This window comes from Aplidium turbinatum, chromosome 2, assembly GCF_918807975.1.
Source record: "Aplidium turbinatum chromosome 2, kaAplTurb1.1, whole genome shotgun sequence".
NCBI lineage: Eukaryota > Metazoa > Chordata > Ascidiacea > Aplousobranchia > Polyclinidae > Aplidium > Aplidium turbinatum.
This window is the reverse complement of record NC_137473.1, coordinates 36,538,700-36,608,383: the sequence shown is the minus strand read 5'-3', so window position 1 is coordinate 36,608,383 and position 69,684 is coordinate 36,538,700. Positions and strand designations below refer to the sequence as shown.

General features: G+C 39.6%; 1 protein-coding gene and 4 non-coding genes across 5 annotated transcripts; 2 read left to right on the top strand and 3 right to left on the bottom strand.

The window, feature by feature from the left end:
* The first annotated feature begins 4,531 nt into the window (after positions 1–4,531).
* Positions 4,532–4,666, top strand: LOC145765749 (U4 spliceosomal RNA). Its single transcript, XR_014288627.1, has one exon. It is a non-coding gene; the product is annotated as a U4 spliceosomal RNA (small nuclear RNA).
* Positions 4,667–16,084: 11,418 nt separating this feature from the next.
* On the bottom strand, positions 16,085–16,225 carry LOC145765799 (U4 spliceosomal RNA). The gene has a single exon (XR_014288665.1). It is a non-coding gene; the product is annotated as a U4 spliceosomal RNA (small nuclear RNA).
* A 19,656-nt stretch (positions 16,226–35,881) lies between these two features.
* LOC145765726 (U4 spliceosomal RNA) lies at positions 35,882–36,022 on the bottom strand. Its single transcript, XR_014288612.1, has one exon. It is a non-coding gene; the product is annotated as a U4 spliceosomal RNA (small nuclear RNA).
* Positions 36,023–55,560: 19,538 nt separating this feature from the next.
* LOC145765738 (U4 spliceosomal RNA) lies at positions 55,561–55,701 on the bottom strand. Its single transcript, XR_014288620.1, has one exon. It is a non-coding gene; the product is annotated as a U4 spliceosomal RNA (small nuclear RNA).
* Positions 55,702–57,977: 2,276 nt separating this feature from the next.
* Positions 57,978–68,390, top strand: LOC145764706 (tubulin alpha chain, testis-specific-like). Its single transcript, XM_082576361.1, has 7 exons — positions 57,978–58,067; positions 65,209–65,431; positions 65,637–65,741; positions 66,309–66,505; positions 66,939–67,436; positions 67,647–67,840; positions 68,190–68,390. Exons 1-7 carry the CDS (start codon positions 58,065–58,067, stop codon positions 68,320–68,322), a joined length of 1,353 nt encoding a protein of 450 aa, XP_082432487.1. The 5' UTR covers positions 57,978–58,064; the 3' UTR covers positions 68,323–68,390.
* Positions 68,391–69,684: the final 1,294 nt, after the last annotated feature.

The window sequence follows — 69,684 nt, the reverse complement described above, 5'->3', positions numbered from 1 at the left end:
AAGCCGGCTTCGCGTCCCTCTTCTTCTTCTTCTCTGCCTCTGACGGCTTCCACCGGAGCTGAAGCTGGGGACTCAATCAGCTCTTCCAAGCCGCCCATGCAGACTTCTTCTTCCAAGTCTCTCCAACGCTACCCATCTCACTCCTCCTTACCCATTAATCCTGTTTCCATCCCTCTAATACAACCTTGTACCTCGACGCTGTCTGCTGAAGCCCAGCCTTTTACCCCACCTACCCAAACCACCCACTCTAATTTCCTGTCAACTATCCCTTTCCAAACCTTGACTCGACCCCGAAGTGACGCCATGGCATGCAACCAAGCCACGATTGACTCCGGACTCCCGCAGACTACCCCAGGGATGTCCACCACACCCAACACTCAACGATCCATCCAAGACCCTGTTGAACTTGTCAGGGAAAGTAAGACGAAGAGCTCCAGGCGGGCTCTTTGCAGTTTAGTGAACCTTACTTTAGCGGGTGGCATAAATTTCGACCAGTTCTGCATTGAATTGGAAGAGTGGACCGCTGGCACTTCGCCGCCCAAGAGGACACGTCCTCGCAAACCACGCTTCAATCGTGGCGCCCGGGCTCGCGCGTCTCGCCGTCGTTCGAACGGGGGTTCCCCTCGGTCGGACGGCGGGGGTTCGCGCGGGAACGGAGCCCGATATCGTAGCGGCGTGGGGTTGCGAGCCGCCTTCTCGCGGGACGCGAAGGGAACGGTCCGCCGGATCGTTGAAGGCAAAAACAGTGACCGTCGTTGCGAAATCCCTCCTCAAGAAATTGAGGAGAGATTTCGACGCGACATGACCGCTCCTGAAGCTGGGAGTTGCTCGCAGATGCCCGAGTGGATGAACGCCCACCGCTACGAGCATGACAATGTGAACCTCTCCCCTGTCGATGACGGTGAAGGTCCCATTACGGCCCGGGAGGTGGAGGCGGTCCTCCAGTCGCTTGATGTCGGTTCCGCCCCTGGTTCTGACGGATTGTCCTACGGTTTCTGGAAGACCCTGGACCCAAGAGGGGGACTCTTGGCCAGCCTTTTCGAGACCTGCCGGATCAACCGTCGCGTACCGGACCAGTGGAGAACCAGCAGGATCACTCTCATATGTAAAGACCCTGAGGGTGACCTGCACGACGTCAGCAACTGGCGGCCCATCTCCATCTGCCGAAACATATATAAGATTTACGCCGCCGTATTGGCCCGGCGCCTGCAGCGATGGGCGGTGGAGGGGAATGTTATCAGCCGAGAGCAAAAGGGTTTCATGCCCACGGAGGGCGTCTATGAGCATGTGTTCATGCTCGACACCATCCTCTCGGATGCACAGTCACGCAAAAGGCCTGTGTCGGTTGCGTTTCTGGACATCCGAAACGCCTTTGGCAGTGTCCGGCACGAGTGCATAGCCGAGGTCCTGCGTCATTTCGACGCCCCCACAGACCTCATTGAGTGCATCTCTGACATATACGTAGCTAACACCTGCACCGTCCGCTGCGGCAATGGTGAAACCGACCGTATCCCTGTGGGGCGGGGAGTCCGTCAGGGCTGCCCGTTGTCTGGGCTGCTATTCAATTTGGTCATCGAGGTGCTCCTCAGGGGCGTCCGTGACAAAACGGATTGCGGCTACAACCTTCCTGCCAAAGAAGACGACATTAAAGTGCGTTGTATGGCTTATGCGGACGACATCTGCCTCGTTTCTTCCGATCGCGAGCAGATGATCTCTCTCCTATCTTCTACCGAACCCTTCTCTTCCTGGTCCGGGCTACGGTTCAACCCACGCAAGTGTGGCACCCTTTCGTATGGGAAAGTGTCGGCGTCCCGTCTGCGGGCCGACCCGAAACCTTTCTCCCTTGCCGGGGAGAAAATTCGAGTCATCCCCAAGGGCGAGACGTATAAATACCTCGGCGCTCGAACCGGTTACGCCTCGGACGCTTCCCTAACCCAACCCTTCATCTCCACTCTGGAGAAGCACATTTTTCTATTAATGAAATCCTTTCTTACCCCAAGCCAGAAACTCCTGGCAGTCACCTCTATCATTCTCCCGTCCGCGTCATACCATCTGCGAGTGCGGCGCTTCAGACAGTATGAGCTTCTGAAGCTTGACCGACTGGTATTGCGGTGTTTGAAGGTGGCGTGGCGTCTTCCCAAGTGGGCGTGCAGCGCGTTCTTCTACTGTAAGCCTGCATTAGGAGGTTTGGGCATCCTGAACTTGTGTCGCGAAAGTGACACGCTTTCGGTAGCTCATGCTTTCAAGATGCTGACGTCACCGGACAACATTGTCTCTGCCGTCGCTCTCGGGCAGCTTAGGCGTCATGCCTGTCTGAGACTCGGCACTCCGGATCCCACGCCTGGTCACCTGGCCAGTTATCTAAACAGTGAACCCCCTCCCGACGGCGCCCGCTCTAGACCGTGCCCTACAGGCGAGAGCCTGTGGGGCCGTGTCCCGGCGGCCACCCGTCGTCTGAACGTACGCTGGTCCGCCCGCCCGGATGGCGGCCTTGAGTTGGCCGCGGGGAGCTCCACAATCACCCCTCCCTTAAGGAAAAAAGTGGTGCCGACCCTCCATCAACACAATGACTTGTGGTGGAGGAGACAGTGGGAATCCAAACCTGACCAAGGCAAGACGGTCAGTGCCCACTGCCTGTCCGGTTTCTCAAATTCCTGGACCCGGCGCCCGGAGCTCCTGGATCACGCGGACCGAGTATTTGCGTACAAAGCTAGATTGAATCTAATGCCACTTAAATCAAAACCAAGCCATGGCCGCCGTTACCTACCTGCCATGTGTCGTGCTTGTGGGAAAGCGGAAGAGACTCTCCCCCACATATTGAATCACTGCCCTACCGTGATGACTGTCGTCACGGAACGACACAATTCAGTATTGAGGGAGATCGTGGGGCACGTGCCTGCCGAATGGCAACCCGGGCTTTCCATAGATAGTACGGTTCCACAGCACGTGGAAGCGGGCGGTGCCGATCTGCGTCCTGACATCGTCTTGCAACGCCCTGACGGTGTCACGGTCGTATGTGACGTCACATGTCCGTTCGACAACGGCGCGGATTCTCTTCGAAAAGCCGCCGACAGGAAACACGACAAGTACGGCGAGTTATGTGTCAACATAAAGGAAGACAGGAAGCGCCCTTGCAGGGACGTCCTGTCACTTCCGTTTGTCGTAGGCTCCCTCGGGAGCTATGCCCCGACGAGCTCTCGAGCTCTGACGGCCTTGGGCGTTCCTTCTCGTGGGGTAGCAGAGGTGGCTAGAAAAGTGGCTTCCCTCTCAATCAAAGGATCCTTCCGCGTCTGGAAAGCTTGGAACGCCGGGCTCACTTGTGGAGGGGCTACGTCATAGAAAAGACGACTTCAGCGATCAGAAACTTATTCCCCAATAACAGAAACGTTGCAGTAAGTATCCGAGCGCGCAAGACAGCAAACCGTTTAGACGTCATAACCTTATATCAATTGTCTTAAAATTCATCACCTTATATCATCAACTTATGTCTATAAACCAGTGTCATCTTTTTTTATAACGCTCCAGTCTCATCAAACCCAAGCATTCAAAAATGAACAAAGGAAAGGAATAAAATGTCTAATGTACATGGTTTAACAGCAATTAAGTAACTTCAATCATCACTATATCTCTATGTATTAATCAATCAATTGTTTCGAATTATCTTACGCTGCCTTCGCCTTGTAACGCTGTTCTTGCCCGCTCGGATCAACCTCGCTCTGCTTTCAACGCATTGATCTACACGATCCCCTGATCAACTCGATGCAGCCTCAAAATTTCCACCCCAATTTTCTACTTTTTCCTGGTAATGTAGCCTATCAGTGCCTCTAGTTTCAACGCTAGCCTCCCCGACCCAGCTGGGCGAACCTGCGTCAACGTCTGGCCAGTGCACATCCGTGCTCGCCGAATTAAAGCTTACTCTTCTCCAGTGAGTATGTATTACAATCCCACCTATATTTTTTGTTTCTATTGATTAATCGAGCCTCTGCTCCACATTTTTATTTGAATTTTGTTTGCCACGAGAACCAAATTATCCTTAAATAGTTGACTCTCTTCCTCGTGGTAGACCCCAATTTTATCCGCTCTGCCTACTGGCAGACCGGGTATAAGAGTCAAGTACCTGCGCCGAGGTCGCGTGAGGGAGACGTGGGCGCCGCCCGGCGGTCAATTACTGCCGGTTCCAGCGTCCACACGCGACGGGTCGCCCGGCCCGTCGCAGGCCATCTTTCTAGGCAGTGCAGAAAGAGCCTGTCTCCCTGGCCCGCTCCGCCATTCTAAATTTGCGGACGGGTCATGTAACGTTTTCGATCCACACTCTCCCTCCACAGGTACCTCGACTCCCCAGCCTGGCCCCCGCGACCTAAGCTGGTGGACTTACCCCTGCGGGTGCATCGTCACCCCTAAATCACGCCGCTCCCCGCCGCCGCGGGGTGTGGCAGGCCGGTTTTTTAAAGTCTTCGACCTGGCTATGTTTGTTTGTGCTCTCTCGCCGTGTCAATTATTTGTACCCGTGCGCTGTTGATGCAAATAAAACAGTTTAACACGATATCGTAGTCAATGAGGTTTATCCGAGACGCGATTATTGCTAGTTGAAAACTATTCCCAATACCCCGCCCTGACGACGTGAAAAACCGTCGGCTGTGGCAATTTCTGAAGGGTTCTCCGGAACTCTTAACTATTTATGATCAAGTTACTACTGCCTAGAAAAACGTTCCGTTCAGAAATGGCTGAGAAGTGTGTGATTTTGCCGGGCCTTTTACTTGCCATGTGGGGTCGCAGCAGCCGCTCCATCATAAATATAATGTCAGTTACAGCTATTCTCTTCCCCAAATGAGATTGTAGCAGCTGTCGATGTACGGTGTGCTGGTTCGAACAAAGGGATAAACACTACCACAGCTCCTAAACCAGTGGTTCTCAACCTTTTTTTCTTTCATGGCCCATTTTTGTTTGCATAAAACTTCTGTGGCCCATTCAGTTTTTATGTCAGAAAAAAATTACAAAAAAGGTTTATAAACAAAAAGCAGCAGAACATTGCCTTTGGAATGTTGCTGGAATCCCTTTGTTGAATCCAAGCGCTGACGCTTCACACTATCTTCTTTTCGTTAAAAATGTTCACCTCTTCATCCTTGTAATTTAGATGAACTTTTTCCAGGTGAAGTTTCAGTTTTGATGGCCTCAATGAATGATGATTAAGAACTTTACAGCATAATACACATTGTCCTTTTTCTTCTCTGTTATCAAAAATTGATGTAGCCTACATACTGAATGTAATTTTCATCAAACTTAAAGTATTGTCAATTCCTCTCCAAAATAATCCACAAATAAAATACTGCACGTAGCCTACTATAAAGCGGATCTGCAGAAATTCAACAAGGCAGCCGCTTTTAAAGATGGCTTAATTGTAACCACAAACTATTACATCATAAAGTGTTGTAAAAACTGAGTTGATGTAAAACTGTATGTTGCAATAATAAGAATGATGTTTGCCACTTTGTAGCTAATTCTTCAAAGTCTCTGACCTGGCTATGTTTATTGTGTTCTTCTCGCCGTGTCAATTATTTTGTACTCGTGCATCGTTGATCAAAATAAAACAGTTCATCATCAGCAGCATCATTCATTGTTACTGAACAAACACACAAGTGTGAAATTGATTGTAGTGACAAAAATGAAACAAAATGTTTCAATAAATCTTTCAATTTTTAAATATGTCTGTGGCCCACCTCAAAATGCTTCTATGGCCCACCAGTGAGCCATGGCCCACCACTGAGCCATGGCCCACTGGTTGAGAACCGCTGTCCTAAACCAAGTCCAATCTAAAATTACTTTTGTTTACCCATAAAACTGCTTTCATTCAAACTTGACCCAGGGCCGTAGCCAGACCGCAGACCAAGGGGGGCCAACTTTTTTTAGGGGGGCCGAAAACATTGAATCATTATAATTGTAGCTGTTGCTCGAGAATGTTGGGATTTCGCCGGGGAGGCGAATTTTTTTTCAAGGGGCGAGGCCCCCCCCTGGCCCGGCTGGCTACGGGCCTGACTTGACCCTGCCTTCTCAAACACAGATCTGTTCCATATCTAGGCAGCCTATTACCTGTGTGTTTTTGTCAAGACTTTTTTTCACACAGATTGCCACCTACGGTGCGTTGACTGGTCTTCAGGGCCGCAGCCAGACCGCAAAACAAGGGTCCAACTTTTTTTAGGGGGGAGCCGAAAAAATTGAATCATTATAATTGTAGCTGTTGCTCGAGAATGTTGGGATTTTGCCAGAGGGCGAGGCCCCCCCTGGCTACGGGCCTGCTAGTCTTGCTGGTCCCTGGTGAGTGTCTCTCATGTACGTATGCTAAGAATTGTAGCCTACTATGCTTGTTGAGTGTGTGGGTGATTCTTGGAAAGAACGCGCTGATGACCAAACCAAGTAACAATTTACAATTTGTATGGAATGAAAAATTATCTTACTTGCAAGGTTTGTTCCCAGGGTTGAGCCCAGGAGTATCGTCGTTGAATTCTGAGCGTCTCTCGATCGGAAACAATTTATTGTCAGTGATGTTTACATGAGAAGTTTATTATTGTTGTTGTTGAAAAATATTCTCTATATTTTTAATTCTTAAAACGATGCTAACATACTATCAGTTCAATTAAAAAACAACTAATAAATTTATAGATTGATGCTTAGTAATTTTTTTTCAATATGAAATTTTCCAGTTCTTACCAAGCTATTTTCTGAACGTAAGTGTTTTGAAGCCTGAAATGTTGTCGGACAAACTTAATGACGTGTTTGAAGTTTGAACTGTTTCTATTAAATATAACAAATACAGTGAGACATAGCCTAAGTCAAACCAAATCGACATTTTGCGAACAAATCTTGTGCTCCATGTAGCGGTTGCTGTGTAAGCTATTGATCATGGTTGATTGGTTTGGGTGTTTACTTTTTGTCAGCAGGCTTTCAACACATACTAGGTTTGCAGTTTGCTCCATAGCTGTTAAGATCTATCAAATAAACTGATGTGATATGATTTAAAGAGTCACTGGCGATTGTGCAAATCAAGAATGTACTGTATTTGAAAGTTTTTAAAACAAGTGAACAGTCTAGGGTGCCACAGGCGCCCCTCAAAAATTAAAATTACGTCCGATACATCTGAACTTTTTTTTATATGTGACACTTGGTAAAAAAGCATATGTGAGAAATTTCAATAGGTTTTGGTAAAATTTGGACGTGCAGATTAAGTTTAAAGTTTTTAAAGGTAAATTTTCACAATTTCAATAGTAAAATCCTCTCTAGATCATCAAAACTCAGACATTTCTTCTCAGTTACGGAGTATTTGAACTTCGAACACTTTCTGGTGAACTTACTTACTAATTTACAATCGTACAGACCATGTGTCAATTGTATATGTTCAACAATTTATGAAAAATGTCTAAAAATATGAGGTTTCATGCATTATAAAAATGGATCCATGTAAAGAAAATGCCTATTGAGATGAAATTACTACAGCATTTGAAGAATCAAAAGTAAAATCATTAACTAATCGTTTTTGTCTATTGAAAACTTTTTGTTCTTTGAAGATCAAAATCTCAGCTATGTTTGTACGGAACTTGGACTCAAAAACAAAAATTTGGATCTTTACTCACTAAACATAGTCAGTAAAAACGTAACACAGAAAGATATACACAAAGCACAATGCTTAAAGTCCAGACATCCACTACTTAACAACAAAATCACAATAGCATAACATTTATGGAGGCCTACATTTATTTTAACGCTTGCAATAATAGTGAAATGGAAAGGTAAAATGGCAATTAATAACACACAACTATCTAGTATCTAATTACAAAGTAAAATGCAGCATAATAGGGCGAGGCTACTGGTATGCTATGACAGGCTGCAAATAATGCTGATTGCAACGTTGTGTAAGCTGACAACACTTTATGGAGCTATACAGTCAGTACTTTGACAATTACATGGTTAAAAACTTGTGCCCTCAGACTGTAGTTGTCGAGTACGTTGATTAGGTAATACCTTCCTCGCATTTTCGACTACTTGGAGAATGTTTTGGTAGCGTTCTTCAAGGTTTGAAGTTGACAAGAAGTCATGGGCCAACTTGACACCTCGCTCAGCGGCATCATTAACGACTCTGAAAGCATCAACTTTCTTTTTCGCCTCAATATATGATTGTTCTTCATGCCACTCATCGGATGACTTAGAAAGAAATGAGGAGTTTATCTTCATGAGATGAAAAAAGTTCCACGAATCGGGACCGATAAAATCAGGCAGGAAAGCATTTTCACTAAGTTCAGTGACATCTAAAGAAATTGGCTTTCCAAATCCAATTCCAAATCTTTTTAGGAAAATCCCATTATTGTTCTGTTGTTGTTGAAATTTCTGAGAAATTGCATCCTTGTCAGCATTCGAAATATTGGCACTAAACAGTGGTAATGGAATCATTTCCTCTGTTAAATACCACAAATGTTTCTTAAAAGCTTTGAGTGCGCATCGAGAAACTGTTGAATCAATTTCTCTGTATGCAGACAATGCTTGTAACAGGCGCGAATCTAAGAGTTTTTTTCGGGGAGGGCCAGAAAATTTGAAAATCAATTAAAAAGGAAGAAAAAGCTAAACAGATATGAACAATGATACTACGACATATACGATATGCTAGAAAATAGACATTAAAACAACGAGTGTAGTGTTGCAGATAATGCAGTTGGTGTTATTCTGTTTCGTAAACTTGTGGCCACTAAACCAGGTGATCGTAAAATGTCGTGTGGTACAAATATTGTAGTACCGGTTTTTACAACTCGACGGTGACTCCTTTTACTTCCTGTGGATGTAGAAGGCATTGACATCTTCTTCATTACATCGCGAGGCCAGAAAGAAAAGATCAATTGAAGTTTCTTTTTAAATTCCTTAATCCTTTCCGATTGCTTTCCATCACTCCTATGGAAGTATTCGATCTGAATGTTGAAGATAAGACTCATTTTATCTCGAAAAGATTGAATTTTTTGAGCCATTTTTTTTGGATGAATTGTTGGAATATTAGCTTTGTAGTAAAACATTAAGATGTCCTTCACTGTCTCGTTTGCTGCATCTACTGATATTTGGATTTTCCTTTTCGTGGGATTTTGAGATTCAAGCTCCTGCTTAAAGGCAAGAAAGCTTAAAATTACTTGATGATAAGTTGGCAGTTTACTTTCCTTGATTTTCTGATCATCTTTCGTTGGAATAGTAGAAAGAAGAAGATACTGTTTCTCAGCATTCTGAGACTGGCTGTTCATTATTGTAATACTAACCAGACCGATTTGTAAAAGCACTACCGTATCAATATTATCATTAGTAGAATAACCTAAAAAACAATACAACCATAGGTTTTGCAACATTATTAGCCTTTTCTGCAAGAAGCGAAGGTAACATAACCCTTTCTTACAGTAGGCTACCTGCCTTATCTTTGCTGTCTGCTATATTCTCCCAGATTAAGTCACAACTTGCATGGGTTTAATACTAAGGTTTCCTGGGCGCTGCAACACTGATTCAACAGAAGAAGAAATACTAAAGCCATTATTCCAAGACCCTGAGTGAGGTCAAGCCAGCTATGTTGATTCAAGGTTGCAAGATGGTGAATCAATGTAACAGGCGCGGAGCTGTCATGCTTGACCTCAATTGAGATCTTGACATACTGGCACTGGTCTCCCAACCTAATTCTTGAATTTACCTTGTTTCAATGTTGAGAAAAAGATGAGAAATAACAAAAAAACTGATGTTCAAACTAGGAAAATTCCCAAATTTTACTGTATTTCAGTTTAGACTTTCGTTTTCAATCTGCACATCCAATTTTTGTCCAATCTCAATCAAACTTTGCAAAGTGCCTTAATATGTGAAATGTCACACCAGAAAAAAAGTTCAGGTGATTTCGGCCACATGAGGGCGCTTGTGGCACCCTAGTGAACACCCAAAAAATGGTTACTGCACGCTATCTTTATCCTCGGGCCGACAAAGCATCTGATAGGCAGCGCCTATGAGAGGGGGGTACGGAGGGTACGGCGTACCCTTGAGGGCCCAGGCTTGTGTTTGTTGGGGGGCCCAAAATTGTGGTTTTATAGTTTACGCGCAAAAATGTTTGGTTAAAACCATTCTAAACGACCGATTTCAAGCATAAAAGTTGTTTTTCTTTTGTCCTAGGGGGGCCGTAGTCTAGCAAAAGGGCCCAGAAAGGTAATCGAGTGCTTTGCGAGCAAATTAGGGGCCCAAAGTGGTAATTTAATGCTTTACGTGCAAAAATGTTTTGTTAAAAGCACCCAAGTCAAATCATAAAAGTTAGTTATTCTCCTGTCCGGGGGGGGGGGGGGGGAGGGGCATAATGTTGCAAAAGCGGGTTTGAGAAAAGCCCGGGTGTTTTTGTTTTTTTTGTTTTTTTTTAAAACTATTTGACAAAGGTAGATTCACGCTTATTTCACTTCAAAATGATTTTCGGAGTTGGAGCATGAGCCGGAGATTACTTTCGGAGCAGGACCGGAGCCGGAGTCAAAAAAGTGACTTCTCTCGTTCACCTCTGCAAGTGCTGGGCATGTGACATGTAAAAGTTAATGAAGAAAGGTTAGGATTGGTCAGATGATTAACTTGATTGTGTTTTAACAAGATATTATGTTTGAGCCTTGGTAGAGAGCTTGGCTTGTAACAGATACATATAACACTCAGTAACGTTAACGAATTTAACATTAAACACACAAAAAAGCATGAAAAGACTACTAAATCCAACGTTTTTGACACCACATAGTGTCCTTTTCAGAAATAATTATAAGCTACATCTAAGAGAAAAAAATGAATTTAAAAATTTTACATTAAATATGTACAAGCGACACCTCTCAACAGCACCATCAACAACTGACACACGAATTCAATACAAGATACACAAATTGGCGAGGGACAGATCACATGATATGCACAACACAAAATACGGTAATAGTTTTATTGCAGCCTGATACTATTATTGTGCACAGATGTCCAATTATGCAGTAAAATGTTGTGTGGTGTACAATACGCCTAAGCAAACATCACACTTTTTGCCCAAGACAAAGGGGGCCCGGAGTGAGGGGGCCCGGAATGACTCTTCGTACCCCTAGTGAAAATTTCTCTCAGAGGCCCTGCTGATAGGTTATTCCTGGCAGTTGCGCATACTTGTAGAGGTTTTAAATCAGACGCAGGGCCGGTTACCGAGATTGACAAAGTGAAGTTTCCGATAGTTGTTGAAGTGTTGTTGCACGGGGATTATTCCATCAGCTGAATGGAGAGCAGTCCTAAAATGCGTTGCTCACGCCTAAACCCAGAGAGCCAAACCAGCGCCACCTGATCTTGAACCGTGTGCTTAACCACTGAGCTAACGGGCGTCATTAAATTCTTTGACATTGCTGAGTGTTCTTCCCCCTTGTCCACAGTCCAGGTAAGGAAGACCATAGGATGGTGAATATCCACTTGCTTATTTTAATATTGTTTTTATATCACAATATTACACAAAAGCATGCAAACATTTCTGACATTAGCAACGCAGTATTAGGCCTATTACTTAAAAGTAGGCTACTCATTGCCCATTTTAATGCAGAACCATCATTTAAAAAATTGAAGCCGTTATTTTGAAAACTCACCGTTAAAAGTACCGAAAAGTTTTAAATGTGAAATGAAATATTATTCAAAGTATAAAGGAAAGACATTTTGTTCCATAGCATCAATGGCGGATCCAAGCATTACAAGCTTAAGATAATTCCGAGAGTCAACTTTACTACTTCTGTTTTGATAGAAGACAAATAAATTTGAACATAACATGTTTTTTTTTTGCAAAAGATTTTATGCAAAAGGAAGTTTGAGAAGGACTGGCATCTATCATACTTTGTTTGGAACACTTTGTTTCAGTTTTAAACAACTTAAGCGTCATCTAGCGGTAGCATTGTTTTTGAAAACATTGTAAAACAGATGGTGATTGATTTTAATTAAGAAAATATTTTTTATTATTAATTCTTCTAAATTTATGCTAGAAGTGTTGGATAAGCTTTTTCTAAAAGGTAATTGATTGTGGAAATACTTATCTTCTGATAAAAATGAAAGCTTCCTTTGAAGCTTAATCCTGGCACCCATCTTTGTAGGTTATGTTTATAGAGGCTACAGCTGTTGCCGCAGGTCAGGTCTTCGTAATTGTTTCAAAATTTGCTCTTGTCAACAAATGTTTGGTTGACATACCCATGTATGTTTGGTTTTGCGTGACGCAAAGACCACCTAGACCCCCCTGTCAACGCCCCTAACAACAATAAATGATTTCATTGTGCAAAACACAGAAGTGAGATGGTGGTTTCTATCGTTGAGTAACACAAAAAAGCTCAGGTATTTATCATTAAAAGCAAAGGTCAGCTTGTGTTGTTTGACGGTATGTTTTGTTCTTAAAACGAATTGTTAAAAGTGAATCCCAGGTTGCTTTTCCTCTTCACCAAGAATACGATAGTTGCGTAAAAGATGCGACAAGCGAAAGTCTTTTACCTTTTCGTATCCTTACTTCTCTCGGTTTACCAGATGGATGCAATTAATCCCTTGTGGATTGTGTCAACTTATTTTGTTCATTTCTTAATTAAACACACTAGGAAAACTTTGTATTATAAAAGTGTTTCAGTAGCTTACTCAGCAATTTAACACATCCGCTAGATGGAGCACAAGATTTGTATCTAAATGCCAATTTGGTTTTCACCTTTGGTCTCACTGTATTTGCTGTATTTAGTAAGACCAGTTCAAACTTCAAACACGTCATCAAAGTTGTACGACAACATTTCCGGCTTGAAAAGACTCACGTTAAGGAAGTAGCTGGGTAGAACAGAGAAATGTTAGTATGGACAAACATTTTAGTGAAGATCAGTCAACCTTTAAATTTATTTTAGTATTAGAATTTTGTTGCAGATAAAACTTTGTCCACAGCAACCACACAAAAACAACAAAACAAGCAAATCAAACATTACGATCAATTAATGATCAATATTATTAATATTTGACAATAATAATAATCATTAAAATTTGACATAGGATTCCAAATAACCTTGTTTTTGCCATAGCGTCATTACTAGTTAACATTAATTTGCACAAACTAACGCGTAAGAACTAGGTGAAAAATATCGAATATTTTTACATCAAAATTAGTTACCAATTCAATAAAAACCTTTACAACTTACTTCGCCTTAATACGAAATAATCAGAAAAAACTTATTCAAATAGAATCTTTTATATCGTTAAAGCTTTTGCAGCGTCTGAAAGCTTAAACAATAGAATAACCTCAAGTCGAGGAATGGTCGATTGCAAAAAAGCACAATTTTAATTATTTTGGAAAAAACACATTGAAAACAATATACTGGATTTCCAGGCGTTTCGTGACCCCCAGAAAAATGGAGAACCGGAAAAAACACCATTTTTTGTGGTCACAGACCGGATACATGGAACAGTTGTGAATGTTGTCGAGGGCCGCACAAAAGCTGCACGCGGGGTTGCCCACCCATGAGCTAGTCCCTGATAAATACTGTATCTCTCATGTACGTGTGACATGCCGGTTAAGGGTGAGGACCATTCCTGGAATGAACTTGCTGATGACCAATGTTCCCTAAGAAAATTTGACGCTGAGCAAATATTTGATTTAGTGAGCATGAACATTTTAATGCTGAGTTAAAATGAATTACCAAATTTGTGAAAATAGGCTATCTTTTGCAAGCTAAGTAATAAAGTTAGTTGCATCCACGAGTGTGGAGTGTTTGTGAAGCAACGACAAAGGATTGTGATGTAACAAAAGGGTAGGCCTATACTGTATGCTTATGTGCATCAGCACGCGGTATAAATGCGATAAGCGCAGAAGCGTTCTGTCCAAAAATAATGTTGAAGATCATTTTACTTTTAAATTTGGAAATTGCAAGTGCGCAAGAATGAGATTTTACTGCGCAAATAGTATGGTGGTAAGCTACTGCGCATTTGCTCAATTGCGCACCTTAGAGAGAACACTCTGCTGATGACCCAGTTCGGTAACAACGTTATACAGTTTGTATGAAACGACAAAATATCAGACTTGCAAAGTTTGATCTCAGGGTTCAGCCCAGAGGTATCGACCTTGAAGTCTGAGCGTCGCGCAATCGGAAATGATTTGTTGTCAGTGATTTTTATACCACAGGTTTGTCATTGCTGTAGTTCAAAAATGTTCCTATATTTCTAATTTTTAAAACGATGTTGACATAGAGTGTTGACATTGAACATGATGTTGACATTGGTTGGGTGTTGACTATGTTGGTGTTGACTACTGTCACTCTGTCAGTTCAATTGAAAAGATAACTAATAAATTTGTAAATTTAACGAACTGAAAACTAATAAATTGATTGATTGATCTTTAGTGTAATTTTTTTCCATACTAAAACTTCTCAGCACTTATCGAGTCTTTTGTAGCCTGAAGTGTTGTGGGACAACCTTGATGACGCAATTGAAGTTTGAACTGGTCCTACTAAATACAGAAAATACAGTGAGACCAAAGGTAAAACCAAATTGGCATTTGCAAACAATCTTGTTCTTCATCTAGCGGTAATGTCAATTGTCGCGTAAGCCATTTATCATGCTTGGTCAAAAAGCTAACCCGGTAGATCAAAAACATTTGTCAGTTTTATAGCAATTTGGCCTTGGTTTGGCATGGCCCGGTAACAATTTCTTAGACAGTCACTGGGCTGGGGACTCCTGTTTTAAACTGTTGTTACAATTATGTCTTCAAACATGACATCGCTTTTAATTGGGAAAATTTTTTTGGCTTGTTTTTTTCTCCTGAACATATTAAAGCTTCTCGAGACTACAGGTCTCACCTAACATTACTTGATGGAATGGATGTTGCAACAACATATGGGAAGTGAAAATTTCATCACTCTTTCGGACTCAGCAATTTCTAAACGGAACGTTTTGCATTTTTGAAATAACAAAATCACACTGACTATAGTCAGTGTTCAACTGTTTTATTCGCATCAACAGCGCACGGGTACAAAGGATTGACACGGCGTGAGAGCACAAACAAACATAGCCAGGTCGAAGACTTTAAAAAACCGGCCTGCCACACCCCGCGGCGGCGGGGAGCCGCGTGATTTAGGGGTGACGATGCACCCACAGGGGTAAGTCCACCAGCTTAGGTCGCGGGGACCAGGCTGGGGAGTCGAGGTACCTGTGGAGGGAGAGTATGGATTGAAAACGTTACAGGACCCGTCCACAAATTTACAATGGCGGATCGGGCCAGGGAGACAGGCTCTTTCTGCATAGCCCAGAAATATGACCTGCGACGGGCCGGGCGACCCGTCGCGTGTGGACGCTGGAACCGGCAGTAATTGACCGCCGGGCGGCGTCCACGTCTCCTTCACGCGTCCTCGGCGCAGGTACTTTGACTCTTACATCCGGTCTGCCAGTAGACAGAGCGGATAAAATTGTGGTCTACCACGAGGAAGAGAGTTGAACTATTTAAGGATAATTTGGCTCTCGTGGCAGACAAAATTCGAATAAAAATATGGAGCAGAGGCTCGATTAATCAATAGAAACAAAAAAATATGTAGGTGGGAGTGTAATAAATACTCACTGGAGAAGAGCAAGCTTTGATTCGGCGAGCACGGATGTGCACCAGACGTTGAGGCAGGTTCGCCCAGCTGGGTCGGGGAGACTAGCGATCGAAACCAGAGGCACTGATAGGCTACATTACCGGTAAAAGTAGAAATTAGGGGTGAAAATTTTGAGGCTGCATCGAGTTGATCAGGGGATCGTGTTGATCAATGCGTTGAAAGCAAAGCGAGGTTAATCCGAGCGGGCAAGAACAGCGTCACAAGGCAGCGTATGATAATTCGAAACAATTATTTGATTAATACATAGAGATCTAGTGATGATTGAAGTTACTTCATTGCTGTTAAACCAGTCTCGATTCACAATGCACATGAGGCATTTTATTCCTTTGTTCATTTCTGAATGTTTGGGTTTGATGAGACTGGAGCATTATAAAAATAGTGGCACTGGTTTCGAGAACAACACTAACTCTAGGCAGTAGTAACTTGATCATAAATAGTTAAGAGTTCCGGAGAACCCTTCAGAAATTGCCACAGCCGACGGTTTCTCACGTCGTCAGGGCGGGGTATTGGGAATAGTTTTCAACTAGCAATAATCGCGTCTCGGATAAACCTCATTGACTACGATATCGCCTCTGCGCAAAGCTAATGAGGAATGTCTTAAATTGTTCATGTAGTTGCTTTCAAAATTTAGCATTTGTGGTACGCAAAGAAATAGTTTTCATAAACACAATACAGTAGGGCAGCGCTTCTTCACCGGATAGTAGGTAAAAATAACTCTCGGAATTGTAAAGTTTGGCAGTAATGAGAAGTAGAATAATAGAATAATTTAGTAATAGAATAATTTACAGACAACAACACTTCAAATATCGGAAACTTCACTCTGTCAAAACTGGATGATTGGGCCTGCGTCGATGGTACCTTTACAACATGCAAAACTTCTAGGATTCAGTAGAAGAGGCGTTTGAAACAGTCTTTTTTTTTTCGCGCAACGCTCACAGTTCAAGATGGATACCACTACATTTTGCAGGTTTACAATTTTCCGTATGAAATGAATTTGTTTCCTGTCTCATCATTAGTGCGTCCGCTCCGGGAACCGTCCACACACCCAAACACTCAGCAGGCACACCATACTTACATGGAAGATACCTACCAGGGAGGCGAGGGACTCACTACGACCGAAGGGACCCACCGCGGTAGATGGTAATCTGTGGATGTAAAAATTCGGTTATTGGCTGCCTCAAGCTGATCTGCCTGTCTCGACTTTTCTCTTGCTGATCTTGGAGCAGACTAGGAGATGGCGGGTCAAGCATGAGAACTAGCGCGTTTTGGTAAGAAGAATGGTCAAAAGAATCGGGTTGTTCTTAACCGTAGCTATAACTTTTTTCTAATGCTGAGCCAAATACCGCGTTGTTGGCACAAGTTTTTAAGTCCTGGATCCGCCACTAATGCAGTGGAATAAAAAAATCTCAGCTACATACTCTGAACAGTCTTTAATTTCACATGTAAAACTTTACATTTGGTATTTTTAGCAGTGAACTATTGAACTAAAATGACAACTTCAGATTTTTTGTTTAAAAGTTTTTTTCTATATTTTTTGTTTTGTTTTGTTTTTCATATTATTATCCTGCATTGCGGGAAAGCGGACTTGAGCGCTATGCATCGATGTACGCCTTCCAACGTACACCTGACCCACGCTGCAGCCGACGGCAATGTCTGTTTCTAGTTGTCTACTCTACTTATGACTTAAATTTGGTACTACCCATTACTCGAATTCGATCACTGGGTAGAGGCAATTATCGTAAAGTTTCTTGCCCAGAGAAACAACAGCAAGTGCGCGTGGCTGGAGTCGAACATGCAGGCTCTCGACTGCGAGCCCAACGCGCTAACCACTCGGCCACTGCTGCCGACAACTCAGGCCACTGCTGCCTATTAAAACAGCCAATTATAGCAGTTTAAACTATACTATTTCATACATAATATCAGAAATGTTTGTATGCTTTTGCATAACATTGTGATATAAAAACAACATTAAAATGAGAAAATGGATTTTTCCAAATTCTGGTCTCCCATACCTGGACACGCGAGGAAAGCACTCAGCTATGTCAAAACATTTCATGATGCCCGTTAGCTCAGTGGTGAAGCGCCCGACTCAAGATCAGGTGTCGCTGGTTTGACTCTCGGTGTTTGGGCTTGAGCAACGCATTTCAGGACTACTCTCCATTCAGCGATACTAAGTGGATGAAAAACTTTCCAGGCAACAACACTTCAATGACTTTCGGAAACTTCACTTTGTCAATCTCTGGATTCTCAGTAACTGGCCCTCCATCAATGGTCCAAAGCCTCTACAAGTATGCAAAACTGCCAGAGATAACTATCAAAGATGCTGTCAGTCCAATAATAATAATAATAATAATAATTTATTTCACACCAGTTGGGTACAAAATAACGTCAATTAAAAGTCTCCATAATTGGCGATTTTCAGCCAACTGTGGCTGTTCTTCCGGGCTGTGCATTGTGAGGGATCAAACCCTTCGCTTGAAAATTTGTACTTGGGTTGCTTGGTTTCTTTTGTCTTGGATAAGTTTAGACAATAGGAGAATTTCATTGTAAATTTGAGTTTATTGAATGCCGTATTTTATGTTCCAACCAGAAAAGTTGACGTTTTTTGGTTTGTCGAAGCAGGGAAGTTTCTTCCACAGAACCATATAACAAGTCATTGTCAATATGTCCAATTGCCCAGTCCACGTAATTTGACTAACTCTTAATAATTTAATAACTTCAAACAACCAAAATTGTTGACGGAGCAATTGACACAACCGCTAGATGGAGCACAAGATTTGTATCCAAATGCCAATTTTGTTTTACCTTTGGTCTCACTTTATTTTCTGTATTTAGTAGGACTAGTTCAAACTTCAATCACGTTATCAAGGTTGTCTGACAACACCTCAGGCTACAAAAAACTTGTTTTAAGAAAATAGTTCAATAAGGCCTGGGAAGTTTTATTATGAACAAAAAATATCACTAAACATCTATCCATGAATTTATTACTTATCTTTTCAATTGAACTAACAGTATGACAACGTCGTTGAGTTAGAAATATAGGGAGTATCTTTCAATTTCAGCATAATCAATCTCTCGAATAAACCTCACTGACAATCAATTATTTCCGATTACGTCACGCTTGAAATTCGAGGTCGATATCCCTAGGCGGAACCCTGGTACCAAACTTTGCAAGTCTGATAATTTTTTGTTCCCTTAAAGCTTGATTTGCTACCTAACTGGGTCATCAGTGCGTTCTTTCCAGCACTCGTCCACACTTTCAACAGGCGTATCATACGTACATGAGAGATACTCACACTGGACCAGTAGGACAAATCGTAGTAAATCGTAGCCCTGGAAGCATCTCAAACACAGCACAGGGACTTGTACATCATGATAACAGACTTTGAAAAAGCTTTTGACAGAGTTAGTCACTCCTTTCTCTATAGAATCTTGAAGACACTCGGCGTGAAACCAATAATGATGAATTACCTGTCTTTGGTTTACAACAAAACAAAAAGCAAAATAGAAATCAATGGAGCCTTAACGAAACAAATAAACGTCAAAAGGGGCATTCGACAGGGTTGGCCCCTCAGCATTCTCTATTTCATAATCTGTGCTGACGTGCTCACCCGTCACATAGAGAAAAACCATCTTATAAACGGTTTGCGCTTTTCCAAGCTGACAATCAAAATTCAGCAATATGCGGACGACACTACATTCATAACAAGAGACATGCCATCTCTCAAAGAAATCAACAGAGAACTAGCCATCTACTAGACGATGTCCGGCCAGAAAGTGAACCAGGGAAAGACCCAGATCCTGGCGTCCAAAATTTTTCTGGCCCAAAGAGCGCAGCAGCTCTTTCCTGAAGCTGCGATCTTGAACAACATCAAGATCGTGGGCATCTGGCTAGGAACAAACAAAACAGAACTTGACAAGATGAACTGGCAGACAGCCATTAAAAAAACTCAGACGATCGCCAACATCCACAAACCACGAAGACTTTTCCTCTACAGAAAGATCTCCATCATCAACACGCTCATGGTACCCGTCACTCTACATCTGAGTAGAGTACTGATGCCAACGAAACAGCACCTCAAAGAACTCAACAAAATCCTTTTCAACTTCCTCTGGTATCCTTCGCCATTCGAACAACTCCAGAGAAGCAAAACACTTCCTCCTGTCAAAGATGGAGGTATCAACATGGTGGACATTCAATCAAAATTAAAACAAGCCGCATCGACAGAATTCGCCACCTCTTCTCACTAGAAGACACCACCGAAATCTGGCACGAATGGGCCATGTTCAATTTGAGTTACAGAATGAGGCACATCAATCCTTTTTTGTTCTCCAACAGCATTCCGCATGCCCCAATTCCAAACGAAATGTATGCGGACATCTTCAAGTCCTTTTGCAAACTCAAAGGCTTGAAACACGACTGGGAAAATGCTTCCTACAAAAACATCTATCTCAAACTGAAAACGCAAAATGAAAAGAAAATTGACAAGATCGATCAAAACGGAAAGAAGATTCCTTGGAATGAGATCCTCTTGAAAAACAAGGAAATCAAACTCCTCTTTCCACCTTACCTATCCTCCATGTCCTATCGGATTGCTCATGGAGGATACAAATGGGGAGAATTTAACAGATCAATACAATCTGATAGAATAACAAATTGCAAATTCTGCAGAAAACCTGAAGACAATGTGGCCCACGTCCTAACCAAATGCTCCTTTGCGCTAGGAATATGGGAGCGCCTGAAACAACAATATTTTGACCTAACCAACGAAGACATAGAAATAACAAAGGACATGATCCTCTACAATCAATTCCCTGACGGACAAAAGAACAACCCGATACTCTTAACCATGATGAATATCGCCAAATACACCATCATCCAAAAGAAGATATCTCTGGACATAGGCGACACATATATGCCAACAGGACACAAAACGATCCACCATTCAAGCCCTGTGGGTGATCATGACAAAAACGAAAGACACAACACAAAAGCATAACATTCCTTTGTCATCTGACATTTCTACTTCTTCTAAACCTCCTCCTACGGTCAGAAGAAAGAAGAACCAGTCGAGACCCTCTCTTCAACCGCCCTCTCAGTCGTCCTTGGTGGTAGAGATGACTGATTGCAGCGGTGGGTCTCACTAGCACAGTACGGTCGTAGATCATCTTTGAAGAAGTTTAGACAGCCAAGGGCGTAACAACCCACCTTTAACCGTCCCTCTCACTCATCTGCAACGGCCTGATGCCGGAAGAGTGATTGCAGCGGGAGATCTTTAACCGTCCCTCTCCGTTGTCCCACTCGCCCTGGGATGACAGGATTGCAGCGGCCCATTCCAAGATGACTCTGGGGTCAGCGAAAGCTACCCTTCTTCTGGCCGCTCCTCTCTGGCATCTCCGCCAAATGAGATGTCAGACTGCAGTGGCCCGCTTCCCGCAAACAGGTGCCCTTCTTCAAGTGGGCAAAAGAAGATACACACACACACACTTAAACAAATTCATATAAAAATAAAATTAACTATCTACCAAAATGCGCTAGTTCTTGAGCTTGACCCGCCATCTCTCAGTCTGCTTCAAGATCAGCAAGAGAAAAAGTCGAGACAGGCAGATGAGCTTGAGGCAGCCAATAACCCTTAATTTACATCCACAGATTACCATCTACCGCGGTGGGTCCCTTCGGTCATAGTGAGCCTTTCACCTCCCTGGTAGGTATCTTCCATGTAAGTATGGTGTGCCTGCTGAGTGTTTGGGTGAGTGGACGGCTCCCGGAGCGGACGCACTAATGATGAGACAGGAAACAAATCCATTTCATATGGAAAATTGTAAACCTGCAAGATGTAGTGGTATCCATCTTGAACTGTGAGCGTTGCGCGAAAAAAAAGCGTAGGTGCCAATCTGTGTTTTGAAAAGTCTTAAGACAAAAATACACAGGTATAGGCTGCTTTAGGTTGCCAAGAGATAGAATTGCTCTGCGTTTTATATGGCGAGGTGAGGTTTTAATGCAATCAGTTTCATGGATGAACAAATACAATTTTAAGTTGAACTTGGTTTGAGTTTAAACTTGAAGTTGAGTTAACCACTGAAAAGTTGAAATTGTGGTTGTTGGAAGCGAAACATGATTTAATTGTAAAATTTTTGACTTGATTTTGTTTCAAAATCTACGAATTTGTTTCATCGTGAGCTTAAAACAAAGCAATGGCGTCGGGCATTGCCGCTCAACCATGCACCAATGGAGAATTAGCTTCTCTCTCTTCCTGTCAAGGTAGTGTTCAGAAATAGACCGCAGACAACATCATCAACGACTACAACATCCTCAACATCAACGACGACGACGACGACTGTATTGTCCCGTTAGATTAGTGATTGAGTGCCCGACTCAAGATCAAGCGGCGGTGTTTCGGCTCTCGGAGTGTGCGCTTGAGCAACGCATTTTAGGACAGCTTCTCAGCACTTATCGAGCTATTTTCTTAAAGTACGGTAAGTCTTTTGTAGCCTGAAGTGTTGTCGGACAACCTTGATGACGAAATTGAAGTTTGAACTGGTCCTACTAAATACAGAAAATAAAGTAAGACCAAAGGTAAAACCAAATTGGCATTTGCAAATAATCTTGTGCTCTATTGAAATCTATTCTCATATTGTCTTTTGACTTTTGAGTTCTTTTGAATTTGTCCTTTCAGCGTCTTTTAATTTTCCTCACATGCACAGAGATATCTTCAATTCGCCTTGTAACTGTCCTTGGACAAGCTGATGGTTGAAACTAACGTCTTGTTTTCTGGACAAACGATCTCTGCAACTGCCATCAAGCATTCCTTTATAAATTCTCTTTCCACACATGTTTTCTCTGTCGGCTTTGAGATTGCGTAACTCGCTTGAACATTGCTTTCACCTTTTGTACCAGTCTCTGTAAAGCATAGGGGTTTTCAACTATTTTTGCACCGTGACCCCCCCTCAGAGCAATCAACATATCTTCGCAAATCCTCAAGTTAAAAAAAGCATATTTAATGCAAAATTTATCCAAATTTCATTCACGATGACATCCAGTTATAACTCGTTTCGCTGTTCTAATGCAAACTTCTGAAACCAAAATCGTCTTTTCGCGATGGCTTTTATTACATTTTCTCCAAATAATATTTCTTATCCAACTTGGCTAGATTATACTGTAAGAGAAAGAATAATAAGAATAAGCTACATTTTCGCATTTTTACAAGTTGAATTTGTTGCAATCTTTTATCGATTTAATGAAATCATCTTCAGTGAGATGGTTGGTGCTACATTTTTTTACAAGGTTGTCAACGCGTGGAACTGTCACTAAAAGGACGTTTAAACAAAATAAGCTTATACACTGAATTTTTTTAATTCAAGTGGGGACAATACTTACAAATCCATATTTGACATATGATTCCAAATAACCTTGTTTTTACCACAGTGTCATTACTAGTTAAGTTTAGTTTGCACAAACTAACGCATAAAAACTAGGTGAAAAATATCGAATATTTTTATATCAAAATTAGTTACCAGTTCATTAAAAGCCTTAACAGCCTATTTCACCTTAATACGATAATCAGAAGAAACTCATTCAAATAGAATCTTTTATATCGTTAATGCTTTTGCAACGTGTGAAAGCTTAAACAATCGAACAACCTCAGGACAAGAAATGGTCGATTGCGAAAAAACACAATATTTTTAATTTTTCTGGAAAAACAAATTGAAAACAATACACTGGATTTACAAGCGTTTTGCGACCCCCAGAAAAATGGAGAACTGGAAAAAACACCATTTTATTGCGGTCACATACTGGTAAGTATCTCTCATGTACGTGTGACATGCCTTTTAAAAATGAGGACCATTCCTGGAAAGAACACGCTGATGACCCAGTTAGGTAACAAAATACAATATTTGTTTGGAAACAAAAATTATCAGACTTGCAAAGTTTGGTCTCAGGGTTCAGCCCAGGATCTTGAAATCTGACCTTGACACGATTGGAAATAATTTGTTGTCAGTGATTTTTATACCATAGATTTGTCATTGCTGCAGTTCAAAAATATTCCTTTATTTCTAATTTTTAAAACGATGTTGACATACTGTCAGTTCAATTGAAAAGAAAAATAGTTAATTTGTAAATTTACCGAACTGAGAACTAATAAATTGATTGATCGTTTATGTAGTTTTTGTCCATACTAAAACTTCTCAGCACTTATCGAGTCTTTTGTAGCCTGAAGTGTTGTGGGACAACCTTGATGACGCAATTGAATTTTGAACTGGTCCTACTAAATACAGAAAATACAGTGAGACCAAAGATAAAACCAAATTGGCATTTGCAAACAATCTTGTTCTTCATCTAGCGGTAATGTCAATTGTCGCGTAAGCCATTTATCATGCTTGGTCAAAAAGCTAACCCGGTAGATCAAAAACATTTGTCAGTTTTATAGCAACTTGGCCTTGGTTTGGCATGGCCCGGTGACAATTTCTTAGACGGTCACTGGGCTGGGACTCCTGTTTTAAACTGTTGTTACAATTATGTCTTCAAACATGACATCGTTTTTAATTGGGAAAATTTTTTTGGCTTGCTATTTTCTCCTGAACATTTTAATGCTTCTCGATACTACAGGTCTCACCTAACATTACTTGATGGAATGGATGTTGCAACAACATATGGGAAGTGAAAATTCCTCACTCTTTCGGACTCAGCAATTTCTAAACGGAACGTTTTACATTCTTGAAATAACAGAATCACACTAACTATAGTCAGTGTTCAACTGTTTTATTCGCATCAACAGCGCACGGGTACAAAGTGTAGCGATCCATTATTTCATCGTATAAGTTTTCCTGCCTTTTACTAAAGTTCTGTAATTTTCCATGCAACTGCTCCCGAAGAAAATAGAAAAAAGGGAACACAAAATAAAATGGTTTGTTCGTCCTTTGACGAGAGCTCTATCACATCAAACCAGCTCAGTTAGACCAGTTCAGCTCTCAGGAAAACATTAAATTGATTGTTTAATTAAAATTATAGTCAGTGTTCAACTGTTTTATTCGCATCAACAGCGCACGGGTACAAAGTGTAGCGATCCATTATTTCATCGTATAAGTTTTCCTGCCTTTTACTAAAGTTCTGTAATTTTCCATGCAACTGCTCCCGAAGAAAATAGAAAAAAGGGAACACAAAATAAAATGGTTTGTTCGTCCTTTGACGAGAGCTCTATCACATCAAACCAGCTCAGTTAGACCAGTTCAGCTCTCAGGAAAACATTAAATTGATTGTTTAATTAAAATGTAATAACTCGTGATAATGTTTCACTATCCTGTAATTTCATTATTCTGTACTGTTTAAATTCAAATTGTGTTATAGACCTACAACATTATACGAACACCTTCTGATAACTTGAAATTATAATTCGAATAACAATTGTGTGGAAATCAGTTCATGGAGTCAAATAGCCAAATTAGATAGATAGAAATTTCATCAGGCAGTCAGACAGCCTTATTATTAATTCAATTTATAAACAAACCATTCTCATCCTTAAACTCATACTTAAATAATCTAAATAATATATAACCACATTGGTTACCCCGCACGTAAGTAGGTTTTTAAAAAAAAATAAAAAGTAAGTTTACCAAGATCACCAAACTATGAAGAATCTGGTAAGTGCATTATTATACAAAATTTTTATTTCTACTGTATGTCAAAAATAAAAACAACACGAGCTCATAATTATCTTTTAAAAACATGTCACCTTTTATCATTTCACGCGTTGGTTTGCCAACAATTTTTCTGCAGTTCATTGCAGACTACTTTTTAAAGCACCCTGCCGGCAATTTATTGCTTGTTAAACGTAACTGATTTTTCTTGTTCGCTCAATAAAGCGAATCGTTCAACGGCAGACTATTCATTTCCAGGGTTGTCAGTTTGGAATAATTGATTCCAGATCTGGAAGCAAAACGAACTGTCTGGTAGGGAAAAAAATGTCTGAAATCTGGAATAATTTTTAGAAGCAAATTGGGATTGTTTAGACAAGTCTAGATTGTTTCGGTAATTGGCTTTTTTTTCATTGCATTTAGTAGCTGCAACGCGTGCGGGTAACTTTCTGCACTAGTTCCGTCTCTTTGTTTGAAACTTTGTTGCTAAATTGCACGTTCTCTGGCGCGAACGCCTGTCTATGAGAAATGTGACGCAACCCAGTTAGCTGACAGGACTTTCCGCACACTAACACTGGGTTATATTTCCATGTATGTTAAGTTTACTAGTTTTAATCTGTTATGTTTTGAGGTTGTTACACCGTAGTTATTGTTAAGTACGGTATTTATCGATTTTCATATTTTGTTGCATCGAAGAAGTTAGATAAGAAGTTCAAAAATCCAAGAGTAGCCTACATGAAGTTTATTGTAGGAAGAATATGGCTCTACGCAGTGGCGTATCCTGCTGGGTTGAGCAAGGCATTGAAGGGAAACAATAAAACTCGTGGAGGGTAATAACGTGCCGAAGGTACGCGTATTCTAGGGGGGTCCGAGGTCATGCCCCCCGGAAAATTTTTGCAAAGTTACACTCAAATAATGGATTAAAGTGCTTTCTGGAAACACTTTTAGGGTAATATTCGTATGAAATTTATTAGCAGATAAACAGCTATTAACTTACAGGTAGCTCTTACACGAACGGGCAAAAACTGGGCAAGGTTTCTCAGCAGGAGGCAACCCTACGTACATTTTTCAAGAATTCTAATGATACAAAGAAAAAACAGTTGCTCTTTAACTTACTGTGTTCATTTGTTAGGATACATCGTTTAACACTGCTAATCATTTGACAAACTTTTTCAACAAGTACGCAGGCACAGATATAAAAATGGGGCGAACAAAGGCGACAAACATCATAAAAAAATGTGCTGGCACCATCTTATCGCAGGGATATTTTCATTTCAACAGGAAGATTCTTGCCACTACTTGTATATTTACAACGTACACTGCGTATTTAATGGTATTTTGTTCTAGACTTAAAATGAAATGTCTAGAATAAATTTTAGAATAATTAGAATCAAACTGACATGCAATCTGGAAGGGAAGGCTGCAACTAATCTGACAACCCTGCTCATTTCAGCAGCCGATGTCGACAACCTAATTTTATGCCGAAGCGCTACTCGCCAAATGTAATGTTTTTAAACGTTGCTTAGATAAAGCCTACTAATTGCCAACAAGTTGCCGTTGCAGGGAAACATAATTATGTAATTTTTTGTAGATTTATCGCAGTGTCAAATGTTACTTAAATCCTTAGCTCATTTTAATATATTTTTTTTATTTTTGCCTTAACCTAAACATGCAACTAGCATGGGAGATTGCCGGGTTCGAGCCTCAATCTCACTTTTTATACAGACGTACACGTGCAGGCACAGCTCTGCAAAGCGTTATGGTGTCGCTTCCAAGCAACCATCCGTGAGTTTGTGCGTCTTTTTACTCCGACAAGGAGAAATCATTGTGAAGACTTTGCTTCACAACTTTGCCACCCTTATGTTCTCAGCTGAAGCATCAGTTTGTATAACTCTGTGGCGCAAAGACAGGGGAAATTATGCGAAGCCGCCCATCCAGGGTGTAGTTTTCGTTTGCCCCAATTGTTTTTAATATTACTAGGAGCTAACATGATTTAAGAAACGTTGTTTCTGTTTTTTGTTTGCATTGCACTACTGTGTATGCACAATTTCTTTTTACTCTGTAATGGAACTTTTTGTGTAAGCTTGCTTGGCATTTGGACATATATTTTCTTTTGTCTCTTGAGAAGACAGAATCGCTGTCACGTGTTCTGGTGCTGAGATCGACAAAACAGCACTATCCATCACACTTAAACTTTTACTCAGCAAAACAATCCATTGATGACATCACTCGCCTCGACTCAACTGACACTATATAATTTCTTCAATTTGTATCGGAACATGGCCGATCAACGTTGAATAATCGTTTTGTAGCATATCGCTGAAAATCTTCAAGACAACCCATACGGTTGACGTGGCAAATCTTAGTGTTCACGTTGCGTGAACAGTTTTCGATGTTTTAGTTATGTTACTGTATAACGTTTTTTCTTAACAGTGCTATTATCCCCACAAATGATGTCACACGCTGTGAACAACAGTGATGGACCTTCGAACCCCAGAAATGTAGCTAAACAACAACCTCATCAATCAGTGACGTCATCCGCCGAACAGTCGACGGGCAGCTCATGTGATTAAAAGCTGCAAAACCTTGCGTTTACGTTGTATTTTAATATTGTAATTATGTAACTTTATACTGTATTTTTTGTGTCTTTTTAACAGCGCCAAGCTGTTGTGCTAAGACGAATGGTCTTAAGGATTGTCCACTCCAGCATTCGTCCATTTGTTTATTTTGCAGTCTGAAGAGCAGCAATGTAGGTTATTTTTGTTTGTTCTAAATACATGTGACTGTTTAATCATCCTATGTAGTTCTTTGCAGGACAGTACAGCGTCTTCCAGTATAGCCATCTCAAGTACGCCTACTTCGGAAAGAGATGCATCTCAGCCAATTGGCAATTCTTTTTCAAGTCTCTTGTAAGCTACAAGCTGGCCAACCTGCTTTTCAAAAGCTCTTGCCTATACACTGTAGGTTATATAGCTTCATCGCAAGAAAAATGCAAACATTGCATTAATACGAAATCGTTGTCTTTTTCTCCACTGTCTGCATCTTTTCCAATGCAGATCCAGTGGTTGTCTATTTCAACCTTTCTCTCTTTATAGGTTGTCTGCTAAGCGTTTTTGTTTATTGTGTATGGTTGAATATGACTGCGAGTGGCATGCAAATGCGCGCATCTAACGGTTGGCATGGCATGTTACTAACCTAATTAACCTATGTTGGGCAAGCATGCATATGCCCACGAAACATTAGTTTACCTCCTGCATGAAACTACCGCATGGTTTTGAATCATGTAGCCTACTGTATCTTTTTTTATTTCTGTGTTTTGTTTGCAGTTGCTGAACGACTGTTCAAACTTATGAACATTTACGATTTTGTGAATGGTATTTAGACCTGTCGATGGCTATGTTCTTTTGTTTTAATTAGTTTTGTTCGCCTGTCAAATCGTATCTTTACATTTCGTACAGGTCGACTAACAAACCAAGTCGACAAATATTTCTATAGTCGGACGGGTAATTGAATGTATTTTGCCTTTCTCAGAAATCATCATGAACGACCAAGATCAAAAACGCAAGTGTTCTGCCCTTTTCACCGCCTGCAACGAAAAAAGTGCTTCAGAGCCACTTGCACTCGACTCTCTAGCGCCACTCAACGAATACAAAAAGCCAAATGCCAACAATTAAATGCTACGACTACGTCAATGATCTCCAACTGCGATGATCTCTAGCAAGCAAAAAGCAAGAAAAGGCTACATTTGTATCAAGTCAATCGGCATGGTCTGCTTTTCAACAGAAAAAGTCAGACAAACAATGAATGCCTGATACGGTTTTCAACGGCGCTTACAAAACAATTAATGTTTCTACGAGGTGGACTCTTCAACACAGCACAAACTCAGACATTCCTTTGCGGAAGGCGGTGGAATCACGCAGAATCACTTCGCGACACGATATCACAAACACAACACCACATTATTATCATAAACACTAAACATACCTATTTCATACTATGTCTGTTAAAATTGTGTTAACGTTTTAACTCCTTAAATTTGAGCTAAACTTGGTACCCATGGTTCCAATTTAGCCCAAATTTGGGGGGGCCTCTGTAGCGATCCACTATTTCATCGTATAAGTTTTCCTGCCTTTTACTAAAGTTCTGTAATTTTCCATGCAACTGCTCCCAAAGAAAATAGAAAAAAGGGGACACAAAATAAAATGGTTTGTTCGTCCTTTGACGAGAGCTCTATCACATCAAGCCAGCTCAGTTAGACCAGTTCAGCTCTCAGGAAAACATTAAATTGATTGTTTAATTAAAATGTAATAACTCGTGATAATGTTTCACTATCCTGTAATTTCATTATTCTGTACTGTTTAAATTCAAATTGTGTTATAGACCTACAACATTATACGAACACCTTCTGATAACTTGAAATTATAATTCGAATAACAATTGTGTGGAAATCAGTTCATGGAGTCAGATAGCCAAATTAGATAGATAGAAATTTCATCAGGCAGTCAGACAGCCTTATTATTAATTCAATTTATAAACAAACCATTCTCATACTTAAACTCATACTTAAATAATCTAAATAATATATAACCACAAAAGGATTGACACGGCGAGAGAGCACAAATGAACATAGCCAGGTCGAAGACTTTAAAAAACCGGCCTGCCACACCCCGCGGCGGCGGAGAGCCGCGTGATGTAGGGGTGACGATGCACCCACAGGGGTAAGTCCACCAGCTTAGGTCGCGGGGGCCAGGCTGGGGAGTCGAGGTACCTGTGGAGGGAGAGTGTGGATCGAAAACGTTACATGACTCGTCCACAAATTTACAATGGCGGATCGGGCCAGGGAGACAGGCTCTTTCTGCATAGCCCAGAAAGATGACCTGCGACAGGCCGGGCAACCCGTCGCGTGTGGACGCTGGAACCGGCAGTAATTGACCGCCGGGCGGCGCCCACGTCTCCTTCACGCGTCCTCGGCGCAGGTACTTTGACTCTTACATCCGGTCTGCCAGTAGACAGAGCGGATAAAATTGTGGTCTACCACGAGGAAGAGAGTCGAACTATATAAGGATAATTTGGCTCTCGTGGCAGACAAAATTCGAATAAAAATGTGGAGCAGAGGCTCGATTAATCAATAGAAACAAAAAAAATATAGGTGGGAGTGTAATAAATACTCACTGGAGAAGAGCAAGCTTTGATTCGGCGAGCACGGATGTGCACTGACCAGACGTTGAGGCAGGTTCGCCCAGCTGGGTCGGGGAGGCTGGCGATCGAAACCAGAGGCATTGATAGGCTACATTACCGGTAAAAGTAGAAAATAGGGGTGAACATTTTGAAGCTGCATCGAGTTGATCAGGGGATCGTGTTGATCAATGCGTTAAAAGCAAAGCGAGGTTGATCCGAGCGGGCAAGAACAGCGTCACAAGCAGGGCCGTTGACAGGATTTCTCGGGCCCGGTACCAATTTATTTTCGGGCCCCCTTCGGCCTTCATCGACTATGTTATGAAAATAAAGGTTGTGTACAAACTTTTATTGATGTCGTTTAAGCATGGTCATTTAACAAATCTTGCGCAATCTTAAAATTTCTTGAACCGCAAAACTTACTATCTCTATCTAGCGGTTGCTTTTTTGAACTTTTATTTGTCACATGGCGCTAGAGTATTCTAGGCTCACCAGAAGAGAATTTACAGCAAAGGTAGTGCAGACAGTCAGAAAGTTTTCAATTTGATTTGGGAAAGGTGTTTGGGCCTCGATCAAACATTTGCTGATTGCTGCAATCTGAAAAGCGGTTTTGTGCAGTTTTTAGTGCAGTGCAATGCAATTTTTAGTGCAGAAACAGGGATAGCAATCTTCTTACCTGTGCCATTTCAGTTTTAGTTTAAACAAATATTAACCTGTTTATTTTGAAATTCGTGTTTCGGGTAATATTCATGGTTAGGGAAATCATTATACTAGACTAAATTCTTCTTTTACTGTTTGGTGGCTGAAGTGGCTATTTGACCACCAGAAAGCTGAAGTGCAGTGCTGTATTAAGCCCTTTGTGGGCCCCCGGGGCCAAAATAATTTTGAGCCCCTTATTGGCAAGCAGACTTATGATAATATAGTGTGTATGTTAACTGCACTGATATGGAAAGGTGGTTCACTTCACTAGACTTTCTCACCAGTTGAGAAAACAATACAAATATAAATAAGAGCAAACACAGATCTATCAAGTCATAGCTACACCTTTGCTTGCAATGAAAGCCAAAAGTGTTAACGATTTCTAAACATACTGGCAACGGTCATGAAGCGTATGGGTCATTCAATCCAGATCTTATATCACACAGTAGAAGCTGGTATCAAAATTTGACATGCTTATCACATTGAGTTCATACAATTTTTTATATCGGACAAGAATTGACAAAATTATGAGAATTTTAAATTGGTTACCTACATTTGGAAGCAATTTTTTCCAAAAATTACAATTGGCATTTGAAATTTCACTAACCTATTATTTTTAAATGTATAGCCATAACATAGCAAAACAGTTTAGAAGTGCAAAAAAAAGTGAATTCACAAATGCTTTAACAAACAACATTTTAACACTTTCACCAAGTGGTAATTATGTTTTGTCTTATAGGATCGCCGAGGTGGAGGCTGACTTGGTGACCTCATAAGGTCTTTCGCTTCTTTCCTATCTCACTTTTATGTAATGTACCAGTGCATTTGATGTGATATTTTGTGAAAAAAATAAACCAGTGATTGATTGTTTGATTAAACCACTCACCTATACAATACTTTCAAAAAGCTAACAAGTACCCAATCAAAATGCTAACATGAAAACTCAAGTGTACTCAAATGTGCATAATCAGGAACTTAAGTACGATAAAAACAATAGTTACCAATCTAGTGATATACTTTCAATTCACAACAGAACAGTGTTAATTTATAACAGCACAGAATGGCGTACAAGCCGTACATGGTATATTAACTACTCACACAAGATACACTATTATTAGAAACCTGTTGTTAATCATGCTATATTTCACTAAAACATTTTTTTTATTAATTGCTTTATTTTTGGAACATTGTGGTTGCTGAATTTAACAAGCACAATTATTATGAGCAGCAGTTGCTGTAATCTAACTGTTGAATTAACTTTTCTACATGTAATTATTTTTTCATATGCAAACACCATTGGTCATGCTAAAAACAGTTGTTATTGAAATGGTGCATGAGTGCTGACTTATGTAGATGAAGTTTAATAACTTCATCACATGTTGCAACTACTTCACAGGAATCACAGCATACATAAGAAAATTACTATGATCTTTAACAAAACGGAGCAACTACATTTACAGTGTAACACTAGTTAATAGGTTTCTAGGTAAGGTCTAACAGCTTCATCACTCACTGACAACTTTGCAGTACTCAGAAAGCCTTCATAGGTTACTGGTGCTTAATGAAATGTTATAATGCTTACTGCACATTGCACAATACCGGCTAACTACTACCTAGTTAAACTTTTATAACTTCATAAACAATCATCAACCCAGCAGTGTACAGAACACAGCAGAAATATAACTAATAGTAAACACAGGTCTATCAAGTTATAGCTTCATCTTTGCTTGGAATGAAAGAAATGAAACATAAGCAGCAACGATTTGAAATCACAAACAAAATACTGGCAACTGTCATAAAATACTTATTATACTGGTTACACTTGCTGATAGCTACCTCTGTAAAGTCAGGGATATTTATAATTGCGGGATTGTAAATGCTAAAAATGAAATGCTAATTAATCTATGAGAAATGCTATTTTGTTTACTGTTCACAATTTTTTAGCAATAAACAAAATATGACTGCACAAATGGAATAGGCTACAAATAAGACAAACATTTTTATGGCCTACAGTTAAAGGCAGGTTAATTGATTATAATATATACCTATTACATTACTCAATGTTCGCTTATTACTTGCTGACCTTTGACTTTGAGGTCAGTTTTTGAATTGTTTGTCTTACTTTTGGTGGTCGTTCTTAAGCTTGTGGCCTGCTGATCACTTTATCTGGTTCTTACCACAGCAATTAAAGACATGGGTAAAGATGGCATTAAATGCTTCATGGTTTCTGGTACATTCAAGGTTTAACATTTGGCTCAACATAACTTTTGAAAAAAAAAAACTATGCAAAGAGCTTGGAGAAAAACATTCCCTTGTTTGGAACATCTGCAAAACTTTTGCAGCACGTCTGCACCATTGCTAATCATAGTAAACAAATGTATTCCAATTGCAATAATGGCAAAGCAAAGTTTGCTAGGTTCTGACAAACCTTCATGTTCAGCCATTTCAAAGAATTCCTCTTTGAGAGTTTTGTTTATCTGAAATGTTCAAAGCAAGAATGTCGGTAGTTCAAACAAGACATCTTCTTTATGAAATGCTGAATGAAATCTTGGTACATAGCAAGGTTACACCATTCTAGAACTAGATTACCAGTTGTAAACCAGTAACATTCACTTTGAAGTAAAGCTTAAGAAAACAAAACACTCTGTAAAACCAAAATGTTAAGCTAAAAGTGCAACAGCCTTAATGCAGCTTCTGACACTTCAAAAAATACTTTTATATACCTTGCAAGTTATACCGGTAGATGTAGAAAAAATATTTTATTGTTAAATGGGATATCAATAGACCAACCAAACTTTAAGCTAGTCCAGTATTACAAAAAGGATTTCATGTGTCTTGTTTACTTATTGGCAGACTTCAAAATCAATCGTACCTGACTCTTAAAGTTTATGCTAACGAGAAGCTAACCTACGTACAAAACATGAACGCTTTCACCTTATGCTAAAGAAAGGTTTCAATCTATGCTTTTGCAAAATTTAGACAAGGCATTGCAATTAAGTTATGCAAATGTCTTATATAATTTGCCTATTTATGACAATCATTTTAAAATGAGCTGTCTACTTCGTGGTTTAACCTATAACAGTAGCACACAAAGTATGGTGACCCTACCACTACCAGTGTATAAAGCGGTTTCAGTTCAACAGTTGTCAATTCCAAAGTTTTACCACAAAATACGAAAAAATAAACAACCAAAATAATTAAAACACATTTATCTTAAACACACCTTTGTAGGAATTGGGCCTGTCTTGATTTCAAGTATACATATTCAATTGCAACCAACCTGTTTTATTTCAAATACAGGTAATTTTACTGATGTTGTCACATTTTAACTTTTCAAGATAATGTGGTTTTTAGAGATGTTTTGGTATAAGGGCCCAGCATCTCATTGGTACCGGGCCTAAATTATTTTGTCAATGAACAAGTAGGCTACACGCAGACGCAGTAAACTTTAACAACTAAAAAACAGATTGTTACTGAAACGCAAAAGTCTATTACCTGTGGGCCCCCTGAAATTCTATCACAAAATAACGACGTGATTTGTGGTGATTTTAGAGATATTTTCATATAAGGGCCCAGGCCCAGCATCTCATTGGTACCGGACCTAAATTATCTTCTCAATGGAAGTACACACAGTAAACTTTAGCAGCTGAAAACATGTTGTCACTGACACGCAAAAGTCTATTACTAGTAGGCCCCCTGAGATGGTGGGCCCAGTACCCAGAAGGGGGCTCGGTACTTTACCATCTGACGGCTGAAATAGCAGTTTTAACCTCTGATGGCAATTCCTTCAGATCTGATTATATTAAGATCTTGATTATGTTTGAAGTCGCGGGGAATTTTTAAAATCCGGGCCCCTTAAATATTCCGGGCCCGGGTCCAAAAGTACCACCTAGACCCCCCTGTCAACGCCCCTGGTCACAAGGCAGCGTATGATAATTCGAAACAATTATTTGATTAATACATAGAGATCTAGTGATGATTGAAGTTACTTCATTGCTGTTAAACCAGTCTCGATTCACAATGCACATGAGGCATTTTATTCCTTTGTTCATTTCTGAATGTTTGGGTTTGATGAGACTGGAGCATTATAAAAATAGTGGCACTGGTTTCGAGAACAACACTAACTCTAGGCAGTAGTAACTTGATCATAAATAGTTAAAGGGGTATTAAAGGAAAAACCTGACTTGACGATTTTCCACGTTCTTTGTGTTTAACATGCTACCATAAAACGATTTTCAATAAAATTTTGCCCCATTGCGGTCTGACCACCATTGTGCGCGTGCTTTTGTCAGAGCTTTCAAAACGAGATTGGCCTGAGCAACGAAGCGTGCGACTGTAAAGAACGTCATAAAGTCTACGTCATAAAGTCTAGCAATCAACCGATCACGCAATAATTGTTACTGCGGGCGATTTGACTGTAGGCTATGTATGTATTTACATCAAAACAGCACATTTTAACATCAAAACAGCAGACAGTTTGCTCAAAACATCAGATTGGTAACGTGGCTTTTGATATTGCTGGACTTTATGACGTATTCTTGAGCTGTGTTTGCACGTTTTGGTCATTTTGAAAAAAATGAAAATAAATGAAACACTGGACTTTGGGCCTTGCCAGCGCCATCGAAAACAAATTTTTTTGGGTAATTGTTTTTGAAATGTATTCTTGAATGTTCAGTTTACTCATTTTAATGCTTAATTCCGGTTTGAAATTTTCCTTTAGTATGCCTTTAAGAGTTCCGGAGAACCCTTCAGAAATTGCCACAGCCGACGGTTTTTCACGTCGTCAGGGCGGGGTATTGGGAATAGTTTTCAACTAGCAATAATCGCGTCTCGGATAAACCTCATTGACTACGATATCGTCTCTGCGCAAAGCTAATGAGGAATGTCTTAAATTGTTCATGTAGTTGCTTTCAAAATTTAGCATTTGTGGTACGCAAAGAAATAGTTTTCATAAACACAATACAGTAGGGCAGCGCTTCTTCACCGGATAGTAGGTAAAAATAACTCTCGGAATTGCAAAGTTTGGCAGTAATGAGAAGTAGAATAATAGAATAATTTAGTAATAAAATAATTTACAGACAACAACACTTCAAATATCGGAAACTTCACTCTGTCAAAACTGGATGATTGGGCCTGCGTCGGTGGTACCTTTACAACATGCAAAAACTTCTAGGATTCAGTAGAAGAGGCGTTTGAAACAGTCTTTTTCTTTCTTTTTTCGCGCAACGCTCACAGTTCAAGATGGATACCACTACATTTTGCAGGGTTACGATTTTCCATATGAAATGGATTTGTTTCCTGTCTCATCATTAGTGCGTCCGCTCCGGGAGCCGTCCACACACCCAAACACTCAGCAGGCACACCATACTTACATGGAAGATACCTACCAGGGAGGCGAGGGACTCACTACGACCGAAGGGACCCACCGCGGTAAATGGTAATCTGTGGATGTAAATTAAGGGTTATTGGCTGCCTCAAGCTCATCTGCCTGTCTCGACTTTCCTCTTGCTGATCTTAGAGCAGACTAGGAGATGGCGGGTCAAGCATGAAAACTAGCGCGTTTTGGTAGTTAATTAATTTTAATTTTATTTGAAATTGTTTGTGTGTGTGTATCTTCTTGTTGCCCGCTTGAAGAAGGGCACCTGTTTGTAGAAAACGGGCCACTGCAGTCTGACATCTCATTTGGTGGAGATGCCAGAGAGGAGCGGCCAGAGGAAGGGTAGCTTTCGCTGATCCCAGAGTCATCTTGGAATGGGCCGCTGCAATCCTGTCATCCCAGGGCGAGTGGGACAACGGAGAGGGGCGGTTAAAGATCTCCCGCTGCAATCACTCTTCCGGCATCAGGCCGTTGCAGATGAGTGAGAGGGACGGGTTAAAGGTGGGTTGTTACGCCCTTAGCTGTCTAAGCTTCTTCAAAGATGATCTACGACCGTACTGTGCTAGTGAAACCCACCGCTGCATCAGACATCCCTACCATCGAGGAGGACTGAGAGGGCGGTTGAAGAGTGGATCTCGACTGTTTCTTCTTTCTTCTGACCGTAGGAGGAGGTTTAGAAGAAGTAGAAATATCAGATGACAAAGGAATGTTATGCTTTTGTGTTAGGCTATGTCTTTCGTTTTTGTCATGATGACCCAGAGGGCTTGAATGGTGGATCGTTTTGTGTCCTGTATGTATGTGTCGCCGATGTCCAGAGATATCTTCTTTTGGATGATGGTGTGTTTGGCGACATTCATCATGGTCAAAAGAATCGGGTTGTTCTTAACCGTAGCCATAACTTTTTTCTAATGCTGATCCAAATACCGCGTTGTTGGCACAAGTTTTTAAGTCCTGGATCCGCCACTAATGCAGTGGAATAAAAAAAATCTCAGCTACATACTCTGAACAGTCTTTAATTTCACATGTAAAACTTTACATTTGGTATTTTTAGCAGTGAACTATTGAACTAAAATGACAACTTCAGATTTTTTATTTAAAAGTTTTTTTCTATATTAAAACAGCTAATTATAGCAGTTTAAACTATACTATTTCATACATAATATCAGAAATGTTTGTATGCTTTTGCATAACATTTTGATATAAAAACAACATTAAAATGAGAAAATGGATTTTTCCAAATTCTGGTCTCCCATACCTGGACACGCAAGGAAAGCACTCAGCAATGTCAAAACATTTCATGATGCCCGTTAGCTCAGTGGTGAAGCGCCCGACTCAAGATCAGGTGTCGCTGGTTTGACTCTCGGTGTTTGGGCTTGAGCAACGCATTTCAGGACTACTCTCCATTCAGCGATACTAAGTGGATGAAAAACTTTCCAGGCAACAACACTTCAACGACTTTCGGAAACTTCACTTTGTCAATCTCTGGATTCTCAGTAATCGGCCCTCCGCCTCCATCAATGGTCCAAAGCCTCTACAAGTATGCAAAACTGCCAGAGATAACTATCAAAGATGCTGTCAGTCCAATAATAATAATAATAATAATAATTTATTTCACACCAGTTGGGTACAAAATAACGTCAATTAAAAGTCTTCATAATTGGCGATTTTCAGCCAACTGTGGTTGTTCTTCCGGGCTGTTAACTGTGAGGGATTGAACCCTTCGTTTGAAAATTTGTGCTTGGGTTGCTTGGTTTCTTTTGTCTTGGATAAGTTTAGACAATAGGAGAATTTCATTGTAAATTTGAGTTTATTGAATGCCGTATTTTATGTGCCAACCAGAAAAGTTGACGTTTTTTGGTTTGTCGAAGCAGGGAAGTTTCTTCCACAGAACCATATAACAAGTCATTGTCAATATGTCCAATTGCCCAGTCCACGTAATTTGACTAACTCTTAATAATTTAATAACTCCAAACAACGTAAATTGTTGACGGAGCAATTGACACAACCGCTAGATGGAGCACAAGATTTGTATCCAAATGCCAATTTTGTTTTACCTTTGGTCTCACTTTATTTTCTGTATTTAGTAGGACTAGTTCAAACTTCAATCACGTCATCAAGGTTGTCTGACAACACCTCAAGCTACAAAAACTTGTTTTAAGAAAATAGTTCAATAAGGACTGGGAAGTTTTATTATGAACAAAAAATATCACTAAACCTCTATCCATGAATTTATTACTTATCTTTTCGATTGAACTAACAGTATGACAACGTCGTTGAGTTAGAAGTATAGGGAGTATCTTTCAATTTCAGCATAATCAATCTCTCGAATAAACCTCACTGACAATCAATTATTTCCGATTGCGTCACGCTTAAAATTCAAGGTCGATATCCCTGGGCGGAACCCTGGTACCAAACTTTGCAAGTCTGATAATTTTTTGTTCCCTTAAAGCTTGATTTGCTACCTAACTGGGTCATCAGTGCGTTCTTTCCAGCAATCGTCCACACTTTCAACAGGCGTATCATACGTACATGAGAGATACTCACACTGGACCAGTAAGACAAATCGTAGTAAATCGTAGGTGCCAATCTGTGCAATTTAAAATCTTAAGACAAAAATACACAGGTATAGGCTGCTTTAGGTTGCCAAGAGATAGAATTGCTCTGCGTTTTATATGGCGAGGTGAGGTTTTAATGCAATCAGTTTCATGGATGAACAAATACAATTTTAAGTTGAACTTGGTTTGAGTTTAAACTTGAAGTTGAGTTAACCACTGAAAAGTTGAAATTGTGGTTGTTGGAAGCGAAACATGATTTTATTGTAAAATCTTTGACTTGATTTTGTTTCAAAATCTACGAATTTGTTTCATCGTAAGCTTAAAACAAAGCAATGGCGTCGGGCATTGCCGCTCAACCATGCACCAATGAAGAATTAGCTTCTCTCTCTTCCTGTCAAGGTCGTGTTCAGAAACAGACCGCAGACAACATCATCAACGACTACAACATCCTCAACATCAACGACGACGACGACGACGACAGTATTGTTCCGTTAGATTAGTGATTGAGTGCCCGACTCAAGATCAAGCGGCGGTGTTTCGGCTCTCGGAGTGTGCGCTTGAGCAACGCATTTTAGGACAGCTTCTCAGCACTTATCGAGCTATTTTCTTAAAGTACGGTAAGTCTTTTGTTGCCTGAAGTGTTGTCGGACAACCTTGATGACGTAATTGAAGTTTGAACTGGTCCTACTAAATGCAGAAAATAAAGTAAGACCAAAGGTAAAACCAAATTGGCATTTGCAAATTATCTTGTGCTCTATTGAAATCTATTCTCATATTGTCTTTTGACTTTTGAGTTCTTTTGAATTTGTCCTTTCAGCGTCTTTTAATTTTCCTCACATGCACAGAGATATCTTCAATTCGCCTTGTAACTGTCCTTGGACAAGCTGATGGTTGAAACTAACGTCTTGTTTTCTGGACAAACGATCTCTGCAACTGCCATCAAGCATTTTATTATAAATTCTCTTTCCACACATGTTTTCTCTGTCGGCTTTGAGATTGCGTAACTCGCTTGAACATTGCTTTCACCTTTTGTACCAGTCTCTGTAAAGCATAGGGGTTTTCAACTATTTTTGCACCGTGACCCCCCCTCAGAGCAATCAACATATCTTCGCAAATCCTCAAGTTAAAAAAAGCACATTTAATGCAAAATTTATCCAAATTTGATTCACGATGACATCCAGTTATAACTCATTTCGCTATTCTAATGCAAACTTCTGAAACCAAAATCGTCTTTTCGCGATGGCTTTTATTACATTTTCTCCAAACATTATTTCTTATCCAGCTTGGCTAGATTATACTGTAGGAGAAAGAATAATGAGAATAAGCTACATTTTCGCATTTTTACCAGTTGAATTTATTGCAATCTTTTATTCGGTCGCTTTCGTTCAGACATGTGCAGATGGGGCCTGGCTCTTTCACAGGGATGCGAGTTTGGCGCCACAGACCAGACAGTAGACCATGTCGTTCATAACTGCCCAATCCATCAACCACCACATGGAACGATTGGACTGAAGGCCCTGGATGACGAGACTGTCGAGTGGCTGATGACATCATGCCCAAACATATAGTCCGGAAGAACAGCTCATACGACGAAGAAGAATCGATTTATTGAAATCATCTTCAGTGAGATGGTTCGTGCTGTATTTTTTTTGACAAGCTTGTCAATGCGTGGAACTGTCACTAAAAGGACGTTTAAACAAAATAAGCTTATACACTGAATTTATTTAAATTCAAGTGGGGACAATACTCACAAATCCATATTTGACATATGATTCCGAATAACCTTTTTACCACAGTGTCATTACTAGTTAAGTATAGTTTGCACAAACTAACGCATAAAATCTATAGGTGAAATACAGTATATCGAATAATTTTATATTAAAACTCATCACCACCATCGGCCATGCCTGAGTAAGGCGTCGGCTACCGTGAGTCTCCACAACGATCGATTGTCCATACTTCTAATTAGGTTTTCAAAATTTTGGTTTGTCCATGTTGAAAGATTTTTGAAGATTTCCAAACGTGGACGTCCCCGGTGCCTCTGACCAGGAAATTGCCCCATCATTGCCGAGTGTTCAATTCCGCGTTTGCGGTAGACATGCCCGATAAATGTCATTTGCCTTTTTTTGATAGTTGTGATGAGGACGCCAGGGGTGCACCCAGAGCGTCTCCACACTTCTTCGTTAGTGATTTTATCCGTCCAGTTTATTCCCATCATTCTAACCAATTTCAGCACTGTTGATCTTCTTCTCTATCTTCGGGCATACAGTCCAGGATTCACAGCCATATAGCAGAACTGACCAAATGTACACATGTAAAATTCTTATTCTAGTGTTTAGAGAGATTGAATTAGATTTCAGTATTTTGTCCATTTTGATGAAAGCTTGTTTGGATTGTGCAATTCTTGATTTTACGTCGCTCCAGCATCGACCATTCGAAGTGACCATAGAACCCAGATAGTTGAAACTATTTACTTGTGAGACTGTTGTATTTTGTATTTTGATAGTGCATACTGGAGTTATTTCTTTTGATGAAATGGTCATGCAGAAGGTTTTTGTTGCATTCAAATTAAGTCCAAGGTTCTCGCTTTGCTTAATGACTATGTCGAGTAAATTTTGTAAGCTGGAATTTGATGTGGCGATTAGTACTGTGTCGTCTGCGTATCTTATGTTGTTGAAGTGTTGTCCGCCTACAGAGACGCCTTCTTCGTCATCTAGATGTCGTAAGATCATTTCGTCGTAGAGTGAGAAAAGATCAGGTGAAACTACGCACCCCTGTCTAACACCTCTCCGAATTTGTGTCCACTTGCTCAGCTCGCCATCTATCCGGACTGCTGCTGATTGATCCCAGTAGAGATTTCTGAGAAGTCGAAGGTCTTTACCATCTGTGTCTAAGCTGTCAAGCATCTCCATGAGTGGCTCATGTCTAACGCGGTCGAAAGCTTTGCTGTAGTCCATAAAGCAGAGGTACAGGTCTTCCCTGTGTTCTATCGACCTCTCAGCAAGTGTTCTGATTAGGAATGTGGCATTTCTAGTTCCTTTGTCTTTCACAAATCCGCATTGCACATCTGAGATTTCGGGATTGATGCATCTGCGTAATCGATGGAGTAAAACGGTCAGAAAAATTTTGGTGACATGACTCATTAGACTGATTGTGCGGTGTAGTTCGCAATCAATCGCCCCAGGTTTCTTCGGTAATGTGATGACGATCGATTGTAATAGGTCCTCCGGAATTTTTCCGCTGTCATAAATCTCATTCGCGATTTCAGTCAACTTTTTTATTCCAAAATCGTCTAAAACCTTAAGGGTTTCTGTATGCACAGCGTCAGGGCCTGGAGCTTTTTTCAATTTGGCTTTCTTTATAGCGTGACGTATTTCACTTTCTAGAATCGGTGGTCCATCTATCTCTTTCGATATCGCAGGTTTGTTTCCACGAGCATCGTCGAACAAGTCTCTGATATATTCAGCCCTTCTCTCGAGGATTTCATCCTTCTCCAGCAAGATGTTACCGTTCTTAGCTTTAATGCAGCCTGTGCAGGAGTGCACAGAGTTCTTTTGCATCTTCTTCACTTGGATGTGAGCAATGGATGGTCTGCGCTCAATCTCGTCACACTGTTGGTTCCACCATCGTTCTTTCAGTTGTTTACATCGAGTTTTGATTTCCTTATTTAGTGAGTTGAAATTTTTCAGATCTTTCTTCGATTCTCTTCTCTTATCCATGAGCTTTAGAACTTCGTCGGTCATCCATACTTGATTGGCAGCTTTTGCTTTTGTGCGGTATAACTGCTTCGGCCGATTCTGTGATGGCGGTACGAAGAGCTGTCCATTTTGAAGACAAGTCGTCAGAGCTTTCTTTATTCATAGTTGAGTCACACAGGGCAGCGTACCTGTTCTTGACCTCTACGTTGTATTCGGATTGTAATTGGGAGTTTGCCAATAACTGCTCGTAGTCTAATTTTGGAGAGTTTTGTTGTTTGTTTATTGAGTTCTTGCGTAGTTTTACCCGGAGCGTTGCTACCACGGGGTTGTGGTCGCTGTTACAATCTGCGCCCGGGAGCGCTCAACAGTTCGAGATAGCGCTTCTGAAACGCTTGTTTATAGTGACATAGTCAATTTGATTTTTGATATTGCCTGCAGGGCTTTTCCATGTCCAAAGTCTTCTCGGGTGATTACGGAACCATGTGTTCATTACAGTCTGTTCGTTCGCATTGCACCAATTTGCCCAGGTTTCGCCAGGTTCATTCATGTTACCAAGGCCATACGGCCCGATAACATCTCCGTATCGTCCTTCGCCTACTTTGGCATTCATATCGCCCATAACGATCGTAATTTCTCGTTTTTTACATTGTTGTTTGACGGTGTCTAGCTGGCGATAGAATTCTTCAAGAACTTTCGGTTCTGCTGATGATGTTGGTGCATACACCTGTATAATTGACAGATTGAAGGGCTTTGCATTTAATTTAACGAGTAAGATACGGTCAGAAAGTGCCCAGTATCCCGCAATGCACTTTGCTATTGCTTGGTCAAAGATCATACCAATTCCGTACATGGCCTTGTTACCGCCGGAATGAATGATGGTGTATCCATCCCGAATGCTCTTACCAGCTCCTTTCCAACGCATTTCACTTATTCCCATAATGGAAATACCCATACGCTTCTGTTCTTGGAGTAGGTTTTCTAATCGTCCAGGTTTTTCGAGGGTTCTGACATTCCACGTTGCTATTTTGATTCTTTGGTCGGTGCGGGCAGTCGCTGAATGACGATCTGGTGACGCCTTGCTCCGCGCACGTCGGTCCCTACCGGCTGAGACACTTCCAGCATTTGACGCCTGAAGTATCTTCACAGCTTTAGTGTTCAATCTTTTGTTGTGTGTCATCATAGTTTTCTTGGAAGAGTAGTAAAGACGGTAGGCTTCCGTTACTTTCCGTCTTGAGGTTTGCAGCTGGTCGGTTGTCTTAGCGCCTCGAGTCCCGCCCTCAGAGCCAAGCTGCTAGCTCTACTAGAAAGTGTAAATAACCTTCTAGATTTACGCACACAGAAACAAGGGAGACGTTCCTTGTGGCAGCCAGTTTGTAAACGGTCAAAAAAATACACTCTTATATGAATTGGCGTGCGCTACCATTCAAAGAGATTGTTGACAGATTAGTCGCTGACAACCCGACACTAGATTTACCGCTAGTCGTGGTGCTATACGCGCCAGAGAAACCGTTGACATAGAGTTCTTCCGCTTCCTCACGCCGCTCTAGTCTTCACGTACTGAGAGGTTACTTCTCTCTTAACGGCTTCCCAGTTTATGAGAGAACCGCACCCCTCACCTAGTTTAGCAAGTCAGTCGAGACCAGTATCCAGGGTATGCCACGTTGGTGTACGCTACCAATTACGAGGAGGCATAGGTGAGAGTTGCAGCAGCTCCGAAAACCATAGCCCATGTCATCCACCATCGCAAGTCATGCGCAGAGTGTATCGTATGAGTGCGAAAAGGTGCGACTGATGATAGGACAAGGTGCTAGTTCGGCGACTGCATACCAGATACCATTAAAACTAGTTACCAGTTTATTAAAAGCCTTAACAGCCTATTTCACATTAATACGATAATCAGAAGAAACTCATTCAAATAGAATCTTTTATATCGTTAATGCTTTTGCAACGTGTGAAAGCTTAAACAATCGAACAACCTCAGGACAAGGAATGGTCGATTGCGAAAAAACACAATATTTTTAATTTTTCTGGAAAAAACAAATTGAAAACAATACACTGGATTTACAAGCGTATCGCGACCCCCAGAGAAATGGAGAACTGGAAAAAACACCATTTTATTGCGGTCACAGACTGGTAAGTATCTCTCATGTACGTGTGACATGCCTTTTAAAAATGAGGACCATTCCTGGCAGGCCCGCAACTAGCAAATATTTTCGGGGGAGGCATTTAATTTTTATCAAAGAACAAACATTAAAATGATGCATTGTGACATTTTTATGTTAATGTCCACGCCCATTGATAGAGTGTGTGGCACTACCATGTTACGGTTCAGTGGTCATAACTTATGTCAATCACGTTTTTGTTTAGTACAGCATTAAAGGAAACTAGCCTTTGTAACCTTTTCTCATTTAGCTATGAATACCCAAGGAAGAAAATTACGATAATACAGTAATGTGTTCAGTCGATTACAAATAAAATACAACATCTGTAGGCCACGAACTGCATTGGCACGACTGGAGTCATAAATTAATCAATAACATATATTTACATCAACATAAACAAACAGATACATATGAATAAACTCAACACGGTAATTACAAATTACAATCCTGAAACATTTTGTTGGCTCAACAAGTTTTTATGTTTGTAGGCCCAAAGAAGTTGACTTTGCAAATGCAAAATGACATTTTAATTTAGAGCATAATGTCTATAACTTTCTACTTGATTTGGCAAGTTTGTTTAACACCAATTCCGCGCTTGGAATTTGAGTACGATGGATTTGCATGAGAGCTAGTCCAGAAAGCTTGTCCTGCCCCATAGTGCTTCTAAGGTAACTTTTCAAGCGTCGTAGACAGCTAAATGTTCTTTCTGCAGAAGCAGTTGTGACTGGAAGTGTAGCCAAAATTATCAAGAGTTTGTAAATGTTTGGATAATACTCTTTTTGGGATTCTATTGCTGACACCGCATCAATCGCACTTGCTGGCCTTTCACTTTCAAGAATTCGTTCCCACTTAATTTTCCACCTGGCAAGTTCATCTATCATGGCTTCGCAGTCAATGTCTCCTTTGTAAAATTGTACTGTATTGTCAATGTCACTATACCTCGTTGAACGTATAGTACGACGTACGTCATTTCATACTGCATAAAACGCTTTAAATTTTTTCAAAAAATTTCGGGGGGGGGGGCAAATGCCCCAAATGCCCCCCCTGGTTGCGGGCTTGATTCCTGGAATGAACGCGCTGATGAGCCAGTTAGGTAACAAAGTACAATTTGTTTAGAAAGAAAAGTTGTCAGACTTGCAAAGTTTGGTCACAGGGTTCAGCCCGGGACCTTGAAAACTGAGCGTCGCACGATTGAAAATAATTTGTTGTTAGTGATGTTTATACCACAGGTTTGTCATTGCTGTAGTTCAAAAATATTCCTATATTTCTAATTTTTAAAACGATGTTGACATACTGTCAGTTCAATTGAAAAGAAAAATAATTAATTTGTAAATTTAACGAACTGAGAACTAATAAATTTATTGATTGATCGTTTATGTAGTTTTTGTCCATACTAAAACTTCTCAGCACTTATCGAGCTATTTTCTTAAAGTAAGTCTTTTGTAGCCTGAAGTGTTGTGGGACAACCTTGATGACGTAATTAAAGTTTGAACTGGTCCTACTAAATACAGAAAATAAAGTGAGACCAAAGGTAAAACCAAATTGGCATTTACAAATAATCTTGTGCTCTATTGAAACCTATTCTCTCATTGTCTTGTGAGTTCCTTTGAGTTTGTCCTTTCAGCGTCTTTTAATTTCCCTCACATGCACAGAGATATCTTCAATTCGCCTTGTAACTGTCCTTGGACAAGCTGATGGTTGAAAATAACGTCTTGTTTTCTGGACAAACGATCTCTGCAACTGCCATCAAGCATTCCTTTATAAATTCTCTTTCCACACATGTTTTCTCTGTCGGCTTTGAGATTGCGTAACTCGATTGAACATTTCTTTTCCGTTTGTACCAGTCTCTGTAAAGCATAGGGGTTTTCAACTATTATTGCACCGTGACCCCCTCAGAGCAATCAACATATCTTCGCAACCCCTCACTTCAACAAAAGCATATTTAATCCAAAATTTATCCAAATTTGATTCACGATGACATCCAGTAATATCTCGTTTCGCTGTTTTAATGCAAACTTCTGAAACCAATTACATTTTCCCATTTTTACCAAATGAATTTGTTGCAATGTTTTATCGATTTATTGAAATCATTTTCAGTGAGATTGTTCGTGCTGTATTTTTTTGACAAGCTTGTCAATGCGTGGAACTGTCGCTAAAAGAACATCTAAACAAAATAGCTTATACACTGACTTTTTTTCATGCAAGTGGGGACAATACTCACAAATCCATATTTGACATAGGACTCCGAATAACCTTGTTTTTACCATAGCGTCATTACCAGTTAAGTATAGTTTGCACAAACTAACGCATAAAAACTAGGTGAAAAATATCGAATATTTTTATATCAAAATTAGTTACTAGTTCATTAAAAACCTTAACAGCCTATTTCGCTTTTATAATCAGAAAAATCTTATTCAAATAGAATCTTTATATCGTTAAAGCTTTTGCAACGTCTGAAAGCTTAAACAATAGAATAACTTCAGGTCGAGGAATGTTTGATTGCAAAACAACACAATTTTTAATTTTTTTCTGGCAAAAGCATATTGAAAACAATAAATTGGATTTTTAGACGTTTTGTGATCCCAGAAAAATGGAAAACCAGAAAAAAAACACCATTTTACTGCGGTCACAGACCGGATATATGGAAAAGTTTTGAATGTTGTCGAGGGCCGCACAAAAGCTGCACGCAGAGTTGCCCACCCCTAAAAGTGAGGACCATTCCTGGAATGAACGCGCTGATGATCCAGTTAGGTAACAAAGTACAATTTGTATGAAACGAAAAATTATCAGACTTGCAAAGTTTGGTTTCATGGTTCAGCCCAGGAACTTGAAACCTGAGCGTCGCACGATTGGAAATAATTTGTTGTAAGTGATGTTTATACCATAGGTTTGTCATTGCTGCAGCTCAAAACTATTCTTATACTTTTAATTTTTAAAACTATGTTGACATACTGTAAGTTCATTTAAAAAGAAAAATAATCAATTTGTAAATTTAACGAACTGAGAACTAATAATTTATTGATTGATTAATCTTTTGTGTAATTTTTGTCCATACTAAAACTTCTCAGCACTTATCGAGCTATTTTCTTAACGTAAGTCTTTTGTAGCCTGAAGTGTTGTGGGACAACCTTGATGACTCAACTGAATTTTGAACTGGTCCTACTAAATACAGAAAATACAGTGATACCAAAGGTAAAACCAAATTGGCATTTACAAATAATCTTGTGCTCTATTGAAACCTATTCTCTCATTGTCTTTTGAGTTCCTTTGAGTTTGTCCTTTCAGCGTCTTTTAATTTCCCTCACATTCAAATTAGATATCATCAATTCGTCTTGTAACTGCCCTTGGAAAGGCTAATGATTGAAAATAACGTCTTTTTTTCTGGACAAACGATCTCTGCAACTGCCATCAAGCATTCCTTTTGAATTCTCTTTCCACACATGTTTTCTGCTGTCGACTTTGAGATTGCGTAACTCGATTGAACATTTCTTTCACCTTTTGTACCATCAGTCTCTGTAAAGCAGACGTTTTCAACTATTTTTGCACCGTGACCCCCTCAGAGTAATCAACATTGCTTCGCAACCCCTCACTTCAACAAAAACATATTTAATCCAAAATTTAACCAAATTTGATTCACGATGACATCCAGTAATATCTCGTTTCGCTGTTTTAATGCAAACTTCTGAAACCAATTACATTTTCGCATTTTTATTTGCTGAATTTGTTGCAATCTTTTATCGATTTATTGAAATCATTTTCAGTGAGATTGTTCGTGCTGTATTTTTTTACAAGCTTGTCAATGCGTGGAACTGTCACTAAAAGGACGTTTAAACAAAATAAGCTTATACACTGAATTTGTTTAAATTCAGGTGGGGACAATACTTACAAATCCATATTTGACATATGATTCCGAATAACCTTTTTACCATAGCGTCATTACTAGTTAAGTATAGTTTGCACAAACTAACGCATAAAAACTAGGTGAAAAATATCGAATATTTTTATATCAAAATTAGTTACTAGTTCATTAAAAACCTTAACAGCCTATTTCGCTTTTATAATCAGAAAAATCTTATTCAAATAGAATCTTTGTATCGTTAAAGTTTTTGCAACGTGTGAAAGCTTGAACAATAGAATAACCTCAGGACAAGGATGTTTGATTGCAAAAAAACACAAATTTTAATTTTTTCTGGCAAACCACATTGAAAACAATAAATTGGATTTTCAGGCGTTTTGCGACTCACAGCAAAATGGAGAACCAGAAAAAACATCATTTCATTGCGGTCACAGACCAGATACATGGAACAGTTTTGAATGTTGTCGAGGGCCGCATAAAAGCTGCACGCAGGGTTACCCACCCTTGTGCTAGTCCCTGGTAGCCAAAGTATCTCTCATGTAGGTGCGACATGCCTGTTAAGAGTGAGGACCATTCTTGGAACGAACGCACTGATGACCCAGTTAGGTAACAAAGTACAGCTCATATGAAACGAAAAATTATCAAACTTGCAAAGTTTGGTCTCAAGGTTCAGCTAAGGATCTTGAAATCTGAGCGTCGCACGATTGGAAATAATTTGTTGTAAGTGATTTTTATACCATAGGTTTTTCATTGCTGTAGCTCAAAAATATTCTTTTACTTTTAATTTTTAAAACGATGTTGACATATTGTCAGTTCAATTAAAAAGATAAGTAATCAAATTATAAATTTACCGAACTGAGAACTAATAAATTGATTGATCTTTCGTGTAATTTTTGTCCATACTAAAACTTCTCAGCACTTATCGAGTCTTTTGTAGCCTGAAGTGTTGTGGGATAACCTTGATGACGTAATTGAAGTTTGAACTGGTCCTACTAAATACAGAAAATACAGTGAGACCAAAGGTAAACCCAAATTGGCATTTGCAAACAAATCTTGTACTCCGTCTAGCGGTAATGTCAATTGCTGCGTCAACAATTTATCATGGTTGGTCAAAAAGCTAATCCAGTTGATCAAAAAAATTGTTCAGTTGTATAGCGGCCCGGTGGTTGCCGATGCTTGTTTTAAACTGTTATGACAATTATGTCTCCAAACATGACATCACTTTTAATTGTGAAAAATTTTTAGCTTGTTATTTTCTTCTGAAGATTTTAAAGCTTTTCGAGGCCCACAGGTTTCGCTTGAGCCTAAAAAAATTGTCTTTATTGAGTCGGATAACCTTTTGCGGTCCAAGTACATTCCTGAGATGCAAAATAAAATTATGTAATACGGCCCAATGTCATCCCTGGGATGATGTCTAGTTGTCTACATATTGCTGATCAACAAGGTCCAAATACATCCGTGGGGGATTTTGAAAAAGTTAGAAAGTTTAAAAATTTTGAAAAAAAAATTCGACCTGTACGGACCAAAACCGAAAAAAAAAAATTGGATGAACTAGATATTTGGCGGAAAATGAGTTCACTTTGCGCTCAGTTTGGAAAATGTGCCACCGCATTGGCAACGAAGTAAAATCGTGATTTTTTAAATGTTCAACGACAAAGAATTTTTTGTTTTGCTGATACTGTACTTTATTTTATGCCTCTCAACTGTTGCATAAATATGGTTTTTCCAGATTTAATCGATTTAATCGTTGTAGTTTACAACAACTCCTTTGGAATGCTGTTATAAAAGTTGAAATAGGCCTACGTTAAAAAAAAGCATGTTTTCCTTTATTCAGCGCTGTATTAATTTCGCAAACAGCTTGTTGTCTTTGGTGATGTTTGACTGATTTTACAAATCAGATTACTTCAAACATTTTATCAGCAGGCTCTTTATCTTGACCATTAATTAAACGTACTGCCTGGTTTGATTATTTTGTCGCTTTTGTGTGGTTACTATAGACAAAGTTTGGTCTGCAATAAAATTATAATAATAAAATACATCTATAGATAGGTTGATTTTTAATGAAACTTTTGTCCATATTAAACTTTCCAGTTTTTATCGAGCTATTTTCTTAAAGTGAGTTTTTTGAAGCATGAAATTTTGTCAGACAACCTTGATGACGTGTTTGAAGTTTGAACTGTTCCTACTAAATACAGCAAATACAGTGAGACCAAAGGTGAAAGCCAAATTGGCATTTGCGAACAAATTTTGTGCTCCGTCTAGCGGTTGTGTTAATTAGCTGAGTAAGCCAAAGAAGCACTTTTATAATTTTAAATAAAAGTAGCCTGCAATTTCGTTTCTTAACAAAGTTTTTCCAATGCGTTTAGTTGGTTATTTAAGAAATTAACAAAATAAGTTGATTAATTTCTTAAAAGGTTAACTGTATCCACATGGTAAGAGAAGATAGGGCATTTTTTTTCTTTTTTTTTTCTCGCGCAACGCTCAAAGTTTTCAAGCTGGATACCACTACATTTTGCAGGTTTACAATTTTCCATATGAAATGGATTTGTTTCCTGTCTCATCATTAGTGCGTCCGCTCCGGGAGCCGTCCACACACTTAAACACTCCGCAGGCACACCATACTTACATGGAAGATACCTACCAGGGAGGCGAGGGACTTACTTCGACCGAAGGGACCCACCGCGGTAGATGGTAATCTGTGGATGTAAAAATTCGGTTATTGGCTGCCTCAAGCTGATCTGCCTGTCTCGACTTTCCTCTTGCTGATTTTGGAGCAGACTAGGAGATGGCGGGTCAAGCATGAGAACTAGCGCGTTTTGGTAGGGAGTTGATTTTAATTTAATTTGAGTTTGTTTGTGTGTGTGTTTCTTCTTGTTGTCAGCTTGAAGAAGGGCACCTGCTTGTGGAAAACGAGCCACTGCAGTTTGACATCTCATTTGGTGGAGATGCCAGAGAGGAGCGGCCAGAGGAGGGGTAGCTTTCGCTGATCCCAGAGTCTTCTAGGGATGGGCCGCTGCAATCCTGTCATCCCAGGGCGAGTGTAACAACGAAGAGGGGCGGTTAAATATTTCCTGCTACAATCACTCTTCCGGCATCAGGCCGTTTCAGATGAGTGAGAGGAACGGGTTAAAGATGGGTTGCTACGCCCTTGGCTGTCTAAACTTCTTTAACTCTTTCGCGCCCAGCGATTTTGCACGGTTTGACTGCAAAACCCAGACATTTTTGCTATTTTTTCTCTAACTTTAACGAGTTGACACGCCTGACACCGATTGTGTATTTCGACATGGAATATCTCTTTGGAAAGATAATTTCAAGTTCTGACTATAAATGTTAGAACCTATATTCCTAATACAACATATTTAAAGATCCAGTATTTTCAAAATATGTATTTTTTTAACTTTTGTTTTTGTTAAAAATTTGGTGAAAATGAAGCATCTTACAAAAAAAAATACTCCCACCTTTTCTGTAGAAGCTAAAAAGATTTTTTTTCTTCAGTGGACTTCCTAATGATATGAAGTGTCAAGGAAAAATCAAACATGTCTTGTTCCTTTAGTACATACTGTACTTTTATTTTAACTGTTGTTGGCTAAAGTAACCAGACTTTGTCAAATTTGAGCAAAATTTTTTTTTGAAAAATACGAGAATATCAATAAAAGAAGCATTTTACAAGGGACCAGTAAATTTATAGATATTCTGCTACAAAGACAAAGTTTTATATCACGCATCAAACAGCATCATTTTAAAATGATGCTGGGCGTTTCGCATTAAACCTCAAATCATTTTAAAATGATGCTGGGCGTTTCGCATTAAACCGCAAATCATTTTAAAATGATGCTGGGCGCGAAAGAGTTAAAGATGTTCTACGACCGTACTGTGCTAGTGAAACCCACCGCTGCAATCAGTCGTCCCTACCATCGAGGACGGTTGAGAGGGGCGGTTGAAGAAAAAGTCTCAACTGGGTCTTCTTTCTTCTTTCCAATATTGGTTATTTACGCAATAAACAAAACAGTTGACCAATTCCATGAACGATTAACTGTATCCACCTGGTAGGAGAAGATAGGGCAACGAGAGGCACAAGCGCAAAAACTATTTTAGCGTTAACTGTAAAGCAAACTTAAACAATTTTTGCACTGGGATATTTGCTTTGTTAAGCTGAAATTCAGAAACAAAAATATCTAGTCGGATTACTCGCGTTTAAAAAAATAAACAATTTTTTTGTTTTTCCTTGCCCAACTTTTGGAGCAAGAAGAACACTGTTCTCCACTCAATTGGTATTTTTTCTGACTCTTTCGTGTCTTAGGAACAAATTAATAAGAAAAGTATAGATCTTAGAACAAGCCTTTGTGAAAAAAATCAACAATTGCATCAAGTAATCACAAGAACCTGAAACGTAACTGTAACCACGACATAGTTCTACATATCTAATTGATTGTCTTTGGTTGATCGAAAGGTATTATCCCTCTTTGCCCCATTGTGATACATTTTTCACACACTTGATTGATTGAATCTTCATCCTCGGACTGGGAAAGCTTCTTGCAGAGCTTAATCCTTGAAGTTTCGCATACTTGTAGAGGCTTTGAACCACTGACGCAGGCCCGGTCACCGAGATTGACAGAGTGAAGTTTCCGATTGTTGAAGTCTTGTTGTCGGGGAATTATTCCATCCATTAGATGCCGCTGAATGGAGAGCAGTCCTTAACGTACGTTGCTCAAGCGCACATCCCGAGAGTCGAACTAGCACCGCTTGATCTTGAAGCTTCTTCGTTCCAGAAGTCACGCGCTAACCAACTGAGCTATCGGGGTGGACTTGTAACCTTCATACACAAATTGAAAACCAGATACCCTTTCAATAGTTGTGAAGTTCAACGTAGGAAGCATGCAATAAAGATAAAAAAAATTTCAAAACTCACTTGATTATTAAAAAACTTCCAATATTTCGGACACCAACTGGTTAAGCAAGTAGGCAAACACAGGCAACACCTAGTTGCAACTACACCACAAACCTTGCATAGCTCTAAACTTTGTACTTCGGAATAACCTCTGGACAGTGTTTTGTAAAATAAGATTGTGAAATTTCAAAAACCGCTACCATTAATATTGAATTGACAATTATATGACGATGAACAAACGGTTTACGCAGTATTTGTGACAACCGCTAGACGGAGCACAAGATTTGTTCGGAAAATGTCGATTTGTTTTTCTTTAGCTTTGGTCTCACTGTATTTGTTGTATGTAGTGAGGCAAGTTCAAACTTTAAACAAAAACTTCGAAAGATTCACGTTAAGGAAATAGCTCGGTAACAACTGAAAAGTTTTATAAGTTATTGAAAAAAAAAAAATTTTGGCCTCAACTAAACACTCAATCAACAACACTCAATCAACAACACTCAATCAAATCATCAATCTTTAAATTTATTAATTGTTCTTTCACTTGAATTGACAACTGACAACTGATTCAATCGCGCGACGCTTGGATTTTAAGACCGATACCCTTGGACCATGGACTTCTAAATAGTAGGTGCTACTATTTAGAAGTCCATGCTTGGACCATGGCTGCCTTGGATTAAACTTTGGGAACAAACTTTGCGAGTATGATAATTTTTGGTTTCAAACAAATTGTAATTTATGACCTGGTTGAGTAATCTGCACGTTCTCTCCAAGAATCGCTCACACTCTCAACACACACACAGGACAATTCTTAGGTGGCAATCTGTATTAAAAACAGTCTTAAGACAAAACAAACACCGGTATAAGCCACTTTAGGTTGCCTAAAGATGGAACTGATCTGTGTTTCAGATGGCGAGGTCATGTTTTAATAAATCTCATACAAGCCAGCAGTTGTGAACTGAGCACATGGCAGTTGAGCAAGTGACAACTGAGCTAGCAACATTTCAGCAGGCGGCTGAAGTTGGTAAACGATGAAACTGAGAAAGTAACAACTGAGCAAGCCGAAGCTTAGCATGTCATAAGTTAGCAAAATCAGTTTAACAAGCGATGACCAAGCAAGTCTGATCTGAGCAAGTAGGCTAAATCTTATTTACTGACTTGGCAGTAGCTGAAATGTACTTGCTGAGTTGTCGCATGCCCATTGCTCTGACGACCTGTTTTAATGAAAGCAGCTCGTAGGTGAACAAAGCGCTGTGCGTAGTGCAAAGCGAATCAAAAATGAATGAGCATTGTTGAGTACTCATTGAAATGTGCTGTCGTATCATGATAAACTTGTTCACAAATCAACCCAGCACGAAATCAATCACAAGAAGAAAAACCAATGGCCTTAGTTATTCTGGAATTTTTTTAAGTAGCAAACAAAATACAACACGACTGCTCCAATGAAACACAAACAAATAAACAAACCAGGCAAGCTTAGACCCTACAGGTAATGGCAGGTGCATTGATTGTTACACTTTTTCATTGTCTGTTTACTACTTGCAGCCCTTTGAAGTAAATTTATAGCCTATAAACCTTTATCACAGTAGCGCACAAAGAACAGTGACCCCGCTGGTGTATTAAAGTGGTTATAGTTCTACAGAGTTTCTAATCCCGTAGTTAAGGTGTGAGTGGAATGGAATACATTTGGGGAATAGAATAGCTGACATTATATTCATGATGGAATGGATGTTGCAAGCCCATATGGCAAGTGAAAGAAGTGGAAAATTTAATCATTCATTCGGACTCGGCCATTTCTAAACGGAACGTTTTACATTCATGAAACGAAATAGAATCACACTAATACTGGTAGTAACAACTTCTTGATAAATAAATAAGAGTTCCGGGGAACCCTTCAGAAATTGCCACAGCCGACGGTATTTCACGTCGTCAAGGCGGGGTATTGGGAATAGTTTTCAACTAGCAATAATCGCGTCTCGGATAAACCTCATCGACTACGATATCGCCTCTGCGCAAAGCTGAAGACCAATGTCTTAAATTGTTCATGTAGTTGCTTTTGAAATTTAGCATTTGTGGTACGCATTAGGACAACTTTGCAAATAGTTTTCATTGAACACCATACTGTAGGGCAGCGTTTCTCAACCGGTGCGCCGTGGCACAGCTAGTAGCGTAACCAAAAATTTTGAAAAGAAGGGGGGGGTTGACGACCCAGCGGCGGGGGGTCTGGGGGTCCTCCCCCAGAAAATTTTGAAAAATTACCTTGAATTTGGTGCATTCTGAGAGCATTTTCAACAAAATGTGGGTATGAATATTCCTGTAAAATGGTGCTGTCCGGTGGCATAGCAAAATGATAAGATCATGTTTTCTTCGGCATTTTTCGGAAATAAAGCTATAAGTCTCTATGTTTTCTTGTTGCTAATTCCTGGCTGAGATGTTTGAATATTTGGTATTGGCAAAACTCGTTCTTTTAATGTAGTTTTGTATAAAATTGGGCAATTTTTTTTAGACTGAAAGCACCAATCTCAATATTGTGACGTCCCACGCGTGCCAAAGGGGGGGGTTTGTAACCCCCAAACCCCCTTGGCTACGCCACTGCTGTGGCACACTGATGCGCTATGGAAGGTTGCCATCTGCACGCAGGAAAATTGAACATACATTTTTAAAAAGTTTATATTAGTTTTAGAATTAGAGATAGAAAGTGTGTATTTGCTGAACCGAGTCTTCCTTTTCCTGGAAGTGAACTTATAGGCGAGTAAGAAGTGACATTGGACCCGGACATTTTTGATAACAACCATTTTTTAGTTACAGGAGGCTTGTCTGGTAGTCAAACGGACGATTCTAAAATTCGGCAAAAATCGGACCTAAGGAACTGCCCCAAACAGCATTTTAAATTTGCATAGCGCGCCATCTAGCGGTTGTAAATATCTGCTTTAAATAAAATGCAACATATGACGCATATATTCACGTAATTAACAATCACAAAAAGATAAGTGTATTAAAACTATTTAAAAAGGTTGTAATAATAGGTGTCGCAGTAAAGGAGCACTAAACCCTCACCCGGATTATGATTTTACAAGTAATTTGCTTGCAAGAGTGCAATTTTCCAAAATCGGATTCGCCTTCCAGACAAATACTTTCCCATCAGGTTTTCAACCAACCCTATTTTATTTTTTTGATTTCTCTAAAAAATTTTCCACCGTAGGCTCAACAACCACTTACACCAGACGTTAACAGTAGTTTTTTTCACAATTCTCGCAACTCAACACTCAAATGTTACTTTAAATTGAGAAGTTTTCTTACCTATGTTGCAGCTTACAAGACGAATTTGGCTTTAAAAATTGTGTCTTTGCCTGCCTGCTATCGAAACGAAACCCTCGTCGCGTCCTTAAGGTGGGAACGTATAACAAATCAACCGAGTTCATAGGTTCGTTTTTTGGGTAAGGGGTGGGGTCCGTTTTGCCCCAACAGTATGATTCACATAAAATGCATTTAAAAAATCTTGTAACTAAAATATTTCAGCTGTTTATGATTAAAAAGGAGGTTTCTTTGCAATTGATTAAGCAAACAAGCAACTTCACCTTTACTTCAACATTTGCAGCTAACACCGACTTTTATCAACAAAAGTTCTTGTTCACTCGCATAAGTGCTGCTGCTGTATAAGGAGTAAGGACAAGGACCAACATCGATGTCATCTTTTTGATGAGGTTTTGTCTTTTATGTGTTTAGCAGGCAACTGAAAGAGTGACAAAATCTTTATATTCTCCAGCAAAATGTAGTAAGATGCATTTGAAAATACCTAGGGTCCTAGGCGGACCATGGGAATAGCTTGCTAAAACTTGTAAACGAGCTGTGTGATTGTGAGTGGTCCGGACCAGGTTGGTTGGCGCTGCTGACTTTTGCTTTAGAGTTAGACATTTGACATTTCAACTCACAATAAAACAGATTCTTAGATGTTGAAACAAAGTTAAGCTCAAATGTTTTTGCGTGGAAATCATGTGTCGCTTCCTACGACTACAATTTCACCTTTTTAGTGATTGTTTAGCCCACTACTTGCTGATAATTAATAAGCTACTGGCAAAATGAATTCAATTTTTAGTTTCTGTGGGATATCAGTGAAAATTTCATCGCCATCGCACAGCAGAGGGCAAAGGCAGATTGGTTTGGCGTCTTTCATCTTGCCAACTTGCTTCGCTGGAGGGCAAAAAAGGAAAAACAGATGCCTTAACCAATCACGCTCTTGCAGGATGACGTCATTTTACCTCCATATAAACGTAACTCCAGCTTTTTGACAGTCATCTTTTTGAAGGTTGAAACGCTGCATAAAGTATTTGTTTTAACTTTTATTTGTTTTTTTCTCTCAAACTTTCTCACCAAAACAGAATCATGGTAAGTGTTGTTGTCTTTTATATCTTTTTACTAAGCAAACCTGAGACTATATTGTATGTTGATTGCAGTGCATTAATTAAGTTGTTTGGAAAAGCTAGTAACAACGATTGCCTTTAGAGGAATTTGTACAACGACTGACAGTTTTGGTTGATATCAGAAGCTTCAACGTAAAATGAGGTTTGTCAACCTTGTTGCAGTATTTTGTTGTGTTTGGCGGCCGTGCTATAATAATTCAACTCTCGGCTGAACTGTAATTATGGAAGCTGCAATGATTTTTCTTCGAAGAAATTGCTTCAAGAAATAGCTTGATGTACTGTTGGTAGGCATTATTGTTAGCGTGATCACTTTGCAAATTTGATCAGGTTTGCCCCAACATCAGAACTGCGATGTTAACAAAAAGATTAATATTTCAAAGAATGCATTACGAAAAGTCAAAAACGAAAAATTGTAGCCTACTTGCTTGCATGCTTATGGGTTTGACAGTCTGATGTATTTTGATTTCATGTCAAACCTAAAAATCTCTTCTGCAATATCGAGAATATGGGCAATTTTTTTGTAACCTAAAAACCTCAAAAAGATGACTTTAATTTTGCAAAAAAGTAACCAAAAAATAACTTTATTTAACGAAAACAAGAAAGCGAAAGAAATAGCAGCAATTCAACACAAAAAAAGCATCTAAATTAGTTTCAATTTGTGCTCATGACTACACATTCAAATTACACATATGACATACTGTATGTAGAAAGTTTCTGGCAATCAAACACTTTAGCTGTTGCAGGGAAAACAAGTGGTTAAATATAGTTAACACAATTTGTTTCATCGAAAAAATTACTTTACTAGTTTTCGGGAATACACGAGATACGAACAAGCATGGGCTCTTGCAAATCCGTACCATAGTAGAAGATTGTGAAGAAAGGGGCGATCTTCCCGGCTATCAGCACAAGGCTGATCACATAGAATGTAAATTCATCTCTCTGGTAGCAATGAAAGATAAATAAATAGGGGAATTAGGCAAAAAAGTATGCAAAATAAAGTGACCTAACAAGTAAAAAGTAACCTAAAAACACAAAAAGTAACTTTGGTAACTTTATAACTCCTTGAAGATTGACCCCACAACCATGAAATTTTGGTTCTACATTTCTCTTGTTAATTGGTAAAGTAACTTTAGTGACAAAAATCGCCCTAGTAATAGCAAATATTTTTTGGTTTTTGCCATTCCACAGAGCTTAAACTTGTTGCTGACATTCTTCATGTTGACATGCATGAACGCATGCTTGGTTGCTTGCACACAATCACTCATTTCGCGCTGCAAAATGCAAAATTTTTACTTCATTTAAACATTCTCTGACGATAAAGATACGTCATAAATTAACCCGGTAATTCAAACCAATTTTACGCCCAGGTTCACACAAAGATTTATGGATAGTTTTGGCGCGAATTTTCCAACGACTTCCTGCTTTTGTGAGGTCACAGCTCTTACAAGCCCCAGGCCTTAGTTTAGTCTGTTGCCGCAAAATCTAACTTCAACATCTAAATATAAAGCCAATAAAAGCAAATGTCAACACATAGCAAGAGATTTTCTGTGATTAACACGGTTGGTTGATTTTAAGATTTGAAATGTATTTTACAAAACGCTTTTGGGAAAGCCTTTATCGAGAACAGCAGTTAGCTTTATAACGTAGAGCAGTGGTTCCCAACCTTTTTGACCTTGCGGCACCCTATAAAGAGATAAATAGTTTGCGGCACCCTGGCTAAACTGGATCAATTTTATGAGGTTTCTGTATTTCAAATAACTGTATGAAATAACACAGAATGAGTTGTACAGTATAGCGCGCATAAATATATGTATTTATTCCAAAGTCATTGTGAAATTTGGGCTTGACTTCTTGCACAAAGTCCCTTAATATCTGGAGGCACATTTGATAAAGCCATCCGCATTTCTTCCTCGACTATAAGCAGTCGTTCTCGTTTTTTTTTTGTTTTTTTTAGTTTTTATGTTCGTTAATACGAAAAATCCACTCTCACATAGGTATGACGTGGAAAACTGCAGCAAACGCACAATAGCTTCCTTTCTAACGCAAGGACCTATTCATTTTGAATTTTTATTCAGAACTCGTCGAGAGGCATCTGCTTGTGCATAAGCTTAAAATTTCCATTCTGTGAATAGATTGGTTTACAATGGTTCGCAAACAATCGAGCAATTTTATAATCGTGCTGGGTCACATCACTGCAATTTGACTTTGTGCGCCGTGAAACGCAAAATAAAATCATGAAACCTGGCAATAATGTTTTTTTTTGTTTTGTTTATGTTTTTCATATCTTTACCCTGCATTGCGGGAAAGCGGACTTGAGCGCTATGCATCGGTGCGCGCCTCCCGACGTACACCTGACCCACGCTGCAGCCGACGGCAATGTCTGTTTCCGGTTGTCTACTCTACTTATGACTTAAATTTGGTACTTCCCACTACTCGAAATCGATCACTGGGTAGAGGCAAGTATCGTAAAGTTTCTTGCCAAACAACAGCAAGTACGGGTGGCTGACTGCGGTGGCTGACTCTCGACTGCGAGCCCAACGCGCTAACCACTCGGCCACTGCTGCCCACAAATGGTGCGTTTCAAATTTTATGGAAAGAAAAGCAAGAGTCAAAATCTCTTCCACGCTGTTTTTCCTGGGCGAGAAAAAAAAGCTTACCGCCAGCGACTCTCCAGAAAGGAGCCGGGAATAACTGCGAGACGGGAAACTTAATACGCACTGAAACTCGGTTAGAAATAGGTCTAAATAAATTCCGCACTTAACGGGTTAAAGTTAAAATAAAGAATGGGCCGCAGTATTGCAATATCTCAATATCTCGCGGCACCCTTGAGCATTGCAATTGGCACCCCAGGGTGCCGCGGCACCCCGGTTGGGAACCACTGACGTAGAGGATGACTTAAAATACAGCTTCTGCTCTTATTGGGCAGTTAGCAGCGACTACTGCACTACACGAATACTGTATAGTACATACTACCTCATACGTCACATATGGGTCAACTAACGATATCTGTAATATCACATTTTTGTTTATTTGTTCAATGTTTCATAAAACAGGGCTTCCAAACTTTTTTTCTCGCTACCCCTTTTAATCTCCTGAAATTTTCCACGACCCTTCACGGTTAAAATGATAAACAGTGCGAAATATAAATTTGTAATGTTTATTTAATAGGCTCAATGTGAACAAAAACTGAAAAGAAGTTACCGTGCTCGAAGCCTAGGCTAGGCTAGGCTAGCATACTGGAAACAAAACAAAAAGCAAACTCATTTATTCAATGTGACTGCTTTCTGCTACAAAGCAAGTGCAGCCTTGGCTTCAATGCGGTTTCAATTTTGCTTAGGCTGGAACGGTATTTTCTTATCGCCGGTAACGTTGAAAATGCTGACTCGCACAGATACGTGGAGACAAATGGCAGGAGTGGCCTACTGCTGAGTTTGATAATGATGGATATTCCGCTTTGACGTTCAGCCAAAAAGTGGAAAGCTTTTTTCCAGAAAATTCAAGCCGCACCTTAGAGTCAGAAGATAGATCAGCAAGTTCTTCCTTAGATTTAAGAGAGGTGTACTCGGGAGCTTAGTTTGTTTTTGCATTGCAAAAGACTTTTAGATCCATTCTATGGTAATTTGGTATTGTCCAATTCTGGAAGAAGATCAGTTCAGTTCAATTCAGTTGTTTTTTATTTCTGACCATCATATCAAAACAATACACGTCAACATAGCAAAGGTCGAGAAAAAGGTAGAAGCGACAAAACGTGAACGTTAAAACGTGCTTGTGACCGAAGTAAGTTATTGAGTTGAAAAAAATTTGGCACGGTCGCAACACCTTCAGAAAAATTTAAGATATAAAGGGAAAAGAAAAAAAAAGAAAATGGTAAAAAACAAAAACAAATAAATTTAGGCTGTAGCTTTATTAGCCCGCATAGCTTTAGCTGATATATTTAAGATTTGTATGGACAGTTGCTATGAAGATCGGCCATGGTGCGTTATCAAGAGTGCTGATGGTCTTAAGGGGAACACGTCTTGATGCGTTTAGCTCATAGCAAGAAGAGCAAGGCAGGCAAAGAAAACCCCACAAAGATACTTTGGATACTTTGGATTACTTTGGATACAGATACTTTGGAAACTGTTTCAACAGTTTTAACAAATGGTCGATAACCACAAATTTATTAACGTTTGATTCCACGTCATCATTAGCCAAAAACTTTTTAGTAAATGAGAACATAGTAAATGAATTATTTTCAATCTCTTGGTACTAAATGTTTAATTTTTTTGATAAACGCTTCAATTAGAGTTTAATGTGGAAATATTGGCGTTTTCTCTTTGGAGGGACAAATTAAGTTCGTTTAGTTTTTCCAAAAAATCTGACAAATAGAATAATTTTAAAAGCCCGATATCATTGCAAAAAGTGATGGACCAAGTTTGAATTTTTTTCCGTTAGAAAAATCCGACTTCATCTTTCAACATTAATAGCCTTTTTAAAGGGATGCTATAGGAAAAACCTGACTTGGCGAGTTTCCACGTTCTTGCTGTTCAACATGCTACCATAAAACGATTTTCAATAAAATTTGCGGTCTGACCACCATTGTGCGCGTGCTTTTGTCAGAGCTTTCAAAACGAGATTGGGCTTGAGCAGCGAAGCGTGCGACTGTACAAGTGTACAGTCTGCGTCACTAGAGACTAGCAATCAGCTGATCTCGCAATAATGGTTACTGCGGGCGAATTGACTGTAGGCTATGTATGTATGTACATCAAAACATCAGACAGTTTGCTCTAAACATCAGATGTGGTAACGTAGCTTTTGTTATTGCTGTCTTTTGTGACGTATTCTCGAGCATTGTTTGCACTTTTGGTGATGAAAATAGTTGAAAAAAGATGAAAATAAATGAAACATTGGACTTGGGGCCTTGCCAGCGCCATTGAAATCATTTTTTTTTCGGTAATTTTTCTTGAAATGTATTCTTGAATGTTCAGTTTACGCATTTTAATGCTTAATTCCCGTTTGAACTTTTCATTTAGTAGGCCTTTAAAGCTTTGGTTTTTGAAAGCCACCTTACTTTACAATGCAGCAAAAGGGTTTTAAACTCCGATTCCATTTCACTACATAAATTTGCAAAAACAGGGGTGTTAAGTGCGTGACTCTTGATAAAGTTAATAACTTTCACAGCATCTTGCACAACAGCATTTAGTTTAAGTCTTTAAGTGATAATTTTTTAGCTACTGGGGCAGGGTTACTCAACTAATGTTAACAAAGGTCCGGTTGGACAAATGAAATAATTTTAGCGATCCGATGAATAAATTATTTCACTCGCAACCACAAAAGTTAAACAATCTGTACCAAACCACTTTTTTTAGGTGAAATGTAACTCGACGTGGATTTTTGAGAAAGTTTTGGAGTTCGGGGGTCGAAGCCCCCCAGCAACTAGGAATAGGATAATCACAGTAAAAATTGCTTCTTCCTAATAGAAACCCAATAAATTCTTGTAAATGTATCTGACATATAACAAAAGATATGCCATATTGGTAATGTCAGTCAACTCATTGAGCTGAATGGCAAAGTTATGACGTACTTTTGTAGAAAGAGTTGCTTGCGTTGATCCTCGCTGATTTCGGAAATTCGTCTTGACACTGTTGTTTGACGATGGAATTTTTCACATTTTATTGGCCTCTTTTTTGCAGTGAACAGTTGCGCTCACTTAAATTGCAGCTGGTAGAATAAGTTTTTTGCCGAATGTTGTAAGGTTTCTTAGTTTTTGCAATCAACAAGGAGGCCTCAAACGATGCTCTTGTATATTTCTCTTCATTTGCAAATTCACTTTGAAATGGCTGCCTGTGTCTTTCCGATGTTCGCAGTAATCGACGGAAAAACTCGGCATGCTTGTTGCGATGAGAATCATGCTTGGTGTGAAGATATCATTTCAACTTGGTAGGCTTAAGACTCTCACATCCCAACACTTCATTGCAAATCAAAAAGTAGACGGTACTCATTGGTTTATGATATGAAAGTGAAACTATACAGCAAAAAAACTTTCGCTATACATTCTTATTTTGTTGTGTCTGGCCTCGTTTTTATTGCACTCGCGCTTTTTGAAAGTGCAAGTCGGTGTTAGATCGTCTTCTTCAGCATCATCTGCAGTAGGTTTATTACTGTTATTGTTTAATTTTTTCAACTAGCTATCCTTTGATTCGATTAGTTTTATTTTTTCAACATTTACTCCTAACCACTGCTCCTAACCATGCTCCTAACCCAATCTCTGAGTTTTCCGTAACTAGCCTCTCAACTGGAACGGCAAAGTTAATAGACTATGGTGTCATAAACGGGAGTGACCAAACGAAAAGTTTCGCATTCAGCAGCCGTGCCATCTGATACAAAGAAAAAAACGCTTATCCGTTGTTCATGCACGTAGTCCCACTACAAGGGCTAGCCCCATTCACGTAGAATCTCCAGCTTAGCATAGAATATTGTTTTGCACAATTGCACCAGTTTTAACAACTGCGTTTCGAATTAAATGTCTAAAACGTAGCCTACAATAGTGCAATATGTGTTTGTGTAAAATTGGAATACTCTTCGCGACCCCTAAAGTGCGTTATGCGACCCCTTGTGCTGTCGCTACCCTCAGTTTGGGAAGCCCTGTCATAAACAATCCGAACATAGCCTGTGTATTTTTGAGAGGTATTTCAACGTTCGGTTTGAATCCACTGCAACTGTGTTCAATGCTGCATCACTGCCGTGAACATTTTTAGGATCTGCTTGTTGTCACCAATGTTTATTTTCATCGCACTGATTAAGAAAGAAGTCAGTTTGACGTATTAACTTCATTGCTTTAATTGCCTTCAATTTGGTGAGTGAAACTTTGTTGGTTGCCGGAGACCTGCTTTGAACACATCAATTAGGAAATTTGCACATAGTTGTCAAATTCAGCACTTAGGTGAAATCTGGTCATTGTCAAGGCATGTTCCCTGTTTTTATTTCTACAGCGCTGGAACATTCAAAGGTTTAATCGAAATCTTTTAACATCAGGCATAAGCTTGGATGAGAGCATTTGTTTCACATCACAAATTCCCTATTTTTTATTTTTGTCTTGCTTTTAAAAGAAATTGTTTTGATAACAGCGTGAATGTATCTCAATCCATGTCGGCCAAGCTGGAGTTCAAATCGGAAATGCTTGCTGGGAGCTTTACTGCTTGGAGCACGGCATCCAACCTGACGGACAGATGCCGAGCGACAAATCTATTGGAGTCGCAGATGACTCTTTCAACACGTTCTTCAGTGAAACCGGAGCTGGGAAGCACGTTCCCAGGGCTGTTATGGTCGATTTGGAACCAACTGTAGTCGGTAAGAAAGTATCACTTAACAACAGAAGCTGTTTTTCTTTCAAGATTGTCCTCTTTTCATTGCAAGAAGCTTGTTTTCCGTACAGGTCACTGCAATAAAACCAAACTAATTTTGACTAATTTTGAAGAATCAGAGCTGGTATTAAATAGATAGAAATCGTTTTTAAAATCGTCTTGAAGTTTGTATCATTGTCAATTGTTCGCAGATGAAGTCCGCACGGGTACTTACCGTCAATTGTTTCACCCGGAACAACTTATAACCGGTAAAGAAGACGCCGCAAACAATTATGCACGTGGTCATTATACTGTCGGTATGTAAAACTTGATTTGGTGACTGTTTTGGTTTATAAATAATAACGTGATTACCATGAGGAAAACCGTCAATGAAAATGTTTAATGCAAAACTGTTACGTTTTAAATCAAAAATACTATATTTATGACCAGTCAACCCCTTTTCGTTTACCATTTGGCAAAAAGCTTTTATGCAGTCGCTTGTAGGTGCGTTGATTAAAACCTGGATCGGACATGCTGGCATTGAATGTGGTTTACAAATATCATACAATCTTGGTTTGATTCTCAGCTTAAGCTGGATGTGGTAAAAACACTGCTCACCTCTAAATAAACTGAATGGGTGTAGTTGCGAATGGAAAGGGCAGCCGAAAGAAAGAAACTAGCCGTTAGAGCTGAAAGCATGGTAAAATGAGAAGATCTGATTCTCCTAATCTTAGAATCAAACATAGAACTACGTTTACGTATAGACGTATACAAAGTAAAGATTTACGACGACGAACTTACACTATACCCAATACTCATGGTTTAGCATACAGTGAATACTTTAAGCTCACAGATTCTTAATATGCGATGGTTGTCTTGTAAAGGGAAAGACATAGTTGATCAAGTCTTAGACCGAATCCGTAAACTTTCCGACCAGTGCACTGGGCTTCAAGGATTCTTGCTCTTCCATTCCTTCGGAGGAGGAACCGGATCGGGATTTACATCTCTTCTCATGGAGCGATTGTCTGTCGATTATGGAAAGAAGTCGAAACTTGAATTCGCGATCTATCCTGCTCCACAGGTTAGCATGAAGCATCATCAGTGCATTTCAAAGAGCTTTAAATTTTTGTTGTCTTCCAGAAAATGTGTACTCGAGACGCCTAATGCGTTCACATGTCATAGTAGGTCACAGTTCCTTTTTTGTCAATCTTATACGGTGTATTTGAGCTTAGCAATTTTTAGCAACGATTACGCATATTTTTATTTCGAAAACGGAAATTAGTTTCCAACTACTGGTACAGAAAGAGAATATTTGTGATTTACATTGTATTGAAAATATTCATTTTCTGACGGGTGACTCTTTGCAGAGTTGATTTTTGGCAGTTTTGCTAACTTGCAGATGAATTTTCAGTGGAAAGATTTAAATAGCAAGGGTCGCTGAGTTATTTATGAATTATCGTGCGGAATGATTGGCTTTTTTCAATCTGAACTTTGATTTTGCATTATTGTTTTAGATCTCCACTGCGGTTGTTGAACCATACAACTCGATTTTGACCACTCACACCACACTGGAGCACTCTGACTGCGCGTTTATGGTCGACAACGAAGCTATCTACGATATTTGTCGCAGAAACCTCGATATTGAGCGGCCAACATACACCAACTTAAACCGCCTAATGGGTCAAATCGTGTCTTCAATCACTGCCTCTCTGCGATTTGACGGCGCTCTCAATGTCGACCTGACGGAGTTTCAAACTAACTTGGTCCCGTATCCTCGCATTCACTTCCCTTTGGTGACGTATGCTCCAGTTATCTCCGCTGAGAAAGCTTACCACGAACAGCTTTCGGTTTCCGAAATCACCAATTCTTGCTTCGAGCCAGCCAACCAGATGGTGAAGTGCGATCCTCGCCATGGAAAGTACATGGCTTGCTGCATGTTGTACCGAGGAGACGTTGTGCCCAAGGATGTCAACGCTGCAATTGCGCATATCAAAACGAAACGAACCATTCAGGTAAAGCACGCGTTTAGAATGTAGGCTAATTTTTTTATTTTGCATTTTATTTGATAAACAAAGCACTTTGTAGATTTTTTGACTTCTCTTCCTTGCCAGCAGGTCTTGCCTGCAACATACTGTAGTCAATGTAGAATGGTTTTAGTAGTTTACATATTATAATATAGCTGCGTTCTAAAACGTAGTAAAAGTTTTAAATTTTTGTTGTAGTTTGTAGATTGGTGTCCCACTGGTTTCAAGGTTGGTATTAACTACCAACCACCAACTGTTGTTCCTGGAGGAGATCTGGCCAAAGTGCAACGCGCTGTTTGCATGCTAAGCAACACAACTGCTATTGCGGAGGCATGGGCTCGTTTGGATCACAAGTTCGACTTGATGTACGCCAAGCGGGCGTTTGTGCATTGGTAAGTAAATCTTCTAATTTGAAAAACCCAATACACACACTACTTCTTCATCAAACTTTCGTATCATGACTTCTACGTGTTGTGCTACCGTACTATACTCCGTAATTTAAACGTTTTGCTTTGTTAAATTGGGTCACTGAGTGGCAAAAATTCAAACAAACGAACACTAGACAGCAGGTGATTTCGGCATCCATCCGTTGTATCTTGATAGCAATAACCAATCTCAAGTGCTGCAGTGTTTTTTTTTTGGCGAAGCACTGTGCGTAGCACCCCAAACTTATGGGATTTAACTCCTCACTAGTCGCATGTGCTGATTTATGATGGACACACTGTTTGTTTGCAAATTTAGGTACGTAGGAGAAGGGATGGAAGAAGGTGAATTCTCGGAAGCGCGTGAAGATCTTGCCGCTTTGGAGAAAGATTATGAAGAGGTTGGAGTAGATTCTACTGACGTAGATGAAGAAGATGATGAAGAATACTAAAGCGTCTTCATTGTCAACAATGATTTCGTCTTATTTTCTGTTTTATGCATTAATAAAATAAAATCTCTCTTTCGTAACAACCTAAAGTACATAATATGGTTTATTCACATGAGAAACTTTTACGTTTCAAAGAGGGTCCTACCAGAGGTTAATGCAGAGACACTTAACATTTAAGTAGAGTAGTAGCAGGCTATTGCATCATCAATGCGGATTGTCGAGGTCTTAGAGCACCAGAAAAAAATCATTGCTCGGACTACAATTTGCTCCTGAAAGACTCGATAATTTTCACGGATTTGCTTTCTTTTCATTCTAATTGTAGGAGATCATGGTGAAAAATGAGATTGATGAAGCTGATAGGCTAAAAGAAGTATTAGAAGTGTTGTACCACTTTTTGAGATAAATATTGACTCTTCCAAATACAAAGCTAATAAAATCTACATAGCCTACAGTGTAGGCCCAGTTTAGGTTCAGCAAGACATATTTATATGGTGTAGGTTACCTTTGATGCAAGGGAAAAACGTTTAGCTAAATAGCTCCAATCTACAGCTTGTTGAAAATATATACCAGTTGTATTACACCGGTCTCAGTTGTATTCAAAGAAAAGGTGGTTTTAAAATGAACAAATAAGTTTTCTAATTATACAATTTTGGTAGAGAGGTGACTTTTTTTAACCATAGACAGATAAAACCAAGCAACCACACGGCATTTAATATCATACAATTACAATAGAGAGCATAAAACTATAAACTACGAACGTTTTCGGCCATACTCAAGTTATCTAGTTTTCAAATTGGTGACTAAGCGCCCTCATGTGGCTATTTCATGCAAATGTTTTTATACGATTTTGACCTTTAAATGTCGCTGTCTTCAAGCTCTCTTAATTATTGCTAATAAGTTAACCGACACGTCAAAAGAGATTTTCTACAAAAACAATAAGTCGGTATATTGTTTACTGAAAATACAGTAGGTCATTCAAAACATTAGTCTAAAATTTAACTGTTTATAAAAAATTTAAAAATGAGGCATGACCTAATGTTTATCCTGCGGACTTGTATGTCTGATGAAAAAACATAGAGAAGTGATCCATTTTTGTATATGATACATTATGACTTAGCTCTTCTGAGTTAAGCATTTGCTTTGAAGCTCCGCGTACTAAACGCATTTCATACAAAGGTTGAATTGTTTTCCAAGTGAGTGCAATTGTCGATACCCAGACAGCAAATCAACCATTTTTTTACATTGAATTAACGTCGGCAGGCGTTGAATCAATGTAAAAACAGTTGATTTGTTGTTTGAATAATGATGGGTTGTTGTTGCATTCGCAAAGCTCGAGTATGGTAGCTCAATTTAGACAATAAATTA

Coding starts and splice junctions, on each gene's coding strand:
- LOC145764706 (XM_082576361.1), top strand. Junction 65,432..65,636: donor TTTGGAACCAACTGTAGTCG/GTAAGAAAGTAT, acceptor AATTGTTCGCAG/ATGAAGTCCGCACGGGTACT. Junction 65,742..66,308: donor ACGTGGTCATTATACTGTCG/GTATGTAAAACT, acceptor TGTCTTGTAAAG/GGAAAGACATAGTTGATCAA.